Here is a 72,089-nt window from a genome sequence, read left to right on the forward strand (position 1 = left end):
GCTGGTGGCATTCTGTAATCTATGGACAATCAGAGTGTTGGTGAAACATAGAAATAGCATCGGGATTGAATGCAACAGTCACCATGCGCACTAACCTACATGGGAGTAATGTCTCAAACAGTTTACGCTTTGATCGTTCCCTGGAAGACCAGGAGTAGTTTCCGATGCACATCTGGTGGCATTCTGTAATCTGTGGACTATCAGAGTGTTGACGAAACACAGTAATTGCATCGGGATTGAATACAACAGTCACCATGCGCACTTTCCTCCATGGGAGTAATGTCTCAAACAGTCTACGCTTTGATCGTTCCCTGGAAGACCAGTAGTAGTTTCCGATGCCCATCTGGAGGCATTCTGTAATCTGTGGACCCTCAAAGTGTTGATGAAACACAGAAATTGCATCGAGTTTGAATACAACAGTCACCATCCGCACTTTCCTCCATGGCAGTAAGTCTCAAACAGTCTACGCTTTGATCGTTCCCAGGAAGACTAGTAGTAGTTTCCGATGCACATCTGGAGGCAATCTGTAATCTGTGGACTATCAGAGTGCCGATGAAACATAGTAATTGCATGGGATAGAATACAACATTCACCATCCGCACTTTTCTCCATGGCAGTAATATCTTAAACAGTCTACGCTTTGATCGTTCCATGGAATACGAGTAGAAGTTTCCGATGCACATCTGGAGGCATTCTGTAATCTGTGGACCTTCAAAGTGTTGATGAAACACAGAAATTGCATCGGGAGTGAATACAACAGTCACAATCCGCACTTTCCTCCATGGGTGTAATGTCTGATACAGTCTACGATTTGATCGTTTCCACGAAGACCAGTAGTAGTTTCCAATGCACATCTGGAGGCATTCTGAAATTTGTGGACTAACTGAGTGTTGATAAAACACAGATATTGCAATGGGATTGAATACAACAGTCACCATGCGCACTTTCCTCCATGGGAGTAATGTCTCAAACAGTCTACGCTTTGATCGTTCCCAGGAAGACCAGTAGTAGTTTCCGATGCACATCTGGTGGCATTCTGTAATCTGTGGACTATCAGAGTGTTGATGAAACACAGAAATTGCATCGGGATTGAATACAACAGTCACCATGCGCACTTTCCTCCATGGAAGTAATGTCTCAAAGAGTGTACGCTTTGATCGTTCCCTGGAAGAGCAGTAGTAATTTCCGATGCACATCTGGTGGCATTCTGTAATCTGTGGACTATCAGAGAGTTGGTGAAACACAGAAATAGCATCGGGATTGAATACAACATTCACCATCCGCACTTTCCTCCATGTTAGTAATGTCTGAAACAGTCTACGCTTTGATCGTTCCCAGGAAGACCATTACTAGTTTATGGTGCACATCTGGAAACATTCTGTAATCTGTGGATCAGCAGAGTGTTGATGAAACACAGAGAATGCATCGGGATTGAATACAACAGTCACCATGCGCACTTTCCTCCACGGGAGTGATATCTCAAACAGTCTACGCTTTGATCGTTCCCTGGAATACCAGTAGTAGTTTCCGATGCACATCTGGTGGCATTCTGTAATCTGTGGACTATCAGAGTGTTGATGAAACACAGAAATTGCATCGGGAGTGAATACAACAGTCACAATCCGCACTTTCCTCCATGGGTGTAATGTCTGATACAGTCTACGATTTGATCGTTTCCACGAAGACCAGTAGTAGTTTCCAATGCACATCTGGAGGCATTCTGAAATTTGTGGACTAACTGAGTGTTGATAAAACACAGATATTGCAATGGGATTGAATACAACAGTCACCATGCGCACTTTCCTCCATGGGAGTAATGTCTCAAACAGTCTACGCTTTGATCGTTCCCAGGAAGACCAGTAGTAGTTTCCGATGCACATCTGGTGGCATTCTGTAATCTGTGGACTATCAGAGTGTTGATGAAACACAGAAGTTGCATCGGGATTGAATACAACAGTCACCATGCGCACTTTCCTCCATGGAAGTAATGTCTGAAACAGTCTACGCTTTGATCGTTCCCAGGAAGACCATTACTAGTTTATGGTGCACATCTGGAAACATTCTGTAATCTGTGGACCTTCAAAATGTTGATGAAACGCAGAAATTGCATCGGGAGTGAATACAACACCATCCGCACTTTCCTCCATGGGAGTAACGTCTGAAACAGTCTACGCTTTGATCGTTCCCTGGAATACCAGTAGTAGTTTCCGATGCACATTTGGTTGCATTCTGTATTCTGTGGACCGTCAAAGTGTTGATGAAACACAGAAATTGCATCGGGATTGAATACAACAGTCACCATACGCACTTTCCTCCATGCGAGTAACGTCTGAAACAGTCTACGCTTTGATCGTTCCCTGGAAGACCAGTAGTAGTTTCTGATGCACATCTGGTGGCATACTGTAACCTGTGGACTGTCAGAGTGTTGATGAAACACAGAAATTGCATCGGGTTTGAATACAACAGTCACCATGCGCACTTACCTCCATGGGAGTAATGTCTCAAACAGTCTACGAGTTGATCGTTCCATGGAAGACCAGGAGTAGTTTCCGATGCACATCTGGTGGCATTTTGTAATCTGTGGACTATCAGAGTGTTGATGAAACACAGAAATTGCATCGGGATTGAATACAACAGTCACCATGCGCACTTTCCTCCATGGGAGTAATGTCTCAAACAGTCTACGCTTTGATCGTTCCCTGGAAGACCAGTAGTAGTTTCCGATGCCCATCTGGAGGCATTCTGTAATCTGTGGACCCTCAAAGTGTTGATGAAACACAGAAGTTGCATCGAGTTTCAATACAACAGTCACCATCCGCACTTTCCTCCATGGCAGTAAGTCTCAAACAGTCTACGCTTTGATCGTTCCCAGGAAGACTAGTAGTAGTTTCCGATCCACATCTGGAGGCATTCTGTAATCTGTGGACTATCAGAGTGTGGATGAAACATAGTAATTGCATGGGATGGAATGCAACAGTCACCATCCGCACTTTTCTCCATGGCAGTAATATCTTAAACAGTCTACGCTTTGATCGTTCCATGGAATACCAGTAGAAGTTTCCGATGCACATCTGGAGGCATTCTGTAATCTGTGGACCTTCAAAGTGTTGATAAAACACAGAAATTGCATCGGGAGTGAATACAACAGTCACAATCCGCACTTTCCTCCATGGGAGTAATGTCTGATACAGTCTACAGTAGTAGTTTCCAATGCACATCTGGAGGCATTCTGTAATCTGTGGAGCTTCAAAGTGTTGTTGAAACACAGAAATTGCATCGGGAGTGAATACAACAGACACAATACGCACTTTCCTCCATGGGAGTAATGTCTGATACAGTCTACGCTTTGATCGTTCCCATTAAGACCAGTAGTAGTTTCCGATGCACATCTGGAGGCATTCTGGAATCTGTGGACTAACTGAGTGTTGATAAAACACAGAAATTGCAATGGGATTGAATACAACAGTCACCATGCGCACTTTCCTCCATGGGAGTAATGTCTCAAACAGTCTACGCTTTGATCGATCCCTGGAAGACCAGTAGTAGTTTCCGATGCACATCTGGTGGCATTCTGTAATCTGTGGACTATCAGAGTGTTGATGAAACACAGAAATTGCATCGGGATTGAATACAACAGTCACCATGCGCACTTTCCTCCATGGGAGTAATGTCACAAAGAGTGTACGCTTTGATCGTTCCCTGGAAGACCAGTAGTAATTTCCGATGCACATCTGGAGGAATTCTGTAATCTGTGGACCCGCATAGTGTTGATGAAACACAGAAATTGCATCGAGTTTGAGTACAACAGTCACCATCCGCACTTTCCTCCATGGGAGTAATGTCTCAAACAGTCTACTCTTTGATCGTTCCCTGAAAGACCAGTAGTGGTTTCCGATGCACAACTGGTGTCATTCTGTAATCTGTGGATCAGCAGAGTGTTGATGAAACACAGAGAATGCATCGGGATTGAATACAACAGTCACCATGCGCACTTTCCTCCACGGGAGTGATATCTCAAACAGTCTACGCTTTGATCGTTCCCTGGAATACCAGTAGTAGTTTCCGATTCACATCTGGTGGCATTCTGTAATCAGTGGACTATCAGAGTGTTGATGAAACACTGAAACTGAATCGGGATTGAATACAACAGTCACCATCCGCACTTTCCTCCATGGGAGTAATGTCTGAAACAGTCTACGCTTTGATCGTTCCCTGGAAGACCATTAGTAGTTTCCGGTGCACATCTGGAAGCATTCTGTAATCTGTGGACCTTCAAAATGTTGATGAAACACAGAAATTGCATCGGGAGTGAATACAACAGTCACCATCCGCACTTTCCTCCATGGGAGTAACGTCTGAAACAGTCTACGCTTTGATCGTTCCCAGGAAGACCAGTAGTAGTTTCCGATGCACATCTGGAGGCAATCTGTAATCTGTGGACTATCAGAGTGTTGATGAAAATCAGAAATTGCATCGGGATTTAATACAACAGTCACCATGCGCTCTTTCCCCCATGGGAGTAATGTCTCAAACAGTATACTTTTTGATTGTTCCCTGGAAGACCAGTAGTAGTTTTCGATGCACATCTGGAGGCATTCTGTAATCAGTGGACTATCAGAGTGTTGACGAAACACTGAAACTGAATCAGGATTGAATACAACAGTCACCATGCGCACTTCCCTCCATGGGAGTTATGTCTCAAACAGTCTACGATTTGAACGTTCCCTGGAACACCAGTAGTAGTTTCCTTTGCATATATGGTGGCATTCTTTAATCTGTGGACTATCAGAGTGTTGATGAAACACTGAAACTGAATCGGGATTGAATACAACAGTCACCATCCGCACTTTCCTCCATGGGAGTAATGTCTGAAACAGTCTACGCTTTGATCGTTCCCTGGAAGACCAGTAGTAATTTCCGATGAACATCTGGAGGCATTCTGTAATCTGTGGACCTTCAAAGTTTTGATGAAACACAGAAATTGCATCGGGAGTGAATACAACAGTCAAAATCCGCACTTTCCTCCATGGGAGTAATGTCTGATACAGTCTACGTTTTGATCGTTTCCAGGAAGACCAGTAGTAGTTGGTAATGCACATCTGGTGGCATTCAGAAATTTGTGGACTAACTGAGTGTTGATAAAACACAGAAAATGCAATGGGATTGAATACAATAGTCACCATGCGCAATTTCCTCCATGGGAGTAATGTCTCAAACAGTCTACGCTTTGATCGTTCCCAGAAAGACCAGTAGTAGTTTCCGATGCACATGTGGAGGCATTCTGTAATCTGTGGACCATCAGAGTGTTGATAAAACATATAAATTCCATCGGGATGGAATACAACAATCACCATCCGCACTTTTCTCCATGGGAGTAATGTCTCAAACAGTCTACGCTTTGATCGTTCCCAGGAAGACCAGTAGTAGTTTCCGATGCACATCTGGAGGCATTCTTTAATCTGTGGACTAACTGAGTGTTGATCAAACACAGAAATTGCAATGGGATTGAATACAACAGTCACCATGCGCACTTTCCTCCATGGGAGTAATGTCTCAAACAGTCTACGCTTTGATCGTTCCCTGGAAGACCTGTAGTAGTTTCCGATGCACATTTGGTTTCATTCTGTAATCTGTGGACTATCATATTGTTGATGAAACACTGAAATTGATTCGGGATTGAATACAACAGTCACCATCCGCACTTTCCTCGATGGGAGTAATGTCTGAAACAGTCTACGCTTTGATCGTTCCCTGGAAGACCATTAGTAGTTTCCGGTGCACATCTGGAAGCATTCTGTAATCTGTGGACCTTCAAAATGTTGATGAAACACAGAAATTGCATCGGGAGTGAATACAACAGTCACCATCCGCACTTTCCTCCATGGGAGTAACGTCTGAAACAGTCTACGCTTTGATCGTTCCCAGGAAGACCAGTAGTAGTTTCCGATGCACATCTGGAGGCAATCTGTAATCTGTGGACTATCAGAGTGTTGATGAAACACTGAAATTGAAACGGGATTGAATACAACAGTCACCATGCGCACTTCCCTCCATGGGAGTAATGTCTGAAACAGTCTACGATTTGATCGTTCCCTGGAACACCAGTAGTAGTTTCCTTTGCGTATATGGTGGCATTCTTTAATCTGTGGACTATCAGAGTGTTGATGAAACACAGAAATTGCATCGGGATTGAATACAACAGTCAATATTCGCACTTTCCCCCATGGGAGTAATGTCTCAAACAGTCTACGCTTTGATCGTCCCCTGGGAGACCAGTAGTAATTTCCGACGCACACCTGGAGGCATTCTGTAATCTGTGGACTATCAGAGTGTTGATGAAACACAGAAATTGCATCGGGATTGAATACAACGGTCAATATTCGCACTTTCCTCCTTGGGAGTAATGTCTCAAACAGTCTACGGTTTGATCGTTCTCTGGAAGACCAGTAGTAATTTCCGATGCACATCTGGAGGTATTCTGTAATCTGTGGACCTTCAAAGTGTTGATGAAACACAGAAATTGCATCGGGAGTGAATACAACAGTCAAAATCCGCACTTTCCTCCATGGGAGTAATATCTGAAACAGTCTACGCTTTGATAGTTCCATGGAATACCAGTAGTAGTTTCCGATGCACATCTGGAGGCAATCTGTAATCTGTGGACTATCAGAGTATTGATGAAAATCAGAAATTTCATCGGGATTTAATACAACAGTCACCATGCGCACTTTCCTCCATGGGAGTAATGTCTCAAACAGTATACTTTTTGATTGTTCCCTGGATGACCAGTAGTAGTTTTCGATGCACATCTTTAGGCATTCTGTAATCTGTGGACTATCAGAGTGTTGATGAAACACTGAAATTGAATCGGGATTGAATACAACAGTCACCATGCGCACTTCCCTCCATGGGAGTAATGTCTGAAACAGTCTACGATTTGATCGTTCCCTGGAACACCAGTAGTAGTTTCCTTTGCGTATATGGTGGCATTCTTTAATCTGTGGACTATCAGAGTGTTGATGAAACGCAGAAATAGCATCGCGATTGAATACAACAGTTACCATGCGCACATTCCTCCATAGGAGTAATGTCTCAAACAGTCTACGCTTTGATCGTTCCCTGGAAGACCAGTAGAAGTTTCCGATGCACATCTGGTGACATTCTGTAATATATGGACTATCAGAGTGTTGATGAAACACAGAAATTGCATCGGGATTGAATACAACATTCACCATGCGCACTTTCCTCCATGGGAGTAATGTCTCAAACAGTCTACGTTTTGATCGTTCCCTGTAAGACCAGTAGTAGTTTCCGACGCACATCTTGTGGCATTCTGGAATCTGTGGACTAACTGAGTGTTGATAAAACACAGAAATTGCAATGGGATTGAATACAACAGTCACCATGCGCATTTTCCTCCATGGGAGAAACGTCTGAAACAGTCTACGCTTTGATAGTTCCATGGAATACCAGTAGTAGTTTCCGATGCACATCTGGAGGCATTCTATAATCTGTGGACCTTCAAAGTGTTGTTGAAACAAAGAAATTGCATCGGGAGTGAATACAACAGACACAATACGCACTTTCCTCCATGGGAGTAATGTCTGATACAGTCTACGCTTTGATCGTTCCCATTAAGACCAGTAGTGGTATCCGATGCACATCTGAAGGCATTCTGGAATCTTTGGACTAACTGAGTGTTGATAAAACACAGAAATTGCAATGGGATTGAATACAACAGTCACCATGCGCACTTTCCTCCATGGGAGTAATGTCTCAAACAGTCTACGCTTTGATCGTTCCCTGGAAGACCAGTAGTAGTTTCCGATGCACATCTGGAGGCATTCTGTAATCTGTGGACTATCAGAGTGTTGATGAAAATCAGAAATTGCATCGGGATTTAATACAACAGTCACCATGCGCTCCTTCCTCCATGGGAGTAATGTCTCAAACAGTATACTTTTTGATTGTTCCCTGGAAGACCAGTAGTAGTTTTTGATGCACATCTGGAGGCATTCTGTAATCTGTGGACTATCAGAGTGTTGATGAAACACAGAAATTGCATCGGGATTGAATACAACGGTCAATATTCGCACTTTCCTCCATGGGAGTAATGTCTCAAACAGTCTACGGTTTGATCGTTCCCTGGAAGACCAGTAGTAATTTCCGATGCACATTTGGAGGCATTCTGTAATCTGTGGACCTTCAAAGTGTTGATGAAACACAGAAATTGCATCGGGAGTGAATACAACAGTCAAAATCCGCACTTTCCTCCATGGGAGTTATGTCTGATACAGTCTACGTTTTGATCGTTTCCAGGAAGACCAGTAGTAGTTTGTAATTCACATCTGGTGGCATTCAGAAATTTGTGGACTAACTGAGTGTTGATAAAACACAGAAAATGCAATGGGATTGAATACAACAGTCACCATGCGCAATTTCCTCCATGGGAGTCATGTCTCAAATAGTCTACGCTTTGATCGTTCCCAGAAAGACCAGTAGTAGTTTCCGATGCACATGTGGAGGCAATCTGTAATCTGTGGACCATCATAGTGTTGATGAAACATATAAATTGCATCGGGATGGAATACAACAATCACCATCCGCACTTTTCTCCATGGGAGTAATATCTGAAACAGGCTACGCTTGGATAGTTCCATGGAATACCAGTAGTAGTTTCCGATGCAAATCTGGAGGCATTCTGTAATCTGTGGACCTTCAAAGTGATGTTGAAACACAGAAATTGCATCGGGAGTGAATACAACAGACACAATACGCACTTTCCTCCATGGGAGTAATGTCTGATACAGTCTACGCTTTGATCGTTCCCATTAAGACCAGTAGTAGTTTCCGATGCACATCTGGAGGCATTCTGGAATCTGTGGACTAACTGAGTGTTGATAAAACACAGAAATTGCAATGGGATTGAATACAACAGTCACCATGCGCACTTTCCTCCATGGGAGTAACGTCTGAAACAGTCTACGCTTTGATCGTTCCCAGGAAGACCAGTAGTAGTTTCCGATGCACATCTGGAGGCAATCTGTAATCTGTGGACTATCAGAGTATTGATGATAATCAGAAATTTCATCGGGATTTAATACAAGTCACCATGCGCACTTTCCTCCATGGGAGTAATGTCTGAAACAGTCTACGCTTTGATCGTTCCCTGGAAGACCATTAGTAGTTTCCGGTGCACATCTGGAAGCATTCTGTAATATGTGGACCTTCAAAATGTTGATGAAACACAGAAATTGCATCGGGAGTGAATACAACAGTCACCATCCGCACTTTCCTCCATGGGAGTAACGTCTGAAACAGTCTACGCTTTGATCGTTCCCAGGAAGACCAGTAGTAGTTTCCGATGCACATCTGGAGGCAATCTGTAATCTGTGGACTATCAGAGTATTGATGAAAATCAGAAATTTCATCGGGATTTAATACAACAGTCACCACGCGCACTTTCCTCCATGGGAGTAATGTCTCAAACAGTATACTTTTTGATTGTTCCCTGGAAGACCAGTAGTAGTTTTCGATGCACATCTGGAGGCATTCTGTAATCTGTGGACTATCAGAGTGTTGATGAAACACTGAAATTGAATCGGGATTGAATACAACAGTCACCATGCGCACTCTCCTCCATGGGAGTAATGTCTCAAACAGTATACGTTTTGATTGTTCCCTGGAAGACCAGTAGTAGTTTTCGATGCACATCTGGAGGCATTCTGTAATCTGTGGACTATCAGAGTGTTGATGAAACACTGAAATTGAATCGGGATTGAATACAACAGTCACCATGCGCACTTCCCTCCATGGGAGTAATGTCTCAAACAGTCTACGATTTGATAGTTCCCTGGAACACCAGTAGTAGTTTCCGATGCACATCTGGTGGCATTCTTTAATCTGTGGACTATCAGAGTGTTGATGAAACACAGAAATTGCATCGGGATTGAATTCAACAGTCACCATGCGCACATTCCTCCATGGGAGTAATGTCTCAAACAGTCTACGCTTTGATCGTTCCCTGAAAGACCAGTAGTGGTTTCCGATGCACAACTGGTGTCATTCTGTAATCTGTGGATCAGCAGAGTGTTGATGAAACACAGAGAATGCATCGGGATTGAATACAACAGTCACCGTGCGCACTTTCCTCCACGGGAGTGATATCTCAAACAGTCTACGCTTTGATCGTTCCCTGGAATACCAGTAGTAGTTTCCGATGCACATCTGGTGGCATTCTGTAATCAGTGGACTATCAGAGTGTTGATGAAACACTGAAACTGAATCGGGATTGAATACAACAGTCACCATCCGCACTTTCCTCCATGGGAGTAATGTCTGAAACAGTCTACGCTTTGATCGTTCCCTGGAAGACCATCAGTAGTTTCCGGTGCACATCTGGAAGCATTCTGTAATCTGTGGACCTTCAAAATGTTGATGAAACACAGAAATTGCATCGGGAGTGAATACAACAGTCACCATCCGCACTTTCCTCCATGGGAGTAACGTCTGAAACAGTCTACGCTTTGATCGTTCCCAGGAAGACCAGTAGTAGTTTCCGATGCACATCTGGAGGCAATCTGTAATCAGTGGACTATCAGAGTGTTGATGAAAATCAGAAATTGCATCGGGATTTAATACAACAGTCACCATGCGCTCTTTCCCCCATGGGAGTAATGTCTCAAACAGTATACTTTTTGATTGTTCCCTGGAAGACCAGTAGTAGTTTTCGATGCACATCTGGAGGCATTCTGTAATCAGTGGACTATCAGAGTGTTGATGAAACACTGAAACTGAATCAGGATTGAATACAACAGTCACCATGCGCACTTCCGTCCATGGGAGTTATGTCTCAAACAGTCTACGATTTGAACGTTCCCTGGAACACCAGTAGTAGTTTCCTTTGCATATATGGTGGCATTCTTTAATCTGTGGACTATCAGAGTGTTCATGAAACACAGTAATTGCATCGGGATTGAATACAACGGTCAATATTCGCACTTTCCTCCATGGGAGTAATGTCTCAAACAGTCTACGGTTTGATCGTTCCCTGGAAGACCAGTAGTAATTTCCGATGCACATCTGGAGGCATTCTGTAATCTGTGGACCTTCAAAGTTTTGATGAAACACAGAAATTGCATCGGGAGTGAATACAACAGTCAAAATCCGCACTTTCCTCCATGGGAGTAATGTCTGATACAGTCTACGTTTTGATCGTTTCCAGGAAGACCAGTAGTAGTTGGTAATGCACATCTGGTGGCATTCAGAATTTTGTGGACTAACTGAGTGTTGATAAAACACAGATATTGCAATGGGATTGAATACAACAGTCACCATGCGCACTTTCCTCCATGGGAGTAATGTCTCAAACAGTCTACGCTTTGATCGTTCCCTGGAAGACCAGTAGTAGTTTCCGATGCACATCTGGAGGCATTCTGTAATCTGTGGACTATCAGAGTGTTGATGAAAATCAGAATTTGCATCGGGATTTAATACAACAGTCACCATGCGCTCCTTCCTCCATGGGAGTAATGTCTCAAACAGTATACTTTTTGATTGTTCCCTGGAAGACCAGTAGTAGTTTTTGATGCACATCTGGAGGCATTCTGTAATCTGTGGACTATCAGAGTGTTGATGAAACACAGAAATTGCATCGGGATTGAATACAACGGTCAATATTCGCACTTTCCTCCATGGGAGTAATGTCTCAAACAGTCTACGGTTTGATCGTTCCCTGGAAGACCAGTAGTAATTTCCGATGCACATTTGGAGGCATTCTGTAATCTGTGGACCTTCAAAGTGTTGATGAAACACAGAAATTGCATCGGGAGTGAATACAACAGTCAAAATCCGCACTTTCCTCCATGGGAGTAATGTCTGATACAGTCTACGTTTTGATCGTTTCCAGGAAGACCAGTAGTAGTTTGTAATTCACATCTGGTGGCATTCAGAAATTTGTGGACTAACTGAGTGTTGATAAAACACAGAAAATGCAATGGGATTGAATACAACAGTCACCATGCGCAATTTCCTCCATGGGAGTCATGTCTCAAACAGTCTACGCTTTGATCGTTCCCAGAAAGACCAGTAGTAGTTTCCGATGCACATGTGGAGGCAATCTGTAATCTGTGGACCATCATAGTGTTGATGAAACATATAAATTGCATCGGGATGGAATACAACAATCACCATCCGCACTTTTCTCCATGGGAGTAATATCTGAAACAGGCTACGCTTGGATAGTTCCATGGAATACCAGTAGTAGTTTCCGATGCAAATCTGGAGGCATTCTGTAATCTGTGGACCTTCAAAGTGTTGTTGAAACACAGAAATTGCATCGGGAGTGAATACAACAGACACAATACGCACTTTCCTCCATGGGAGTAATGTCTGATACAGTCTACGCTTTGATCGTTCCCATTAAGACCAGTAGTAGTTTCCGATGCACATCTGGAGGCATTCTGGAATCTGTGGACTAACTGAGTGTTGATAAAACACAGAAATTGCAATGGGATTGAATACAACAGTCACCATGCTGACTTTCCTCCATGGGAGTAACGTCTGAAACAGTCTACGCTTTGATCGTTCCCAGGAAGACCAGTAGTAGTTTCCGATGCACATCTGGAGGCAATCTGTAATCTGTGGACTATCAGAGTATTGATGATAATCAGAAATTTCATCGGGATTTAATACAACAGTCACCATGCGCACTTTCCTCCATGGGAGTAATGTCTGAAACAGTCTACGCTTTGATCGTTCCCTGGAAGACCATTAGTAGTTTCCGGTGCACATCTGGAAGCATTCTGTAATCTGTGAACCTTCAAAATGTTGATGAAACACAGAAATTGCATCGGGAGTGAATACAACAGTCACCATCCGCACTTTCCTCCATGGGAGTAACGTCTGAAACAGTCTACGCTTTGATCGTTCCCAGGAAGACCAGTAGTAGTTTCCGATGCACATCTGGAGGCAATCTGTAATCTGTGGACTATCAGAGTATTGATGAAAATCAGAAATTTCATCGGGATTTAATACAACAGTCACCACGCGCACTTTCCTCCATGGGAGTAATGTCTCAAACAGTATACTTTTTGATTGTTCCCTGGAAGACCAGTAGTAGTTTTCGATGCACATCTGGAGGCATTCTGTAATCTGTGGACTATCAGAGTGTTGATGAAACACTGAAATTGAATCGGGATTGAATACAACAGTCACCATGCGCACTCTCCTCCATGGGAGTAATGTCTCAAACAGTATACGTTTTGATTGTTCCCTGGAAGACCAGTAGTAGTTTTCGATGAACATCTGGAGGCATTCTGTAATCTGTGGACTATCAGAGTGTTGATGAAACACTGAAATTGAATCGGGATTGAATACAACAGTCACCATGCGCACTTCCCTCCATGGGAGTAATGTCTCAAACAGTCTACGATTTGATAGTTCCCTGGAACACCAGTAGTAGTTTCCGATGCACATCTGGTGGCATTCTTTAATCTGTGGACTATCAGAGTGTTGATGAAACACAGAAATTGCATCGGGATTGAATTCAACAGTAACCATGCGCACATTCCTCCATGGGAGTAATGTCTCAAACAGTCTACGCTTTGATCGTTCCCTGAAAGACCAGTAGTGGTTTCCGATGCACAACTGGTGTCATTCTGTAATCTGTGGATCAGCAGAGTGTTGATGAAACACAGAGAATGCATCGGGATTGAATACAACAGTCACCATGCGCACTTTCCTCCACGGGAGTGATATCTCAAACAGTCTACGCTTTGATCGTTCCCTGGAATACCAGTAGTAGTTTCCGATGCACATCTGGTGGCATTCTGTAATCAGTGGACTATCAGAGTGTTGATGAAACACTGAAACTGAATCGGGATTGAATACAACAGTCACCATCCGCACTTTCCTCCATGGGAGTAATGTCTGAAACAGTCTACGCTTTGATCGTTCCCTGGAAGACCATTAGTAGTTTCCGGTGCACATCTGGAAGCATTCTGTAATCTGTGGACCTTCAAAATGTTGATGAAACACAGAAATTGCATCGGGAGTGAATACAACAGTCACCATCCGCACTTTCCTCCATGGGAGTAACGTCTGAAACAGTCTACGCTTTGATCGTTCCCAGGAAGACCAGTAGTAGTTTCCGATGCACATCTGGAGGCAATCTGCAATCAGTGGACTATCAGAGTGTTGATGAAAATCAGAAATTGCATCGGGATTTAATACAACAGTCACCATGCGCTCTTTCCCCCATGGGAGTAATGTCTCAAACAGTATACTTTTTGATTGTTCCCTGGAAGACCAGTAGTAGTTTTCGATGCACATCTGGAGGCATTCTGTAATCAGTGGACTATCAGAGTGTTGATGAAACACTGAAACTGAATCAGGATTGAATACAACAGTCACCATGCGCACTTCCCTCCATGGGAGTTATGTCTCAAACAGTCTACGATTTGAACGTTCCCTGGAACACCAGTAGTAGTTTCCTTTGCATATATGGTGGCATTCTTTAATCTGTGGACTATCAGAGTGTTCATGAAACACAGAAATTGCATCGGGATTGAATACAACGGTCAATATTCGCACTTTCCTCCATGGGAGTAATGTCTCAAACAGTCTACGGTTTGATCGTTCCCTGGAAGACCAGTAGTAATTTCCGATGCACATCTGGAGGCATTCTGTAATCTGTGGACCTTCAAAGTTTTGATGAAACACAGAAATTGCATCGGGAGTGAATACAACAGTCAAAATCCGCACTTTCCTCCATGGGAGTAATGTCTGATACAGTCTACGTTTTGATCGTTTCCAGGAAGACCAGTAGTAGTTGGTAATGCACATCTGGTGGCATTCAGAAATTTGTGGACTAACTGAGTGTTGATAAAACACAGAAAATGCAATGGGATTGAATACAATAGTCACCATGCGCAATTTCCTCCATGGGAGTAATGTCTCAAACAGTCTACGCTTTGATCGTTCCCAGAAAGACCAGTAGTAGTTTCCGATGCACATGTGGAGGCATTCTGTAATCTGTGGACCATCAGAGTGTTGATAAAACATATAAATTCCATCGGGATGGAATACAACAATCACCATCCGCACTTTTCTCCATGGGAGTAATGTCTCAAACAGTCTACGCTTTGATCGTTCCCAGGAATACCAGTAGTAGTTTCCGATGCACTTCTGGAGGCATTCTTTAATCTGTGGACTAACTGAGTGTTGATCAAACACAGAAATTGCAATGGGATTGAATTCAACAGTCACCATGCGCACTTTCCTTCATGGGAGTAATGTCTCAAACAGTCTACGCTTTGATCGTTCCCTGGAAGACCTGTAGTAGTTTCCGATGCACATTTGGTTTCATTCTGTAATCTGTGGACTATCATAGTGTTGATGAAACACTGAAATTGATTCGGGATTGAATACAACAGTCACCATCCGCACTTTCCTCGATGGGAGTAATGTCTGAAACAGTCTACGCTTTGATCGTTCCCTGGAAGACCATTAGTAGTTTCCGGTGCACATCTGGAAGCATTCTGTAATCTGTGGACCTTCAAAATGTTGATGAAACACAGAAATTGCATCGGGATTGAATACAACAGTCACCATGCGCACTTTCCTCCATGGGAGTAACGTCTGAAACAGTCTACGCTTTGATCGTTCACAGGAAGACCAGTAGTAGTTTCCGATGCACATCTGGAGGCAATCTGTAATCTGTGGACTATCAGAGTGTTGATGAAAATCAGAAATTGCATCGGGATTTAATACAACAGTCACCATGCGCTCTTTCCTCCATGGGAGTAATGTCTCAAACAGTATACATTTTGATTGTTCCCTGGAAGACCAGTAGTAGTTTTTGATGCACATCTGGAGGCATTCTGTAATCTGTGGACTATCAGAGTGTTGATGAAACACAGAAATTGCATCGGGATTGAATACAACGGTCAATATTCGCACTTTCCTCCATGGAAGTAATGTCTCAAACAGTCTACGGTTTGATCGTTCCCTGGAAGACCAGTAGTAATTTCCGATGCACATTTGGAGGCATTCTGTAATCTGTGGACTTTCAAAGTGTTGATGAAACACAGAAATTGCATCGGGAGTGAATACAACAGTCAAAATCCGCACTTTCCTCCATGGGAGTAATGTCTGATACAGTCTACGTTTTGATCGTTTCCAGGAAGACCAGTAGTAGTTTGTAATTCACATCTGGTGGCATTCAGAAATTTGTGGACTAACTGAGTGTTGATAAAACACAGAAAATGCAATGGGATTGAATACAACAGTCACCATGCGCAATTTCCTCCATGGGAGTCATGTCTCAAACAGTCTACGCTTTGATCGTTCCCAGAAAGACCAGTAGTAGTTTCCGATGCACATGTGGAGGCAATCTGTAATCTGTGGACCTTCATAGTGTTGATGAAACATATAAATTGCATCGGGATGGAATACAACAATCACCATCCGCACTTTTCTCCATGGGAGTAATATCTGAAACAGGCTACGCTTGGATAGTTCCATGGAATACCAGTAGTAGTTTCCGATGCACATCTGGAGGCATTCTGTAATCTGTGGACCTTCAAAGTGTTGTTGAAACACAGAAATTGCATCGGGAGTGAATACAACAGACGCAATACGCACTTTCCTCCATGGGAGTAATGTCTGATACAGTCTACGCTTTGATCGTTCCCATTAAGACCAGTAGTAGTTTCCGATGCACATCTGGAGGCATTCTGGAATCTGTGGACTAACTGAGTGTTGATAAAACACAGAAATTGCAATGGGATTGAATACAACAGTCACCATGCGCACTTTCCTCCATGGGAGTAACGTCTGAAACAGTCTACGCTTTGATCGTTCCCAGGAAGACCAGTAGTAGTTTCCGATGCACATCTGGAGGCAATCTGTAATCTGTGGACTATCAGAGTATTGATGATAATCAGAAATTTCATCGGGATTTAATACAACAGTCACCATGCGCACTTTCCTCCATGGGAGTAATGTCTGAAACAGTCTACGCTTTGATCGTTCCCTGGAAGACCATTAGTAGTTTCCGGTGCACATCTGGAAGCATTCTGTAATCTGTGGACCTTCAAAATGTTGATGAAACACAGAAATTGCATCGGGAGTGAATACAACAGTCACCATCCACACTTTCCTCCATGGGAGTAACGTCTGAAACAGTCTACGCTTTGATCGTTCCCAGGAAGACCAGTAGTAGTATCCGATGCACATCTGGAGGCAATCTGTAATCTGTGGACTATCAGAGTGTTGATGAAAATCAGAAATTGCATCGGGATTTAATACAACAGTCACCATGCGCTCTTTCCCCCATGGGAGTAATGTCTCAAACAGTATACTTTTTGATTGTTCCCTGGAAGACCAGTAGTAGTTTTCGATGCACATCTGGAGGCTTTCTGTAATCAGTGGACTATCAGAGTGTTGATGAAACACTGAAACTGAATCGGGATTGAATACAACAGTCACCATGCGCACTCTCCTCCATGGGAGTAATGTCTCAAACAGTATACGTTTTGATTGTTCCCTGGAAGACCAGTAGTAGTTTTCGATGCACATCTGGAGGCATTCTGTAATCTGTGGACTATCAGAGTGTTGATGAAACACTGAAATTGAATCGGGATTGAATACAACAGTCACCATGCGCACTTCCCTCCATGGGAGTAATGTCTCAAACAGTCTACGATTTGATAGTTCCCTGGAACACCAGTAGTAGTTTCCGATGCACATCTGGTGGCATTCTTTAATCTGTGGACTATCAGAGTGTTGATGAAACACAGAAATTGCATCGGGATTGAATTCAACAGTCACCATGCGCACATTCCTCCATGGGAGTAATGTCTCAAACAGTCTACGCTTTGATCGTTCCCTGAAAGACCAGTAGTGGTTTCCGATGCACAACTGGTGTCATTCTGTAATCTGTGGATCAGCAGAGTGTTGATGAAACACAGAGAATGCATCGGGATTGAATACAACAGTCACCATGCGCACTTTCCTCCACGGGAGTGATATCTCAAACAGTCTACGCTTTGATCGTTCCCTGGAATACCAGTAGTAGTTTCCGATGCACATCTGGTGGCATTCTGTAATCAGTGGACTATCAGAGTGTTGATGAAACACTGAAACTGAATCGGGATTGAATACAACAGTCACCATCCGCACTTTCCTCCATGGGAGTAATGTCTGAAACAGTCTACGCTTTGATCGTTCCCTGGAAGACCATTAGTAGTTTCCGGTGCACATCTGGAAGCATTCTGTAATCTGTGGACCTTCAAAATGTTGATGAAACACAGAAATTGCATCGGGAGTGAATACAACAGTCACCATCCGCACTTTCCTCCATGGGAGTAACGTCTGAAACAGTCTACGCTTTGATCGTTCCCAGGAAGACCAGTAGTAGTTTCCGATGCACATCTGGAGGCAATCTGTAATCTGTGGACTATCGGAGTGTTGATGAAAATCAGAAATTGCATCGGGATTTAATACAACAGTCACCATGCGCTCTTTCCCCCATGGGAGTAATGTCTCAAACAGTATACTTTTTGATTGTTCCCTGGAAGACCAGTAGTAGTTTTCGATGCACATCTGGAGGCATTCTGTAATCAGTGGACTATCAGAGTGTTGATGAAACACTGAAACTGAATCAGGATTGAATACAACAGTCACCAAGCGCACTTCCCTCCATGGGAGTTATGTCCCAAACAGTCTACGATTTGAACGTTCCCTGGAACACCAGTAGTAGTTTCCTTTGCATATATGGTGGCATTCTTTAATCTGTGGACTATCAGAGTGTTCATGAAACACAGAAATTGCATCGGGATTGAATACAACGGTCAATATTCGCACTTTCCTCCATGGGAGTAATGTCTCAAACAGTCTACGGTTTGATCGTTCCCTGGAAGACCAGTAGTAATTTTCGATGCACATCTGGAGGCATTCTGTAATCTGTGGACCTTCAAAGTTTTGATGAAACACAGAAATTGCATCGGGAGTGAATACAACAGTCAAAATCCGCACTTTCCTCCATGGGAGTAATGTCTGATACAGTCTACGTTTTGATCGTTTCCAGGAAGACCAGTAGTAGTTGGTAATGCACATCTGGTGGCATTCAGAAATTTTTGGACTAACTGAGTGTTGATAAAACACAGAAAATGCAATGGGATTGAATACAATAGTCACCATGCGCAATTTCCTCCATGGGAGTAATGTCTCAAACAGTCTACGCTTTGATCGTTCCCAGAAAGACCAGTAGTAGTTTCCGATGCACATGTGGAGGCATTCTGTAATCTGTGGACCATCAGAGTGTTGATAAAACATATAAATTCCATCGGGATGGAATACATCAATCACCATCCGCACTTTTCTCCATGGGAGTAATGTCTCAAACAGTCTACGCTTTGATCGTTCCCAGGAAGACCAGTAGTAGTTTCCGATGCACATCTGGAGGCATTCTTTAATCTGTGGACTATCAGAGTATTGATGATAATCAGAAATTTCATCGGGATTTAATACAACAGTCACAATGCGCACTTTCCTCCATGGGAGTAATGTCTGAAACAGTCTACGCTTTGATCGTTCCCTGGAAGACCATTAGTAGTTTCCGGTGCACATCTGGAAGCATTCTGTAATCTGTGGACCTTCAAAATGTTGATGAAACACAGAAATTGCATCGGGAGTGAATACAACAGTCACCATCCGCACTTTCCTCCATGGGAGTAACGTCTGAAACAGTCTACGCTTTGATCGTTCCCAGTAAGACCAGTAGTAGTTTCCGATGCACATCTGGAGGCAATCTGTAATCTGTGGACTATCAGAGTATTGATGAAAATCAGAAATTTCATCGGGATTTAATACAACAGTCACCACGCGCACTTTCCTCCATGGGAGTAATGTCTCAAACAGTATACTTTTTGATTCTTCCCTGGAAGACCAGTAGTAGTTTTCGATGCACATCTGGAGGCATTCTGTAATCTGTGGACTATCAGAGTGTTGATGAAACACTGAAATTGAATCGGGATTGAATACAACAGTCACCATGCGCACTCTCCTCCATGGGAGTAATGTCTCAAACAGTATACGTTTTGATTGTTCCCTGGAAGACCAGTAGTAGTGTTCGATGCACATCTGGAGGCATTCTGTAATCTGTGGACTATCAGAGTGTTGATGAAACACTGAAATTGAATCGGGATTGAATACAACAGTCACCATGCGCACTTCCCTCCATGGGAGTAATGTCTCAAACAGTCTACGATTTGTTAGTTCCCTGGAACACCAGTAGTAGTTTCCGATGCACATCTGGTGGCATTCTTTAATCTGTGGACTATCAGAGTGTTGATGAAACACAGAAATTGCATCGGGATTGAATTCAACAGTCACCATGCGGACATTCCTCCATGGGAGTAATGTCTCAAACAGTCTACGCTTTGATCGTTCCCTGAAAGACCAGTAGTGGTTTCCGATGCACAACTGGTGTCATTCTGTAATCTGTGGATCAGCAGAGTGTTGATGAAACACAGAGAATGCATCGGGATTGAATACAACAGTCACCATGCGCACTTTCCTCCACGGGAGTGATATCTCAAACAGTCTACGCTTTGATCGTTCCCTGGAATACCAGTAGTAGTTTCCGATGCACATCTGGTGGCATTCTGTAATCAGTGGACTATCAGAGTGTTGATGAAACACTGAAACTGAATCGGGATTGAATACAACAGTCACCATCCGCACTTTCCTCCATGGGAGTAATGTCTGAAACAGTCTACGCTTTGATCGTTCCCTGGAAGACCATTAGTAGTTTCCGGTGCACATCTGGAAGCATTCTGTAATCTGTGGACCTTCAAAATGTTGATGAAACACAGAAATTGCATCGGGAGTGAATACAACAGTCACCATCCGCACTTTCCTCCATGGGAGTAACGTCTGAAACAGTCTACGCTTTGATCGTTCCCAGGAAGACCAGTAGTAGTTTCCGATGCACATCTGGAGGCAATCTGTAATCTGTGGACTATCAGAGTGTTGATGTAAATCAGAAATTGCATCGGGATTTAGTACAACAGTCACCATGCGCTCTTTCCCCCATGGGAGTAATGTCTCAAACAGTATACTTTTTGATTGTTCCCTGGAAGACCAGTAGTAGTTTTCGATTCACATCTGGAGGCATTCTGTAATCAGTGGACTATCATAGTGTTGATGAAACACTGAAACTGAATCAGGATTGAATACAACAGTCACCATGCGCACTTCCCTCCATGGGAGTTATGTCTCAAACAGTCTACGATCTGAACGTTCCCTGGATCACCAGTAGTAGTTTCCTTTGCATATATGGTGGCATTCTTTAATCTGTGGACTATCAGAGTGTTCATGAAACACAGAAATTGCATCGGGATTGAATACAACGGTCAATATTCGCACTTTCCTCCATGGGAGTAATGTCTCAAACAGTCTACGGTTTGATCGTTCCCTGGAAGACCAGTAGTAATTTCCGATGCACATCTGGAGGCATTCTGTAATCTGTGGACCTTCAAAGTTTTGATGAAACACAGAAATTGCATCGGGAGTGAATACAACAGTCAAAATCCGCACTTTCCTCCATGGGAGTAATGTCTGATACAGTCTACGTTTTGATCGTTTCCAGGAAGACCAGTAGTAGTTGGTAATGCACATCTGGTGGCATTCAGAAATTTGTGGACTAACTGAGTGTTGATAAAACACAGAAAATGCAATGGGATTGAATACAATAGTCACCATGCGCAATTTCCTCCATGGGAGTAATGTCTCAAACAGTCTACGCTTTGATCGTTCCCAGAAAGACCAGTAGTAGTTTCCGATGCACATGTGGAGGCATTCTGTAATCTGTGGACCATCAGAGTGTTGATAAAACATATAAATTCCATCGGGATGGAATACAACAATCACCATCCGCACTTTTCTCCATGGGAGTAATGTCTCAGACAGTCTACGCTTTGATCGTTCCCAGGAAGACCAGTAGTAGTTTCCGATGCACATCTGGAGGCATTCTTTAATCTGTGGACTAACTGAGTGTTGATCAAACACAGAAATTGCAATGGGATTGAATACAACAGTCACCATGCGCACTTTCCTCCATGGGAGTAATGTCTCAAACAGTCTACGCTTTGATCGTTCCCTGGAAGACCTGTAGTAGTTTCCGATGCACAATTTGGTTTCATTCTGTAATCTGTGGACTATCATAGTGTTGATGAAACACTGAAATTGATTCGGGATTGAATACAACAGTCACCATCCGCACTTTCCTCGATGGGAGTAATGTCTGAAACAGCCTACGCTTTGATCGTTCCCTGGAAGACCATTAGTAGTTTCCGGTGCACATCTGGAAGCATTCTGTAATCTGTGGACCTTCAAAATGTTGATGAAACACAGAAATTGCATCGGGAGTGAATACAACAGTCACCATCCGCACTTTCCTCCATGGGAGTAACGTCTGAAACAGTCTACGCTTTGATCGTTCCCAGGAAGACCAGTAGTAGTTTCCGATGCACATCTGGAGGCAATCTGTAATCTGTGGACTATCAGAGTGTTGATGAAACACTGAAATTGAAACGGGATTGAATACAACAGTCACCATGCGCACTTCCCTCCATGGGAGTAATGTCTGAAACAGTCTACGATTTGATCGTTCCCTGGAACACCAGTAGTAGTTTCCTTTGCGTATATGGTGGCATTCTTTAATCTGTGGACTATCAGAGTGTTGATGAAACACAGAAATAGCATCGCGATTGAATACAACACTTACCATGCGCACATTCCTCCATAGGAGTAATGTCTCAAACAGTCTACGCTTTGATCGTTCCCTGGAAGACCAGTAGAAGTTTCCGATGCACATCTGGTGACATTCTGTAATATATGGACTATCAGATTGTTGATGAAACACAGAAATTGCATCGGGATTGAATACAACATTCACCATGCGCACTTTCCTCCATGGGAGTAATGTCTCAAACAGTCTACGCTTTGATCGTTCCCTGGAAGACCAGTAGTAGTTTCCGACGCACATCTTGTGGCATTCTGGAATCTGTGGACTAACTGAGTGTTGATAAAACACAGAAATTGCAATGGGATTGAATACAACAGTCACCATGCGCATTTTCCTCCATGGGAGTAACGTCTGAAACAGTCTACGCTTTGATAGTTCCATGGAATACCAGTAGCAGTTTCCGATGCACGTCTGGAGGCATTCTATAATCTGTGGACCTTCAAAGTGTTGTTGAAACAAAGTAATTGCATCGGGAGTGAATACAACAGACACAATACGCACTTTCCTCCATGGGAGTAATGTCTGATACAGTCTACGCTTTGATCGTTCCCATTAAGACCAGTAGTGGTTTCCGATGCACATCTGGAGGCATTCTGGAATCTTTGGACTAACTGAGTGTTGATAAAACACAGAAATTGCAATGGGATTGAATACAACAGTCATCATGCGCACTTTCCTCCATGGGAGTAATGTCTCAAACAGTCTACGCTTTGATCGTTCCCTGGAAGACCAGTAGTAGTTTCCGATGCACATCTGGAGGCATTCTGTAATCTGTGGACTAAGTGAGTGTTGATCAAACACAGAAATTGCAATGGGATTGAATACAACAGTCACCATGCGCACTTTCCTCCATGGGAGTAATGTCTCAAACAGTCTACGCTTTGATCGTTCCCTGGAAGACCTGTAGTAGTTTCCGATGCACATCTGGAAGCATTCTGTAATCTGTGGACCTTCAAAATGTTGATGAAACACAGAAATTGCATCGGGAGTGAATACAACAGTCATCATCCGCACTTTCCTCCATGGGAGTAACGTCTGAAACAGTCTACGCTTTGATCGTTCCCAGGAAGACCAGTAGTAGTTTCCGATGCACATCTGGAGGCAATCTGTAATCTGTGGACTATCAGAGTGTTGATGAAACACTGAAATTGAAACGGGATTGAATACAACAGTCACCATGCGCACTTCCCTCCATGGGAGTAATGTCTGAAACAGTCTACGATTTGATCGTTCCCTGGAACACCAGTAGTAGTTTCCTTTGCGTATATGGTGGCATTCTTTAATCTGTGGACTATCAGAGTGTTGATGAAACACAGAAATAGCATCGCGATTGAATACAACAGTTACCATGCGCACATTCCTCCATAGGAGTAATGTCTCAAACAGTCTACGCTTTGATCGTTCCCTGGAAGACCAGTAGAAGTTTCCGATGCACATCTGGTGACATTCTGTAATATATGGACTATCAGATTGTTGATGAAACACAGAAATTGCATCGGGATTGAATACAACATTCACCATGCGCACTTTCCTCCATGGGAGTAATGTCTCAAACAGTCTACGGTTTGATCGTTCCCTGGAAGACCAGTAGTAATTTCCGATGCACATCTGGAGGCATTCTGTAATCTGTGGACCTTCAAAGGTTTGATGAAACACAGAAATTGCATCGGGAGTGAATACAACAGTCAAAATCCGCACTTTCCTCCATGGGAGTAATGTCTGACACAGTCTACGTTTTGATCGTTTCCAGGAAGACCAGTAGTAGTTGGTAATGCACATCTGGTGGCATTCAGAAATTTGTGGACTAACTGAGTGTTGATAAAACACAGAAAATGCAATGGGATTGAATACAATAGTCACCATGCGCAATTTCCTCCATGGGAGTAATGTCTCAAACAGTCTACGCTTTGATCGTTCCCAGAAAGACCAGTAGTAGTTTCCGATGCACATGTGGAGGCATTCTGTAATCTGTGGACCATCAGAGTGTTGATAAAACATATTAATTCCATCGGGATGGAATACAACAATCACCATCCGCACTTTTCTCCATGGGAGTAATGTCTCAAACAGTCTACGCTTTGATCGTTCCCAGGAAGACCAGTAGTAGTTTCCGATGCACATCTGGAGGCATTCTTTAATCTGTGGACTAACTGAGTGTTGATCAAACACAGAAATTGCAATGGGATTGAATACAACAGTCACCATGCGCACTTTCCTCCATGGGAGTAATGTCTCAAACAGTCTACGCTTTGATCGTTCCCTGGAAGACCTGTAGTAGTTTCCGATGCACAATTTGGTTTCATTCTGTAATCTGTGGACTATCATAGTGTTGATGAAACACTGAAATTGATTCGGGATTGAATACAACAGTCACCATCCGCACTTTCCTCGATGGGAGTAATGTCTGAAACAGTCTACGCTTTGATCGTTCCCTGGAAGACCATTAGTAGTTTCCGGTGCACATCTGGAAGCATTCTGTAATCTGTGGACCTTCAAAATGTTGATGAAACACAGAAATTGCATCGGGAGTGAATACAACAGTCACCATCCGCACTTTCCTCCATGGGAGTAACGTCTGAAACAGTCTACGCTTTGATCGTTCCCAGGAAGACCAGTAGTAGTTTCCGATGCACATCTGGAGGCAATCTGTAATCTGTGGACTATCAGAGTGTTGATGAAACACTGAAATTGAAACGGGATTGAATACAACAGTCACCATGCGCACTTCCCTCCATGGGAGTAATGTCTGAAACAGTCTACGATTTGATCGTTCCCTGGAACACCAGTAGTAGTTTCCTTTGCGTATATGGTGGCATTCTTTAATCTGTGGACTATCAGAGTGTTGATGAAACACAGAAATAGCATCGTGATTGAATACAACACTTACCATGCGCACATTCCTCCATAGGAGTAATGTCTCAAACAGTCTACGCTTTGATCGTTCCCTGGAAGACCAGTAGAAGTTTCCGATGCACATCTGGTGACATTCTGTAATATATGGACTATCAGATTGTTGATGAAACACAGAAATTGCATCGGGATTGAATACAACATTCACCATGCGCACTTTCCTCCATGGGAGTAATGTCTCAAACAGTCTACGCTTTGATCGTTCCCTGGAAGACCAGTAGTAGTTTCCGACGCACATCTTGTGGCATTCTGGAATCTGTGGACTAACTGAGTGTTGATAAAACAAAGAAATTGCAATGGGATTGAATACAACAGTCACCATGCGCATTTTCCTCCATGGGAGTAACGTCTGAAACAGTCTACGCTTTGATAGTTCCATGGAATACCAGTAGTAGTTTCCGATGCACGTCTGGAGGCATTCTATAATCTGTGGACCTTCAAAGTGTTGTTGAAACAAAGAAATTGCATCGGGAGTGAATACAACAGACACAATACGCACTTTCCTCCATGGGAGTAATGTCTGATACAGTCTACGCTTTGATCGTTCCCATTAAGACCAGTAGTGGTTTCCGATGCACATCTGGAGGCATTCTGGAATCTTTGGACTAACTGAGTGTTGATAAAACACAGAAATTGCAATGGGATTGAATACAACAGTCATCATGCGCACTTTCCTCCATGGGAGTAATGTCTCAAACAGTCTACGCTTTGATCGTTCCCTGGAAGACCAGTAGTAGTTTCCGATGCACATCTGGAGGCATTCTGTAATCTGTGGACTAACTGAGTGTTGATCAAACACAGAAATTGCAATGGGATTGAATACAACAGTCACCATGCGCACTTTCCTCCATGGGAGTAATGTCTCAAACAGTCTACGCTTTTATCGTTCCCTGGAAGACCTGTAGTAGTTTCCGATGCACATCTGGAAGCATTCTGTAATCTGTGGACCTTCAAAATGTTGATGAAACACTGAAATTGATTCGGGATTGAATACAACAGTCACCATCCGCACTTTCCTCCATGGGAGTAACGTCTGAAACAGTCTACGCTTTGATCGTTCCCAGGAAGACCAGTAGTAGTTTCCGATGCACATCTGGAGGCAATCTGTAATCTGTGGACTATCAGAGTGTTGATGAAACACTGAAATTGAAACGGGATTGAATACAACAGTCACCATGCGCACTTCCCTCCATGGGAGTAATGTCTGAAACAGTCTACGATTTGATCGTTCCCTGGAACACCAGTAGTAGTTTCCTTTGCGTATATGGTGGCATTCTATAGTCTGTGGACTATCAGAGTGTTGATGAAACACAGAAATAGCATCGCGATTGAATACAACAGTTACCATGCGCACATTCCTCCATAGGAGTAATGTCTCAAACAGTCTACGCTTTGATCGTTAACTGGAAGACCAGTAGAAGTTTCCGATGCACATCTGGTGACATTCTGTAATATATGGACTATCAGATTGTTGATGAAACACAGAAATTGCATCGGGATTGAATACAACATTCACCATGCGCACTTTCCTCCATGGGAGTAATGTCTCAAACAGTCTACGCTTTGATCGTTCCCTGGAAGACCAGTAGTAGTTTCCGACGCACATCTTGTGGCATTCTGGAATCTGTGGACTAACTGAGTGTTGATAAAACACAGAAATTGCAATGGGATTGAATACAACAGTCACCATGCGCATTTTCCTCCATGGGAGTAACGTCTGAAACAGTCTACGCTTTGATAGTTCCATGGAATACCAGTAGTAGTTTCCGATGCACGTCTGGAGGCATTCTATAATCTGTGGACCTTCAAAGTGTTGTTGAAACAAAGAAATTGCATCGGTAGTGAATACAACAGACACAATACGCACTTTCCTCCATGGGAGTAATGTCTGATACAGTCTACGCTTTGATCGTTCCCATTAAGACCAGTAGTGGTTTCCGATGCACATCTGGAGGCATTCTGGAATCTTTGGACTAACTGAGTGTTGATAAAACACAGAAATTGCAATGGGATTGAATACAACAGTCATCATGCGCACTTTCCTCCATGGGAGTAATGTCTCAAACAGTCTACGGTTTGATCGTTCCCTGGAAGACCAGTAGTAATTTCCGATGCACATCTGGAGGCATTCTGTAATCTGTGGACCTTCAAAGTTTTGATGAAACACAGAAATTGCATCGGGAGTGAATACAACAGTCAAAATCCGCACTTTCCTCCATGGGAGTAATGTCTGATACAGTCTACGTTTTGATCGTTTCCAGGAAGACCAGTAGTAGTTGGTAATGCACATCTGGTGGCATTCAGAAATTTGTGGACTAACTGAGTGTTGATAAAACACAGAAAATGCAATGGGATTGAATACAATAGTCACCATGCGCCATTTCCTCCATGGGAGTAATGTCTCAAACAGTCTACGCTTTGATCGTTCCCAGAAAGACCAGTAGTAGTTTCCGATGCACATGTGGAGGCATTCTGTAATCTGTGGACCATCAGAGTGTTGATAAAACATATAAATTCCATCGGGATGGAATACAACAATCACCATCCGCACTTTTCTCCATGGGAGTAATGTCTCAAACAGTCTACGCTTTGATCGTTCCCAGGAAGACCAGTAGTAGTTTCCGATGCACATCTGGAGGCATTCTTTAATCTGTGGACTAACTGAGTGTTGATCAAACACAGAAATTGCAATGGGATTGAATACAACAGTCACCATGCGCACTTTCCTCCATGGGAGTAATGTCTCAAACAGTCTACGCTTTGATCGTTCCCTGGAAGACCTGTAGTAGTTTCCGATGCACATCTGGTGGCATTCTGTAATCTGTGGACTATCAGAGTGTTGATGAAACACTGAAATTGATTCGGGATTGAATACAACAGTCACCATCCGCACTTTCCTCGATAGGAGTAATGTCTGAAACAGTCTACGCTTTGATCGTTCCCTGGAAGACCATTAGTAGTTTCCGATGCACATCTGGAAGCATTCTGTAATCTGTGGACCTTCAAAATGTTGATGAAACACAGAAATTGCATCGGGAGTGAATACAACAGTCACAATCCGCACTTTCCTCCATGGGAGTAACGTCTGAAACAGTCTACGCTTTGATCGTTCCCAGGAAGACCAGTAGTAGTTTCCGATGCACATCTGGAGGCAATCTGTAATCTGTGGACTATCAGAGTGTTGATGAAACACTGAAATTCTAACGGGATTGAATACAACAGTCACCATGCGCACTTCCCTCCATGGGAGTAATGTCTGAAACAGTCTACGATTTGATCGTTCCCTGGAACACCAGTAGTAGTTTCCTTTGCGTATATGGTGGCATTCTTTAATCTGTGGACTATCAGAGTGTTGATGAAACACAGAAATAGCATCGCGATTGAATACAACAGTTACCATGCGCACATTCCTCCATAGGAGTAATGTCTCAAACAGTCTACGCTTTGATCGTTCCCTGGAAGACCAGTAGAAGTTTCCGATGCACATCTGGTGACATTCTGTAATATATGGACTATCAGATTGTTGATGAAACACAGAAATTGCATCGGGATTGAATACAACATTCACCATGCGCACTTTCCTCCATGGGAGTAATGTCTCAAACAGTCTACGCTTTGATCGTTCCCTGGAAGACCAGTAGTAGTTTCCGACGCACATCTTGTGGCATTCTGGAATCTGTGGACTAACTGAGTGTTGATAAAACACAGAAATTGCAATGGGATTGAATACAACAGTCACCATGCGCATTTTCCTCCATGGGAGTAACGTCTGAAACAGTCTACGCTTTGATAGTTCCATGGAATACCAGTAGTAGTTTCCGATGCACGTCTGGAGGCATTCTATAATCTGTGGACCTTCAAAGTGTTGTTGAAACAAAGAAATTGCATCGGGAGTGAATACAACAGACACAATACGCACTTTCCTCCATGGGAGTAATGTCTGATACAGTCTACGCTTTGATCGTTCCCATTAAGACCAGTAGTGGTTTCCGATGCACATCTGGAGGCATTCTGGAATCTTTGGACTAACTGAGTGTTGATAAAACACAGAAAATGCAATGGGATTGAATACAATAGTCACCATGCGCCATTTCCTCCATGGGAGTAATGTCTCAAACAGTCTACGCTTTGATCGTTCCCAGAAAGACCAGTAGTAGTTTCCGATGCACATGTGGAGGCATTCTGTAATCTGTGGACCATCAGAGTGTTGATAAAACATATAAATTCCATCAGGATGGAATACAACAATCACCATCCGCACTTTTCTCCATGTGAGTAATGTCTCAAACAGTCTACGCTTTGATCGTTCCCAGGAAGACCAGTAGTAGTTTCCGATGCACATCTGGAGGCATTCTTTAATCTGTGGACTAACTGAGTGTTGATCAAACACAGAAATTGCAATGGGATTGAATACAACAGTCACCATGCGCACTTTCCTCCATGGGAGTAATGTCTCAAACAGTCTACGCTTTGATCGTTCCCTGGAAGACCTGTAGTAGTTTCCGATGCACAATTTGGTTTCATTCTGTAATCTGTGGACTATCATAGTGTTGATGAAACACTGAAATTGATTCGGGATTGAATACAACAGTCACCATCCGCACTTTCCTCGATGGGAGTAATGTCTGAAACAGTCTACGCTTTGATCGTTCCCTGGAAGACCATTAGTAGTTTCCGATGCACATCTGGAAGCATTCTGTAATCTGTGGACCTTCAAAATGTTGATGAAACACAGAAATTGCATCGGGAGTGAATACAACAGTCACAATCCGCACTTTCCTCCATGGGAGTAACGTCTGAAACAGTCTACGCTTTGATCGTTCCCAGGAAGACCAGTAGTAGTTTCCGATGCACATCTGGAGGCAATCTGTAATCTGTGGACTATCAGAGTGTTGATGAAACACTGAAATTGAAACGGGATTGAATACAACAGTCACCATGCGCACTTCCCTCCATGGGAGTAATGTCTGAAACAGTCTACGATTTGATCGTTCCCTGGAACACCAGTAGTAGTTTCCTTTGCGTATATGGTGGCATTCTTTAATCTGTGGACTATCAGAGTGTTGATGAAACACAGAAATAGCATCGCGATTGAATACAACAGTTACCATGCGCACATTCCTCCATAGGAGTAATGTCTCAAACAGTCTACGCTTTGATCGTTCCCTGGAAGACCAGTAGAAGTTTCCGATGCACATCTGGTGACATTCTGTAATATATGGACTATCAGATTGTTGATGAAACACAGAAATTGCATCGGGATTGAATACAACATTCACCATGCGCACTTTCCTCCATGGGAGTAATGTCTCAAACAGTCTACGCTTTGATCGTTCCCTGGAAGACCAGTAGTAGTTTCCGACGCACATCTTGTGGCATTCTGGAATCTGTGGACTAACTGAGTGTTGATAAAACACAGAAATTGCAATGGGATTGAATACAACAGTCACCATGCGCATTTTCCTCCATGGGAGTAACGTCTGAAACAGACTACGCTTTGATAGTTCCATGGAATACCAGTAGTAGTTTCCGATGCACGTCTGGAGGCATTCTATAATCTGTGGACCTTCAAAGTGTTGTTGAAACAAAGAAATTGCATCGGGAGTGAATACAACAGACACAATACGCACTTTCCTCCATGGGAGTAATGTCTGATACAGTCTACGCTTTGATCGTTCCCATTAAGACCAGTAGTGGTTTCCGATGCACATCTGGAGGCATTCTGGAATCTTTGGACTAACTGAGTGTTGATAAAACACAGAAATTGCAATGGGATTGAATAAGACAGTCATCATGCCCACTTTCCTCCATGGGAGTAATGTCTCAAACAGTCTACGCTTTGATCGTTCCCTGGAAGACCAGTAGTAGTTTCCGATGCACATCTGGAGGCATTCTGTAATCTGTGGACTAACTGAGTGTTGATCAAACACAGAAATTGCAATGGGATTGAATACAACAGTCACCATGCGCACTTTCCTCCATGGGAGTAATGTCTCAAACAGTCTACGCTTTGATCGTTCCCTGGAAGACCTGTAGTAGTTTCCGATGCACATTTGGTTTCATTCTGTAATCTGTGGACTATCATAGTGTTGATGAAACACTGAAATTGATTCGGGATTGAATACAACAGTCACCATCCGCACTTTCCTCGATGGGAGTAATGTCTGAAACAGTCTACGCTTTGATCGTTCCCTGGAAGACCATTAGTAGTTTCCGGTGCACATCTGGAAGCACTCTGTAATCTGTGGACTAACTAAGTGTTGATGAAACACAGAAATTGCAAAGGGATTGAATACAACAGTCACCATGCGCACTTTCCTCCATGGGAGTAATGTCTCAAACAGTCTACGCTTTGATCTTTCCCTGGAAGACCAGTAGTAGTTTCCGATGCACATCTGGAGGCAATCTGTAATCTGTGGACTATCAGAGTATTGATGAAAATCAGAAATTTCATCGGGATTTAATACAACAGTCACCATGCGCACTTTCCTCCATGGGAGTAATGTCTCAAACAGTATACATTTTGATTGTTCCCTGGATGACCAGTAGTAGTTTTCGATGCACATCTGGAGGCATTCTGTAATCTGTGGACTATCAGAGTGTTGATGAAACACTGAAATTGAATCGGGATTGACTACAACAGTCACCATGCGCACTTCCCTCCATGGGAGTAATGTCTGAAACAGTCTACGATTTGATCGTTCCCTGGAACACCAGTAGTAGTTTCCTTTGCGTATATGGTGGCATTCTTTAATCTGTGGACTATCAGAGTGTTGATGAAACACAGAAATAGCATCGCGATTGAATACAACAGTTACCATGCGCACATTCCTCCATAGGAGTAATGTCTCAAACAGTCTACGCTTTGATCGTTCCCTGGAAGACCAGTAGAAGTTTCCGATGCACATCTGGTGACATTCTGTAATATATGGACTATCAGATTGTTGATGAAACACAGAAATTGCATCGGGATTGAATACAACATTCACCATGCGCACTTTCCTCCATGGGAGTAACGTCTGAAACAGTCTACGCTTTGATAGTTCCATGGAATACCAGTAGTAGTTTCCGATGCACGTCTGGAGGCATTCTATAATCTGTGGACCTTCAAAGTGTTGTTGAAACAAAGAAATTGCATCGGTAGTGAATACAACAGACACAATACGCACTTTCCTCCATGGGAGTAATGTCTGATACAGTCTACGCTTTGATCGTTCCCATTAAGACCAGTAGTGGTTTCCGATGCACATCTGGAGGCATTCTGGAATCTTTGGACTAACTGAGTGTTGATAAAACACAGAAATTGCAATGGGATTGAATACAACAGTCATCATGCGCACTTTCCTCCATGGGAGTAATGTCTCAAACAGTCTACGGTTTGATCGTTCCCTGGAAGACCAGTAGTAATTTCCGATGCACATCTGGAGGCATTCTGTAATCTGTGGACCTTCAAAGTTTTGATGAAACACAGAAATTGCATCGGGAGTGAATACAACAGTCAAAATCCGCACTTTCCTCCATGGGAGTAATGTCTGATACAGTCTACGTTTTGATCGTTTCCAGGAAGACCAGTAGTAGTTGGTAATGCACATCTGGTGGCATTCAGAAATTTGTGGACTAACTGAGTGTTGATAAAACACAGAAAATGCAATGGGATTGAATACAATAGTCACCATGCGCCATTTCCTCCATGGGAGTAATGTCTCAAACAGTCTACGCTTTGATCGTTCCCAGAAAGACCAGTAGTAGTTTCCGATGCACATGTGGAGGCATTCTGTAATCTGTGGACCATCAGAGTGTTGATAAAACATATAAATTCCATCGGGATGGAATACAACAATCACCATCCGCACTTTTCTCCATGGGAGTAATGTCTCAAACACACTACGCTTTGATCGTTCCCAGGAAGACCAGTAGTAGTTTCCGATGCACATCTGGAGGCATTCTTTAATCTGTGGACTAACTGAGTGTTGATCAAACACAGAAATTGCAATGGGATTGAATACAACAGTCACCATGCGCACTTTCCTCCATGGGAGTAATGTCTCAAACAGTCTACGCTTTGATCGTTCCCTGGAAGACCTGTAGTAGTTTCCGATGCACAATTTGGTTTCATTCTGTAATCTGTGGACTATCATAGTGTTGATGAAACACTGAAATTGATTCGGGATTGAATACAACAGTCACCATCCGCACTTTCCTCGATGGGAGTAATGTCTGAAACAGTCTACGCTTTGATCGTTCCCTGGAAGACCATTAGTAGTTTCCGATGCACATCTGGAAGCATTCTGTAATCTGTGGACCTTCAAAATGTTGATGAAACACAGAAATTGCATCGGGAGTGAATACAACAGTCACAATCCGCACTTTCCTCCATGGGAGTAACGTCTGAAACAGTCTACGCTTTGATCGTTCCCAGGAAGACCAGTAGTAGTTTCCGATGCACATCTGGAGGCAATCTGTAATCTGTGGACTATCAGAGTGTTGATGAAACACTGAAATTCTAACGGGATTGAATACAACAGTCACCATGCGCACTTCCCTCCATGGGAGTAATGTCTGAAACAGTCTACGATTTGATCGTTCCCTGGAACACCAGTAGTAGTTTCCTTTGCGTATATGGTGGCATTCTTTAATCTGTGGACTATCAGAGTGTTGATGAAACACAGAAATAGCATCGCGATTGAATACAACAGTTACCATGCGCACATTCCTCCATAGGAGTAATGTCTCAAACAGTCTACGCTTTGATCGTTCCCTGGAAGACCAGTAGAAGTTTCCGATGCACATCTGGTGACATTCTGTAATATATGGACTATCAGATTGTTGATGAAACACAGAAATTGCATCGGGATTGAATACAACATTCACCATGCGCACTTTCCTCCATGGGAGTAATGTCTCAAACAGTCTACGCTTTGATCGTTCCCTGGAAGACCAGTAGTAGTTTCCGACGCACATCTTGTGGCATTCTGGAATCTGTGGACTAACTGAGTGTTGATAAAACACAGAAATTGCAATGGGATTGAATACAACAGTCACCATGCGCATTTTCCTCCATGGGAGTAACGTCTGAAACAGTCTACGCTTTGATAGTTCCATGGAATACCAGTAGTAGTTTCCGATGCACGTCTGGAGGCATTCTATAATCTGTGGACCTTCAAAGTGTTGTTGAAACAAAGAAATTGCATCGGGAGTGAATACAACAGACACAATACGCACTTTCCTCCATGGGAGTAATGTCTGATACAGTCTACGCTTTGATCGTTCCCATTAAGACCAGTAGTGGTTTCCGATGCACATCTGGAGGCATTCTGGAATCTTTGGACTAACTGAGTGTTGATAAAACACAGAAAATGCAATGGGATTGAATACAATAGTCACCATGCGCCATTTCCTCCATGGGAGTAATGTCTCAAACAGTCTACGCTTTGATCGTTCCCAGAAAGACCAGTAGTAGTTTCCGATGCACATGTGGAGGCATTCTGTAATCTGTGGACCATCAGAGTGTTGATAAAACATATAAATTCCATCGGGATGGAATACAACAATCACCATCCGCACTTTTCTCCATGGGAGTAATGTCTCAAACAGTCTACGCTTTGATCGTTCCCAGGAAGACCAGTAGTAGTTTCCGATGCACATCTGGAGGCATTCTTTAATCTGTGGACTAACTGAGTGTTGATCAAACACAGAAATTGCAATGGGATTGAATACAACAGTCACCATGCGCACTTTCCTCCATGGGAGTGATATCTCAAACAGTCTACGCTTTGATCGTTCCCTGGAAGACCTGTAGTAGTTTCCGATGCACAATTTGGTTTCATTCTGTAATCTGTGGACTATCATAGTGTTGATGAAACACTGAAATTGATTCGGGATTGAATACAACAGTCACCATCCGCACTTTCCTCGATGGGAGTAATGTCTGAAACAGTCTACGCTTTGATCGTTCCCTGGAAGACCATTAGTAGTTTCCGATGCACATCTGGAAGCATTCTGTAATCTGTGGACCTTCAAAATGTTGATGAAACACAGAAATTGCATCGGGAGTGAATACAACAGTCACAATCCGCACTTTCCTCCATGGGAGTAACGTCTGAAACAGTCTACGCTTTGATCGTTCCCAGGAAGACCAGTAGTAGTTTCCGATGCACATCTGGAGGCAATCTGTAATCTGTGGACTATCAGAGTGTTGATGAAACACTGAAATTCTAACGGGATTGAATACAACAGTCACCATGCGCACTTCCCTCCATGGGAGTAATGTCTGAAACAGTCTACGATTTGATCGTTCCCTGGAACACCAGTAGTAGTTTCCTTTGCGTATATGGTGGCATTCTTTAATCTGTGGACTATCAGAGTGTTGATGAAACACAGAAATAGCATCGCGATTGAATACAACAGTTACCATGCGCACATTCCTCCATAGGAGTAATGTCTCAAACAGTCTACGCTTTGATCGTTCCCTGGAAGACCAGTAGAAGTTTCCGATGCACATCTGGTGACATTCTGTAATATATGGACTATCAGATTGTTGATGAAACACAGAAATTGCATCGGGATTGAATACAACATTCACCATGCGCACTTTCCTCCATGGGAGTAATGTCTCAAACAGTCTACGCTTTGATCGTTCCCTGGAAGACCAGTAGTAGTTTCCGACGCACATCTTGTGGCATTCTGGAATCTGTGGACTAACTGAGTGTTGATAAAACACAGAAATTGCAATGGGATTGAATACAACAGTCACCATGCGCATTTTCCTCCATGGGAGTAACGTCTGAAACAGTCTACTCTTTGATAGTTCCATGGAATACCAGTAGTAGTTTCCGATGCACGTCTGGAGGCATTCTATAATCTGTGGACCTTCAAAGTGTTGTTGAAACAAAGAAATTGCATCGGGAGTGAATACAACAGACACAATACGCACTTTCCTCCATGGGAGTAATGTCTGATACAGTCTACGCTTTGATCGTTCCCATTAAGACCAGTAGTGGTTTCCGATGCACATCTGGAGGCATTCTGGAATCTTTGGACTAACTGAGTGTTGATAAAACACAGAAAATGCAATGGGATTGAATACAATAGTCACCATGCGCCATTTCCTCCATGGGAGTAATGTCTCAAACAGTCTACGCTTTGATCGTTCCCAGAAAGACCAGTAGTAGTTTCCGATGCACATGTGGAGGCATTCTGTAATCTGTGGACCATCAGAGTGTTGATAAAACATATAAATTCCATCGGGATGGAATACAACAATCACCATCCGCACTTTTCTCCATGGGAGTAATGTCTCAAACAGTCTACGCTTTGATCGTTCCCAGGAAGACCAGTAGTAGTTTCCGATGCACATCTGGAGGCATTCTTTAATCTGTGGACTAACTGAGTGTTGATCAAACACAGAAATTGCAATGGGATTGAATACAACAGTCACCATGCGCACTTTCCTCCATGGGAGTAATGTCTCAAACAGTCTACGCTTTGATCGTTCCCTGGAAGACCTGTAGTAGTTTCCGATGCACAATTTGGTTTCATTCTGTAATCTGTGGACTATCATAGTGTTGATGAAACACTGAAATTGATTCGGGATTGAATACAACAGTCACCATCCGCACTTTCCTCGATGGGAGTAATGTCTGAAACAGTCTACGCTTTGATCGTTCCCTGGAAGACCATTAGTAGTTTCCGATGCACATCTGGAAGCATTCTGTAATCTGTGGACCTTCAAAATGTTGATGAAACACAGAAATTGCATCGGGAGTGAATACAACAGTCACAATCCGCACTTTCCTCCATGGGAGTAACGTCTGAAACAGTCTACGCTTTGATCGTTCCCAGGAAGACCAGTAGTAGTTTCCGATGCACATCTGGAGGCAATCTGTAATCTGTGGACTATCAGAGTGTTGATGAAACACTGAAATTGAAACGGGATTGAATACAACAGTCACCATGCGCACTTCCCTCCATGGGAGTAATGTCTGAAACAGTCTACGATTTGATCGTTCCCTGGAACACCAGTAGTAGTTTCCTTTGCGTATATGGTGGCATTCTTTAATCTGTGGACTATCAGAGTGTTGATGAAACACAGAAATAGCATCGCGATTGAATACAACACTTACCATGCGCACATTCCTCCATAGGAGTAATGTCTCAAACAGTCTACGCTTTGATCGTTCCCTGGAAGACCAGTAGAAGTTTCCGATGCACATCTGGTGACATTCTGTAATATATGGACTATCAGATTGTTGATGAAACACAGAAATTGCATCGGGATTGAATACAACATTCACCATGCGCACTTTCCTCCATGGGAGTAATGTCTCAAACAGTCTACGCTTTGATCGTTCCCTGGAAGACCAGTAGTAGTTTCCGACGCACATCTTGTGGCATTCTGGAATCTGTGGACTAACTGAGTGTTGATAAAACACAGAAATTGCAATGGGATTGAATACAACAGTCACCATGCGCATTTTCCTCCATGGGAGTAACGTCTGAAACCGTCTACGCTTTGATAGTTCCATGGAATACCAGTAGTAGTTTCCGATGCACGTCTGGAGGCATTCTATAATCTGTGGACCTTCAAAGTGTTGTTGAAACAAAGAAATTGCATCGGGAGTGAATACAACAGACACAATACGCACTTTCCTCCATGGGAGTAATGTCTGATACAGTCTACGCTTTGATCGTTCCCATTAAGACCAGTAGTGGTTTCCGATGCACATCTGGAGGCATTCTGGAATCTTTGGACTAACTGAGTGTTGATAAAACACAGAAATTGCAATGGGATTGAATAAGACAGTCATCATGCGCACTTTCCTCCATGGGAGTAATGTCTCAAACAGTCTACGCTTTGATCGTTCCCTGGAAGACCAGTAGTAGTTTCCGATGCACATCTGGAGGCATTCTGTAATCTGTGGACTAACTGAGTGTTGATCAAACACAGAAATTGCAATGGGATTGAATACAACAGTCACCATGCGCACTTTCCTCCATGGGAGTAATGTCTCAAACAGTCTACGCTTTGATCGTTCCCTGGAAGACCTGTAGTAGTTTCCGATGCACATTTGGTTTCATTCTGTAATCTGTGGACTATCATAGTGTTGATGAAACACTGAAATTGATTCGGGATTGAATACAACAGTCACCATCCGCACTTTCCTCGATGGGAGTAATGTCTGAAACAGTCTACGCTTTGATCGTTCCCTGGAAGACCATTAGTAGTTTCCGGTGCACATCTGGAAGCACTCTGTAATCTGTGGACTAACTAAGTGTTGATGAAACACAGAAATTGCAAAGGGATTGAATACAACAGTCACCATGCGCACTTTCCTCCATGGGAGTAATGTCTCAAACAGTCTACGCTTTGATCTTTCCCTGGAAGACCAGTAGTAGTTTCCGATGCACATCTGGAGGCAATCTGTAATCTGTGGACTATCAGAGTATTGATGAAAATCAGAAATTTCATCGGGATTTAATACAACAGTCACCATGCGCACTTTCCTCCATGGGAGTAATGTCTCAAACAGTATACATTTTGATTGTTCCCTGGATGACCAGTAGTAGTTTTCGATGCACATCTGGAGGCATTCTGTAATCTGTGGACTATCAGAGTGTTGATGAAACACTGAAAATGAATCGGGATTGACTACAACAGTCACCATGCGCACTTCCCTCCATGGGAGTAATGTCTGAAACAGTCTACGCTTTGATCGTTCCCTGGAAGACCAGTAGAAGTTTCCGATGCACATCTGGTGACATTCTGTAATATATGGACTATCAGATTGTTGATGAAACACAGAAATTGCATCGGGATTGAATACAACATTCACCATGCGCACTTTCCTCCATGGGAGTAATGTCTCAAACAGTCTACGCTTTGATCGTTCCCTGGAAGACCAGTAGTAGTTTCCGACGCACATCTTGTGGCATTCTGGAATCTGTGGACTAACTGAGTGTTGATAAAACACAGAAATTGCAATGGGATTGAATACAACAGTCACCATGCGCATTTTCCTCCATGGGAGTAACGTCTGAAACAGTCTACGCTTTGATAGTTCCATGGAATACCAGTAGTAGTTTCCGATGCACGTCTGGAGGCATTCTATAATCTGTGGATCTTCAAAGTGTTGTTGAAACAAAGAAATTGCATCGGGAGTGAATACAACAGACACAATACGCACTTTCCTCCATGGGAGTAATGTCTGATACAGTCTACGCTTTGATCGTTCCCATTAAGACCAGTAGTGGTTTCCGATGCACATCTGGAGGCATTCTGGAATCTTTGGACTAACTGAGTGTTGATAAAACACAGAAAATGCAATGGGATTGAATACAATAGTCACCATGCGCCATTTCCTCCATGGGAGTAATGTCTCAAACAGTCTACGCTTTGATCGTTCCCAGAAAGACCAGTAGTAGTTTCCGATGCACATGTGGAGGCATTCTGTAATCTGTGGACCATCAGAGTGTTGATAAAACATATAAATTCCATCGGGATGGAATACAACAATCACCATCCGCACTTTTCTCCATGGGAGTAATGTCTCAAACAGTCTACGCTTTGATCGTTCCCAGGAAGACCAGTAGTAGTTTCCGATGCACATCTGGAGGCATTCTTTAATCTGTGGACTAACTGAGTGTTGATCAAACACAGAAATTGCAATGGGATTGAATACAACAGTCACCATGCGCACTTTCCTCCATGGGAGTAATGTCTCAAACAGTCTACGCTTTGATCGTTCCCTGGAAGACCTGTAGTAGTTTCCGATGCACAATTTGGTTTCATTCTGTAATCTGTGGACTATCATAGTGTTGATGAAACACTGAAATTGATTCGGGATTGAATACAACAGTCACCATCCGCACTTTCCTCGATGGGAGTAATGTCTGAAACAGTCTACGCTTTGATCGTTCCCTGGAAGACCATTAGTAGTTTCCGATGCACATCTGGAAGCATTCTGTAATCTGTGGACCTTCAAAATGTTGATGAAACACAGAAATTGCATCGGGAGTGAATACAACAGTCACAATCCGCACTTTCCTCCATGGGAGTAACGTCTGAAACAGTCTACGCTTTGATCGTTCCCAGGAAGACCAGTAGTAGTTTCCGATGCACATCTGGAGGCAATCTGTAATCTGTGGACTATCAGAGTGTTGATGAAACACTGAAATTCTAACGGGATTGAATACAACAGTCACCATGCGCACTTCCCTCCATGGGAGTAATGTCTGAAACAGTCTACGATTTGATCGTTCCCTGGAACACCAGTAGTAGTTTCCTTTGCGTATATGGTGGCATTCTTTAATCTGTGGACTATCAGAGTGTTGATGAAACACAGAAATAGCATCGCGATTGAATACAACAGTTACCATGCGCACATTCCTCCATAGGAGTAATGTCTCAAACAGTCTACGCTTTGATCGTTCCCTGGAAGACCAGTAGAAGTTTCCGATGCACATCTGGTGACATTCTGTAATATATGGACTATCAGATTGTTGATGAAACACAGAAATTGCATCGGGATTGAATACAACATTCACCATGCGCACTTTCCTCCATGGGAGTAATGTCTCAAACAGTCTACGCTTTGATCGTTCCCTGGAAGACCAGTAGTAGTTTCCGACGCACATCTTGTGGCATTCTGGAATCTGTGGACTAACTGAGTGTTGATAAAACACAGAAATTGCAATGGGATTGAATACAACAGTCACCATGCGCATTTTCCTCCATGGGAGTAACGTCTGAAACAGTCTACTCTTTGATAGTTCCATGGAATACCAGTAGTAGTTTCCGATGCACGTCTGGAGGCATTCTATAATCTGTGGACCTTCAAAGTGTTGTTGAAACAAAGAAATTGCATCGGGAGTGAATACAACAGACACAATACGCACTTTCCTCCATGGGAGTAATGTCTGATACAGTCTACGCTTTGATCGTTCCCATTAAGACCAGTAGTGGTTTCCGATGCACATCTGGAGGCATTCTGGAATCTTTGGACTAACTGAGTGTTGATAAAACACAGAAAATGCAATGGGATTGAATACAATAGTCACCATGCGCCATTTCCTCCATGGGAGTAATGTCTCAAACAGTCTACGCTTTGATCGTTCCCAGAAAGACCAGTAGTAGTTTCCGATGCACATGTGGAGGCATTCTGTAATCTGTGGACCATCAGAGTGTTGATAAAACATATAAATTCCATCGGGATGGAATACAACAATCACCATCCGCACTTTTCTCCATGGGAGTAATGTCTCAAACAGTCTACGCTTTGATCGTTCCCAGGAAGACCAGTAGTAGTTTCCGATGCACATCTGGAGGCATTCTTTAATCTGTGGACTAACTGAGTGTTGATCAAACACAGAAATTGCAATGGGATTGAATACAACAGTCACCATGCGCACTTTCCTCCATGGGAGTAATGTCTCAAACAGTCTACGCTTTGATCGTTCCCTGGAAGACCTGTAGTAGTTTCCGATGCACAATTTGGTTTCATTCTGTAATCTGTGGACTATCATAGTGTTGATGAAACACTGAAATTGATTCGGGATTGAATACAACAGTCACCATCCGCACTTTCCTCGATGGGAGTAATGTCTGAAACAGTCTACGCTTTGATCGTTCCCTGGAAGACCATTAGTAGTTTCCGATGCACATCTGGAAGCATTCTGTAATCTGTGGACCTTCAAAATGTTGATGAAACACAGAAATTGCATCGGGAGTGAATACAACAGTCACAATCCGCACTTTCCTCCATGGGAGTAACGTCTGAAACAGTCTACGCTTTGATCGTTCCCAGGAAGACCAGTAGTAGTTTCCGATGCACATCTGGAGGCAATCTGTAATCTGTGGACTATCAGAGTGTTGATGAAACACTGAAATTGAAACGGGATTGAATACAACAGTCACCATGCGCACTTCCCTCCATGGGAGTAATGTCTGAAACAGTCTACGATTTGATCGTTCCCTGGAACACCAGTAGTAGTTTCCTTTGCGTATATGGTGGCATTCTTTAATCTGTGGACTATCAGAGTGTTGATGAAACACAGAAATAGCATCGCGATTGAATACAACACTTACCATGCGCACATTCCTCCATAGGAGTAATGTCTCAAACAGTCTACGCTTTGATCGTTCCCTGGAAGACCAGTAGAAGTTTCCGATGCACATCTGGTGACATTCTGTAATATATGGACTATCAGATTGTTGATGAAACACAGAAATTGCATCGGGATTGAATACAACATTCACCATGCGCACTTTCCTCCATGGGAGTAATGTCTCAAACAGTCTACGCTTTGATCGTTCCCTGGAAGACCAGTAGTAGTTTCCGACGCACATCTTGTGGCATTCTGGAATCTGTGGACTAACTGAGTGTTGATAAAACACAGAAATTGCAATGGGATTGAATACAACAGTCACCATGCGCATTTTCCTCCATGGGAGTAACGTCTGAAACCGTCTACGCTTTGATAGTTCCATGGAATACCAGTAGTAGTTTCCGATGCACGTCTGGAGGCATTCTATAATCTGTGGACCTTCAAAGTGTTGTTGAAACAAAGAAATTGCATCGGGAGTGAATACAACAGACACAATACGCACTTTCCTCCATGGGAGTAATGTCTGATACAGTCTACGCTTTGATCGTTCCCATTAAGACCAGTAGTGGTTTCCGATGCACATCTGGAGGCATTCTGGAATCTTTGGACTAACTGAGTGTTGATAAAACACAGAAATTGCAATGGGATTGAATAAGACAGTCATCATGCGCACTTTCCTCCATGGGAGTAATGTCTCAAACAGTCTACGCTTTGATCGTTCCCTGGAAGACCAGTAGTAGTTTCCGATGCACATCTGGAGGCATTCTGTAATCTGTGGACTAACTGAGTGTTGATCAAACACAGAAATTGCAATGGGATTGAATACAACAGTCACCATGCGCACTTTCCTCCATGGGAGTAATGTCTCAAACAGTCTACGCTTTGATCGTTCCCTGGAAGACCTGTAGTAGTTTCCGATGCACATTTGGTTTCATTCTGTAATCTGTGGACTATCATAGTGTTGATGAAACACTGAAATTGATTCGGGATTGAATACAACAGTCACCATCCGCACTTTCCTCGATGGGAGTAATGTCTGAAACAGTCTACGCTTTGATCGTTCCCTGGAAGACCATTAGTAGTTTCCGGTGCACATCTGGAAGCACTCTGTAATCTGTGGACTAACTAAGTGTTGATGAAACACAGAAATTGCAAAGGGATTGAATACAACAGTCACCATGCGCACTTTCCTCCATGGGAGTAATGTCTCAAACAGTCTACGCTTTGATCTTTCCCTGGAAGACCAGTAGTAGTTTCCGATGCACATCTGGAGGCAATCTGTAATCTGTGGACTATCAGAGTATTGATGAAAATCAGAAATTTCATCGGGATTTAATACAACAGTCACCATGCGCACTTTCCTCCATGGGAGTAATGTCTCAAACAGTATACATTTTGATTGTTCCCTGGATGACCAGTAGTAGTTTTCGATGCACATCTGGAGGCATTCTGTAATCTGTGGACTATCAGAGTGTTGATGAAACACTGAAAATGAATCGGGATTGACTACAACAGTCACCATGCGCACTTCCCTCCATGGGAGTAATGTCTGAAACAGTCTACGATTTGATCGTTCCCTGGAACACCAGTAGTAGTTTCCTTTGCGTATATGGTGGCATTCTTTAATCTGTGGACTATCAGAGTGTTGATGAAACACAGAAATAGCATCGCGATTGAATACAACAGTTACCATGCGCACATTCCTCCATAGGAGTAATGTCTCAAACAGTCTACGCTTTGATCGTTCCCTGGAAGACCAGTAGAAGTTTCCGATGCACATCTGGTGACATTCTGTAATATATGGACTATCAGAGTGTTGATGAAACACAGAAATTGCATCGGGATTGAATACAACATTCACCATGCGCACTTTCCTCCATGGGAGTAATGTCTCAAACAGTGTACGCTTTGATCGTTCCCTGGGAGACCAGTAGTAGTTTCCGACGCACATCTTGTGGCATTCTGGAATCTGTGGACTAACTGAGTGTTGATAAAACACAGAAATTGCAATGGGATTGAATACAACAGTCACCATGCGCATTTTCCTCCATGGGAGTAACGTCTGAAACAGTCTACGCTTTGATCGTTCAAAGGAAGACCAGTAGTAGTTTCCGATGCACATCTGGAGGCAATCTGTAATCTATGGACGATCAGAGTGTTGATGACAATCAGAAATTGCATCGGGATTGAATACAACAGTCACCATGCGCACTCTCCTCCATGGGAGTAATGTCTCAAACAGTATACGTTTTGATTGTTCCCTGGAAGACCAGTAGTAGTTTTCGATGCACATCTGGTGGCATTCTGTAATCTGTGGACTATCAGAGTGTTGATGAAACACTGAAATTGAATCGGAATTGAATACAACAGTCACCATGCGCACATTCCTCCATGGGAGTAATGTCTCAAACAGTCTACGCTTTGATCGTTCCCTGAAAGAATAGTAGTGGTTTCCGATGTACAACTGGTGGCATTCTGTAACCTGTGGATCATCAGAGTGTTGATGAAACACAGAGAATGCATCGGGATTGAATACAACAGTCACCATGCGCACTTCCCTCCACGGGAGTGATATCTCAAACAGTCTACGCTTTGATCGTTCCCTGGAATACCAGTAGTAGTTTCCGATGCACATCTGGTGGCATTCTGTAATCAGTGGACTATCAGAGTGATGATGAAACACAGAAATAGCGTCGGGTTTGAATACAACAAACACCATGCGTACTTTCTTCCATGGGAGTAATTTCTCAAACAGTCTACGCTTTGATCGTGACCTGGAAGGGCAGTAGTAGTTTCCGATGCACATCTGGTGGCATTCTGTAATCTGTGGACTAACAGTGTGTTGATGAAAGACAGAAATTACATCGGGATTGAATACAACGGTCAATAATCGCACTTTCCTCCATGGGAGTAATGTCTCAAACAGTCTACGCTTTGATCGTTCCCTGGAAGACCAGTAGTAATTTCCGATGCACATCTGGAGGCATTCTGTAATCTGTGGACTATCAGAGTGTTGATGAAACACAGTAATTGCATCGGATTGAATACAACAGTCACCATGCGCACTTTCCTCCATGGCAGTAATTCTCAAACATTCTACGCTTTGATCGTTCCCTGGAAGACCAGTAGTAGTTTCCGATTCACATCTGGTGGCATTCAGTAATCTGTGGACTATCAGAGTGTAGGTGAAACACAGAAATAGCATCGGGATTGAATACAACAGTCACCATGCGCACATTCCTACATGGGAGTAATGTCTCAAAGAGTCTACGCTTTGCTCTTTCCCTGGAAGACCAGTAGAAGTTTCCGATGCACATCTTGTGGCATTCTGTAATCTATGGACTATCAGAGTGTTGATGAAACACAGAAATTTAATCGGGATTTAATACAACAGTCACCATGCGCACTTTCCTCCATGGGAGTAATGTCTCAAACAGTCTACGTTTTGATTGTTGCCTGGAATGCCAGTAGTAGTTTTCGATGCACAAATGGAGACATTCTGTAATCTGTGGACTATCAGAGTGTTGATGAAACACAGAAATTCCATCGGGATTGAATACAACAGTCACCATGCGCACTTTCCTCCATGGGAGTAATTCTCAAACAGTCTACGCTTTGATCGTTCCCTGGAAGCCCAGTAGTAGTTTCCGATGCACATCTGGTGGCATTCTGTAATCTGTGGACTATCAGAGTGTTGATGAAACACAGAAGTAGCATCTGGATTGAATACAACAGTCATCATGAGCACTTTCCTCCTTGGGAGTAATGTCTCAAACAGTCTACGCTTTGATCGTTCACTGGAAGACCAGTAGTAGTTTTCGATGCACATCTGGTGGCATTCTGTAATCTGTGGACTCTCAGAGTGTTGATGAAACACAGAAATTGCATAGGGATTGAATACAACAGTCACCATGCGCACTTCTCTAAAAGGGAGTAATGTCTCAAACAGTCTACGATTTGATCGTTCCCTGGAAGACCAGTAGTAGTTTCCGATTCACATCTTGTGGCATTCAGTAATCTGTGGACTATCAGAGTGTAGGTGAAACACAGAAATAGCATCAGGACTGAATACAACAGTTACCATGCGCACATTCCTACATGGGAGTAATGTCTCAAGCAGTCTACGCTTTGCTCGTTCCCTGGAAGACCAGTAGAAGTTTCCGATGCACATCTGGTGGCATTCTGTAATCTATGGACTATCAGAGTGTTGATGAAACACAGAAATTTAATCGGGATTTAATACAACAGTCACCATGCGCACTTTCCTCCATGGGAGTAATGTCTCAAACAGTCTACGTTCTGATTGTTGCCTGGAATGCCAGTAGTAGTTTTCGATGCACAAATGGAGACATTCTGTAATCTGTGGACTATCAGAGTGTTGATGAAACACAGAAATTCCATCGGGATTGAATACAACAGTCATCATGAGCACTTTCCTCCTTGGGAGTAATGTCTCAAACAGTCTACGCTTTGATCGTTCCCTGGAAGACCAGTAGTAGTTTCCGATGCACATCTGGTGGCATTCTGTAATCTGTGGACTATCAGAGTGTTGATGAAACACAGAAGTAGCATCGGGATTGAATACAACAGTCATCATGAGCACTTTCATCCTTGGGATTAATGTCTCAAACAGTCTACGCTTTGATCGTTCCCTGAAAGACCAGTAGTGGTTTCCGATGCACAACTGGTGGCATTCTGTAATCTGTGGACTATCAGAGTGTTGATGAAACACAGAGAATGCATCGGGATTGAATACAACAGTCACCATGCGCACTTTCCTCCACGGGAGTGATATCTCAAACAGTCTACGCTTTGATCGTTCCCTGGAATACCAGTAGTAGTTTCCGATGCACATCTGGTGGCATTCTGTAATCTTTGGACTATCAGAGTGTTGATGAAACACAGAAATAGCATCGGGATTGTATACAACAGTCACCATGCGCACTTTCCTCCATGGGAGTAATGTCTCAAACAGTCTACGCTTTGATCGTTCCCTGAAAGACCAGTAGTGGTTTCCGATGCACAACTGGTGGCATTCTGTAATCCGTAGATCATCAGAGTGTTGATGAAACACAGAGAATGCATCGGGATTGAATACAACAGTCACCATGCGCACTTTCCTCCACGGGAGTGATATCTCAAACAGTCTACGTTTTGATCGTTTCCAGGAAGACCAGTAGTAGTTGGTAATGCACATCTGGTGGCATTCAGAAATTTGTGGACTAACTGAGTGTTGATAAAACACAGAAAATGCAATGGGATTGAATACAATAGTCACCATGCGCCATTTCCTCCATGGGAGTAATGTCTCAAACAGTCTACGCTTTGATCGTTCCCAGAAAGACCAGTAGTAGTTTCCGATGCACATGTGGAGGCATTCTGTAATCTGTGGACCATCAGAGTGTTGATAAAACATATAAATTCCATCGGGATGGAATACAACAATCACCATCCGCACTTTTCTCCATGGGAGTAATGTCTCAAACAGTCTACGCTTTGATCGTTCCCAGGAAGACCAGTAGTAGTTTCCGATGCACATCTGGAGGCATTCTTTAATCTGTGGACTAACTGAGTGTTGATCAAACACAGAAATTGCAATGGGATTGAATACAACAGTCACCATGCGCACTTTCCTCCATGGGAGTAATGTCTCAAACAGTCTACGCTTTGATCGTTCCCTGGAAGACCTGTAGTAGTTTCCGATGCACAATTTGGTTTCATTCTGTAATCTGTGGACTATCATAGTGTTGATGAAACACTGAAATTGATTCGGGATTGAATACAACAGTCACCATCCGCACTTTCCTCGATGGGAGTAATGTCTGAAACAGTCTACGCTTTGATCGTTCCCTGGAAGACCATTAGTAGTTTCCGATGCACATCTGGAAGCATTCTGTAATCTGTGGACCTTCAAAATGTTGATGAAACACAGAAATTGCATCGGGAGTGAATACAACAGTCACAATCCGCACTTTCCTCCATGGGAGTAACGTCTGAAACAGTCTACGCTTTGATCGTTCCCAGGAAGACCAGTAGTAGTTTCCGATGCACATCTGGAGGCAATCTGTAATCTGTGGACTATCAGAGTGTTGATGAAACACTGAAATTGAAACGGGATTGAATACAACAGTCACCATGCGCACTTCCCTCCATGGGAGTAATGTCTGAAACAGTCTACGATTTGATCGTTCCCTGGAACACCAGTAGTAGTTTCCTTTGCGTATATGGTGGCATTCTTTAATCTGTGGACTATCAGAGTGTTGATGAAACACAGAAATAGCATCGCGATTGAATACAACAGTTACCATGCGCACATTCCTCCATAGGAGTAATGTCTCAAACAGTCTACGCTTTGATCGTTCCCTGGAAGACCAGTAGAAGTTTCCGATGCACATCTGGTGACATTCTGTAATATATGGACTATCAGATTGTTGATGAAACACAGAAATTGCATCGGGATTGAATACAACATTCACCATGCGCACTTTCCTCCATGGGAGTAATGTCTCAAACAGTCTACGCTTTGATCGTTCCCTGGAAGACCAGTAGTAGTTTCCGACGCACATCTTGTGGCATTCTGGAATCTGTGGACTAACTGAGTGTTGATAAAACACAGAAATTGCAATGGGATTGAATACAACAGTCACCATGCGCATTTTCCTCCATGGGAGTAACGTCTGAAACAGTCTACGCTTTGATAGTTCCATGGAATACCAGTAGTAGTTTCCGATGCACGTCTGGAGGCATTCTATAATCTGTGGACCTTCAAAGTGTTGTTGAAACAAAGAAATTGCATCGGGAGTGAATACAACAGACACAATACGCACTTTCCTCCATGGGAGTAATGTCTGATACAGTCTACGCTTTGATCGTTCCCATTAAGACCAGTAGTGGTTTCCGATGCACATCTGGAGGCATTCTGGAATCTTTGGACTAACTGAGTGTTGATAAAACACAGAAATTGCAATGGGATTGAATAAGACAGTCATCATGCGCACTTTCCTCCATGGGAGTAATGTCTCAAACAGTCTACGCTTTGATCGTTCCCTGGAAGACCAGTAGTAGTTTCCGATGCACATCTGGAGGCATTCTGTAATCTGTGGACTAACTGAGTGTTGATCAAACACAGAAATTGCAATGGGATTGAATACAACAGTCACCATGCGCACTTTCCTCCATGGGACTAATGTCTCATACAGTCTACGCTTTGATCGTTCCCTGGAAGACCTGTAGTAGTTTCCGATGCACATTTGGTTTCATTCTGTAATCTGTGGACTATCATAGTGTTGATGAAACACTGAAATTGATTCGGGATTGAATACAACAGTCACCATCCGCACTTTCCTCGATGGGAGTAATGTCTGAAACAGTCTACGCTTTGATCGTTCCCTGGAAGACCATTAGTAGTTTCCGGTGCACATCTGGAAGCACTCTGTAATCTGTGGACTAACTAAGTGTTGATGAAACACAGAAATTGCAAAGGGATTGAATACAACAGTCACCATGCGCACTTTCCTCCATGGGAGTAATGTCTCAAACAGTCTACGCTTTGATCTTTCCCTGGAAGACCAGTAGTAGTTTCCGATGCACATCTGGAGGCAATCTGTAATCTGTGGACTATCAGAGTATTGATGAAAATCAGAAATTTCATCGGGATTTAATACAACAGTCACCATGCGCACTTTCCTCCATGGGAGTAATGTCTCAAACAGTATACATTTTGATTGTTCCCTGGATGACCAGTAGTAGTTTTCGATGCACATCTGGAGGCATTCTGTAATCTGTGGACTATCAGAGTGTTGATGAAACACTGAAATTGAATCGGGATTGACTACAACAGTCACCATGCGCACTTCCCTCCATGGGAGTAATGTCTGAAACAGTCTACGATTTGATCGTTCCCTGGAACACCAGTAGTAGTTTCCTTTGCGTATATGGTGGCATTCTTTAATCTGTGGACTATCAGAGTGTTGATGAAACACAGAAATAGCATCGCGATTGAATACAACAGTTACCATGCGCACATTCCTCCATAGGAGTAATGTCTCAAACAGTCTACGCTTTGATCGTTCCCTGGAAGACCAGTAGAAGTTTCCGATGCACATCTGGTGACATTCTGTAATATATGGACTATCAGAGTGTTGATGAAACACAGAAATTGCATCGGGATTGAATACAACATTCACCATGCGCACTTTCCTCCATGGGAGTAATGTCTCAAACAGTGTACGCTTTGATCGTTCCCTGGGAGACCAGTAGTAGTTTCCGACGCACATCTTGTGGCATTCTGGAATCTGTGGACTAACTGAGTGTTGATAAAACACAGAAATTGCAATGGGATTGAATACAACAGTCACCATGCGCATTTTCCTCCATGGGAGTAACGTCTGAAACAGTCTACGCTTTGATCGTTCAAAGGAAGACCAGTAGTAGTTTCCGATGCACATCTGGAGGCAATCTGTAATCTATGGACTATCAGAGTGTTGATGACAATCAGAAATTGCATCGGGATTGAATACAACAGTCACCATGCGCACTCTCCTCCATGGGAGTAATGTCTCAAACAGTATACGTTTTGATTGTTCCCTGGAAGACCAGTAGTAGTTTTCGATGCACATCTGGTGGCATTCTGTAATCTGTGGACTATCAGAGTGTTGATGAAACACTGAAATTGAATCGGAATTGAATACAACAGTCACCATGCGCACATTCCTCCATGGGAGTAATGTCTCAAACAGTCTACGCTTTGATCGTTCCCTGAAAGAATAGTAGTGGTTTCCGATGTACAACTGGTGGCATTCTGTAACCTGTGGATCATCAGAGTGTTGATGAAACACAGAGAATGCATCGGGATTGAATACAACAGTCACCATGCGCACTTCCCTCCACGGGAGTGATATCTCAAACAGTCTACGCTTTGATCGTTCCCTGGAATACCAGTAGTAGTTTCCGATGCACATCTGGTGGCATTCTGTAATCAGTGGACTATCAGAGTGTTGATGAAACACAGAAATAGCGTCGGGTTTGAATACAACAAACACCATGCGTACTTTCCTCCATGGGAGTAATTTCTCAAACAGTCTACGCTTTGATCGTGACCTGGAAGGGCAGTAGTAGTTTCCGATGCACATCTGGTGGCATTCTGTAATCTGTGGACTAACAGTGTGTTGATGAAAGACAGAAATTACATCGGGATTGAATACAACGGTCAATAATCGCACTTTCCTCCATGGGAGTAATGTCTCAAACAGTCTACGCTTTGATCGTTCCCTGGAAGACCAGTAGTAATTTCCGATGCACATCTGGAGGCATTCTGTAATCTGTGGACTATCAGAGTGTTGATGAAACACAGTAATTGCATCGGATTGAATACAACAGTCACCATGCGCACTTTCCTCCATGGCAGTAATTCTCAAACATTCTACGCTTTGATCGTTCCCTGGAAGACCAGTAGTAGTTTCCGATTCACATCTGGTGGCATTCAGTAATCTGTGGACTATCAGAGTGTAGGTGAAACACAGAAATAGCATCGGGATTGAATACAACAGTCACCATGCGCACATTCCTACATGGGAGTAATGTCTCAAAGAGTCTACGCTTTGCTCTTTCCCTGGAAGACCAGTAGAAGTTTCCGATGCACATCTTGTGGCATTCTGTAATCTATGGACTATCAGAGTGTTGATGAAACACAGAAACTTAATCGGGATTTAATACAACAGTCACCATGCGCACTTTCCTCCATGGGAGTAATGTCTCAAACAGTCTACGTTTTGATTGTTGCCTGGAATGCCAGTAGTAGTTTTCGATGCACAAATGGAGACATTCTGTAATCTGTGGACTATCAGAGTGTTGATGAAACACAGAAATTCCATCGGGATTGAATACAACAGTCACCATGCGCACTTTCCTCCATGGGAGTAATTCTCAAACAGTCTACGCTTTGATCGTTCCCTGGAAGCCCAGTAGTAGTTTCCGATGCACATCTGGTGGCATTCTGTAATCTGTGGACTATCAGAGTGTTGATGAAACACAGAAGTAGCATCGGGATTGAATACAACAGTCATCATGAGCACTTTCCTCCTTGGGAGTAATGTCTCAAACAGTCTACGCTTTGATCGTTCACTGGAAGACCAGTAGTAGTTTTCGATGCACATCTGGTGGCATTCTGTTATCTGTGGACTCTCAGAGTGTTGATGAAACACAGAAATTGCATAGGGATTGAATACAACAGTCACCATGCGCACTTCTCTAAAAGGGAGTAATGTCTCAAACAGTCTACGATTTGATCGTTCCCTGGAAGACCAGTAGTAGTTTCCGATTCACATCTTGTGGCATTCAGTAATCTGTGGACTATCAGAGTGTAGGTGAAACACAGAAATAGCATCAGGACTGAATACAACAGTTACCATGCGCACATTCCTACATGGGAGTAATGTCTCAAGCAGTCTACGCTTTGCTCGTTCCCTGGAAGACCAGTAGAAGTTTCCGATGCACATCTGGTGGCATTCTGTAATCTATGGACTATCAGAGTGTTGATGAAACACAGAAATTTAATCGGGATTTAATACAACAGTCACCATGCGCACTTTCCTCCATGGGAGTAATGTCTCAAACAGTCTACGTTTTGATTGTTGCCTGGAATGCCAGTAGTAGTTTTCGATGCACAAATGGAGACATTCTGTAATCTGTGGACTATCAGAGTGTTGATGAAACACAGAAATTCCATCGGGATTGAATACAACAGTCATCATGAGCACTTTCCTCCTTGGGAGTAATGTCTCAAACAGTCTACGCTTTGATCGTTCCCTGGAAGACCAGTAGTAGTTTCCGATGCACATCTGGTGGCATTCTGTAATCTGTGGACTATCAGAGTGTTGATGAAACACAGAAGTAGCATCGGGATTGAATACAACAGTCATCATGAGCACTTTCATCCTTGGGATTAATGTCTCAAACAGTCTACGCTTTGATCGTTCCCTGAAAGACCAGTAGTGGTTTCCGATGCACAACTGGTGGCATTCTGTAATCTGTGGACTATCAGAGTGTTGATGAAACACAGAGAATGCATCGGGATTGAATACAACAGTCACCATGCGCACTTTCCTCCACGGGAGTGATATCTCAAACAGTCTACGCTTTGATCGTTCCCTGGAATACCAGTAGTAGTTTCCGATGCACATCTGGTGGCATTCTGTAATCTTTGGACTATCAGAGTGTTGATGAAACACAGAAATAGCATCGGGATTGTATACAACAGTCACCATGCGCACTTTCCTCCATGGGAGTAATGTCTCAAACAGTCTACGCTTTGATCGTTCCCTGAAAGACCAGTAGTGGTTTCCGATGCACAACTGGTGGCATTCTGTAATCCGTAGATCATCAGAGTGTTGACGAAACACAGAGAATGCATCGGGATTGAATACAACAATCACCATGCGCACTTTCCTCCACGGGAGTGATATCTCAAACAGTCTACGCTTTGATCCTTCCCTGGAATACCACCAGTGGTTTCCGATGCACATCTGGTGGCATTCTGTAATCAGTGGACTATCAGAGTGTTGATGAAACACAGAAATAGCATCGGGATTGAATACAACAAACGCCATGCGTACTTTACTCCATGGGAGTAATGTCTCAAACAGTCTACGCTTTGGTCGTTCCCTGGAAGAGCAGTAGTAGTTTCCGATGCACATCTGGTGGCATTCTGTAATCTGTGGACTAACAGAGTGTTGATGAAAGACAGAAATTGCATCGGGATTGAATACAACGGTCAATATTCGCACTTTCCTCCATGGGAGTAATGTCTCAAACAGTCTACCCTTTGATCGTTCACTGGAAGACTAGTAGTAATTTCCTATGCACATCTGGAGGCATTTTGTAATCTGTGGACTATCAGAGTGTTGATGAAACACAGGAATTGCATCGGGATTGAATACAACAGTCACCATGCGCACTTTCCTCCATGGGAGTAATTCTCAAACATTCTACGCTTTGATCGTTCCCTGGAAGACCAGTAGTAGTTTCCGATTCACATCTGGTGGCATTCAGTAATCTGTGGACTATCAGAGTGTAGGTGAAACACAGAAATAGCATCGGGATTGAATACAACAGTCACCATGCGCACATTCCTCCATGGGAGTAATGTCTCAAACAGTCTACGCTTTGATTGTTCCCTGGAAGACCAGTAGAAGTTTCCGATGCACATCTGGTGGCATTCTGTAAACTATGGACTATCAGAGTGTTGATGAAACACAGAGAATGCATCGGGATTGAATACAACAGTCACCATGCGCACTTTCCTCCACGGGAGTGATATCTCAAACAGTCTACGCTTTGATCGTTCCCTGGAATACCAGTAGTAGTTTCCGGTGCACATCTGGAAGCATTCTGTAATCTGTGGACCTTCAAAATGTTGATGAAACACAGAAATTGCATCGGGAGTGAATACAACAGTCACCATCCGCACTTTCCTCCATGGGATTAACGTCTGAAACAGTCTACGCTTTGATCGTTCCCTGGAAGACCAGCAGAAGTATCCGATGCACATCTGGTGGCATTCTGTAATCTATGGACTATCAGAGTGTTGATGAAACACAGAAATAGCATCGCGATTGTATACAACAGTCACCATGCGCACTTTCCTCCATAGGAGGAATGTCTCAAACAGTCTACGCTTTGATCGTTCCCTGGAAGACCAGTAGTAGTCTCCGATGCACTACTGGTGGCATTCTGTAATCTGTGGAATAACAGAGTGTTGATGAAACACAGAAATTGCATCGGGATTGAATACAACAGTCAATATTCGCACTTTCCTCCATGGGAGTAATGTCTCAAACAGTCTACGCTATGATCGTTCCCTGGAAGACCAGTAGTAATTTTCGATGCTCATCTGGAGGCATTCTGTCATCTGTGGACTATCAGAGTGTTGATGAAACACAGAAATTGCATCGGGATTGAATACAACAGTCACCATGCGCACTTTCCTCCATGGGAGTAATGTCACAAGAAGTCTACGTTTTGATCGTTCCCTGGAAGACCATTAGTAGTATCCGGTGCACATCTGGAGGCATTCTGTAATCTGTAAACTATCAGAGTGTTGTTGAAACACAGAGATTGCATCGGGATTGAATACAACAGTCACCATGCGCATTTTCCTCCATGGGAGTAACGTCAGAAACAGTCTACGCTTTGATCGTTCAAAGGAAGACCAGTAGTAGTTTCCGATGCACATGTGGTGGCATTCTGTAATCTGTGGACTATCAGAGAGTTGATGAAACACAGAAATACCATCGGGATTGAATACAACAGTCACCATGCGCACATTCCTCCATGGGAGTAATGTCTCAAACAGTCTACGGTTTGATCGTTCCCTGGAAGACCAGTAGAAGTTTCCGATGCACATCTGGTGGCATTCTGTAATCTATGGACTATCAGAGTGTTGATGAAACACAGAAATTTAATCGGGATTTAATACAACAGTCACCATGCGCACTTTCCTCCATGGGAGTAAAGTCTCAAACAGTCTACGTTTTCATTGTTCTCTGGAATGGCAGTAGTAGTTTTCGATGCACAAATGGAGGCATTCTGTAATCTGTGGACTATCAGAGTGTTGATGAAACACAGAAATTGCATCGGGATTGAATACAACAGTCACCATGCGCACTTTCCTCTATGGGAGTAATGTCTCAAACAGTCTACGCTTTGATCGTTCCCAGGAAGACCAGTAGTAGTTTCCGATGCACATCTGGAGGCATTCTGTAATCTGTGGACTAACTAAGTGTTGATGAAACACAGAAATTGCAAAGGGATTGAATACAACAGTCACCATGCGCACTTTCCTCCATGGGAGTAATGTCTCAAACAGTCTACGCTTTGATCTTTCCCTGGAAGACCAGTAGTAGTTTCCGATGCACATCTGGTGGCATTCTGTAATCTGTGGACTATCATAGTGTTGATGAAACCCTGAAATTGAATCGGGATTGAATACAACAGTCACCATCCGCACTTTCCTCCATGGGAGTAATGTCTGAAACAGTCTACGATTTGATCGTACCCTGGAAGACCAGTAGAAGTATCCGATGCACATCTGGTGGCATTCTGTAATCTATGGACTATCAGAGTGTTGATGAAACACAGAAATAGCATCGGGATTGTATACAACGGTCACCATGCGCACTTTCCTCCATGGGAGGAATGTCTCAAACAGTCTACGCTTTGATCGTTCCCTGGAAGACCAGTAGTAGTCTCCGATGCACATCTGGTGGCATTCTGTAATCTGTGGAATAACAGAGTGTTGATGAAACACAGAAATTGCATCGGGATTGAATACAACAGTCACCATGCGCACTTTCCTCCATGGGAGTAATGTCTCAAACAGTCTACGTTTTTATTGTTCTCTGGAATGGCAGTAGTAGTTTTCGATGCACAAATGGAGGCATTCTGTAATCTGTGGACTATCAGAGTGTTGATGAAACACAGAAATTGCATCGGGATTGAATACAACAGTCACCATGCGCACTTTCCTCCATGGGAGTAATTCTCAAACAGTCTACGCTTTGATCGTTCCCTGGAAGACCAGTAGTAGTTTCCGATGCACATCTGGTGGCATTCTGTAATCTGTGAACTATCAGAGTGTTGATGAAACACAGAAGTAGAATCGGGATTGAATACAACAGTCATCATGAGCACTTTCCTCCTTGGGAGTAATGTCTCAAACAGTCTACGCTTTGATCGTGCACTGGAAGACCAGTAGTAGTTTTCGATGCACATCTGGTGGCATTGTGTAATCTGTGGACTATCAGAGTGTTGAAGAAACACAGAAATTGCATAGGGATTGAATACAACAGTCACCATGCGCACTTCTCTCCATGGGAGTAATGTCTCAAACAGTCTACGATTTGATCGTTCCCTGGAACACCAGTAGTAGTTTCCGATGCACATGTGGTGGCATTCTGTAATCTGTGGACTATCAGAGAGTTGATGAAACACAGAAATAGCATCGGGATTGAATACAACAGTCACAATTCTCACATTCCTCCATGTGAGTAATGTCTCAAACAGTCTACGCTCTGATCGCTCCCTGAAAGACCAGTAGTGGTTTCCGATGCACAACTGGTGGCATTCTGTAATCTGTGGACTTTCAGAGTGTTGATGAAACACAGAGAATGCATCGGGATTGAATACAACAGTCACCATGCGCACTTTCCTCCACGGGAGTGATATCTCAATCCGTCTATGCTTTGATCGTTCCCTGGAATACCAGTATTAGTTTCCGATGCACATCTGGTGGCATTCTGTAATCTGTGGACTATCAGAGTGTTGATGAAACATAGAAATAGCATCGGGATGAATACAACAGACACCATGCGCACTTTCATGCATGGGAGTAATGTCTGAAACAGTCTACGCTTTGATCGTTCCCAGGAAGACCAGTAGTAGTTTCCGATGCACATCTGGAGGCAATCTGTAATCTGTGGACTATCAGAGTGTTGATGAAAATCACAAATTGCATCGGGATTGAATACAACAGTCACCATGCGCACTTTCCTCCATGGGAGTGATGTCTCAAACAGTATACGTTTTGATTGTTCCCTGGAAGACCAGTAGTAGTTTTCGATGCACTTCTGGAGGCATTTTGTAATCTGTGGACTATCAGAGTGATGTTGAAACACTGAAATTGAATCGGGATTGAATACAACAGTCACCATGCGCACTTCCCTCCATGGGAGTAATGTCTCAAACAGTCTACGCTTTGAACGTTCCCTGGAAGACCAGTAGTAGTTTCCGATGCACATCTGGTGGCATTCTGTGATATGTGGACTAACAGAGTGTTGATGAAACAGAGATTGCATCAGGATTTAATACAACAGTCAATATTCGCACTTTCCTCCATGGGAGTATTGTCTCAAACAGTCTACGCTTTGATCGTTCCCTGGAAGACCAGTAGTAATTTCCGATGCACATCTGGAGGCATTCTGTAATCTGTGGACTATCAGAGTGTTGATGAAACACAGAAATTGCATCGGGATTGGATACAACAGTCACCATGCGCACTTTCCTCCATGGGAGTAATTCTCAAACAGTCTACGCTTTGATCGTTCCCTGGAAGACAAGTAGTAGTTTCCGATGCACATCTGCTGGCATTCTGTAATCTGTGGACTATCAGAAAGTTGATGAAACACAGAAATTGCATCGGGATTGAATACAACAGTCACCATGCGCACATTCCTCCATGGGAGTAATGTCTCCAACAGTCTACGCTTTGATCGTTCCCTGGGAGACCAGTAGAAGTTTCCGATGCACATCTGGTAGCATTCTGTAAACTATGGACTATCAGAGTGTTGATGAAACACAGAGATTGCATCGGGATTGAATACAACAGTCACCATGCGCACTTTCCTCCATGGGAGTATTGTCTCAAACAGTCTACGATTTGATTGTTCCCTGGAAGACCAGTAGTAGTTTTCGATGCACAAATGGAGGCATTCTGTAATTTGTGGACTATCAGAGTGTTGATGAAACACAGAAATTCCATCGGGATTGAGTACAACAGTCACCATGCGCACTTTCCTCCATGGCAGTAATTCTCAAACAGTCTACGCTTTGATCGTTCCCTGGAAGACCAATAGTAGTTTCCGATGCACATCTGGTGGCATTCTGTAATCTGTGGACTATCAGAGTGTTGATGAAACATAGAAGTAGCATCGGTATTGAATACAACAGTCATCATGAGCATTTTCCTCTTTGGGAGTAATGTCTCTAACAGTCTACGTTTTGATCGTTCTCTGGAAGACCAGTAGTACTTTTGGATGCACATCTGGAGGCATTCTGTAATCTGTGGACCACCAGAGTGTTGATGAAACAGAGAAATTGCATCGTGATTGAATACAACAGTCACCATGCGCACTTCCTTCCATGGGAGTAATGTCGCAAACAGTCTACGATTTGATCGTTCCCTGGAACACCAGTAGTAGTTTCCGATGCACATCTGGTGGCATTTTGTAATCTGTGGACTATCAGAGTGTTGATGAAACACATGGAATGCATCGGGATTGATTACAACAGTCACCATGCGCAATTTCCTCCACGGGAGTAATATCTCAAACAGTCTACGACTTGATCGTTCCCTGGAATGCCAGTAGTAGTTTCAGATGCACATCTGGTGGCATTCTGTAATCTGTGGACTATCAGAGTGTTGATGAAACACAGAAATAGCATCGGGATTGAACACAACAGTCACCATGCGCACTTTCTTCCATGGAAGTAATGTCTCAAAGTCTACGCTTTGATCGTTCCCTGGAAGACCAGTAGTAATCTCCGAGGCACATCTGGTGGCATTCTGTAATCTGTGGACTAACAGAGTGTTGATGAAACACAGAAATTGCATCGGGATTGAATACAACAGTCACCATGCGCACTTTCCTCCATGGGAGTAATGTCTGAAACAATCTACGCTTTGATCGTTCCCTGGAAGACCATTAGTAGCTTCCGGTGCACATCTGGAAGCATTCTGTAATCTGTGGACCTTCAAAATGTTGATAAAACACAGAAATTGCATCGGGAGTGAATACAACAGTCACCATCCGCACTTTCCTCCATGGGAGTAACGTCTGAAACAAACTACGCTTTGATCGTTCCCAGGAAGACCAGTAGTAGTTTCCGATGCACATCTGGAGGCAATCTGTAATCTGTGGACTATCAGAGTGTTGATGAAACACAGAAATTGCATCAACAGTCACCATGCGCACATTCCTCCATGGGAGTAATGTCTCAAACACTCTACGCTTTGATCGTTCCCTGAAAGACCAGTAGTGGTTTCCGATGCACAACTGGTGGCATTCTGTAATCTGTGGACCATCAGAGTGTTGATGAAACACAGAGAATGCATCGGGATTGAATACAACAGTCACAATGCGCACTTTCCCCCACGGGAGTGATATCACAAACAGTCTACGCTTTGATCGTTCCCTGGAATGCAGTAGTAGTTTCCAATGCACATCTAGTGGCATTCTGTAATCAGTGGACTATCAGAGTGTTGATGAAACACAGAAATAGCATCGGGATTGATTACAACAGACACCATGCGCACTTTTCTCCATGGGAGTAATGTCTCAAACAGTCTACGCTTTGATCTTTCCCTGGAAGACCAGTAGTAGTTTCCGATGCACATCTGGTGGCATTCTGTAATCTGTGGACTAACAGAGTGTTGATGAAACAGAGAAATTGCATCGGGATTGAATACAACAGTCAATATTCGCACTTTCCTACATGGGAGTAATGTCTCAAACAGTCTACGCTTTGATCGTTCCCTGGAAGACCAGTAGTAATTTTCGATGCACATCTGGAGGCATTCAGTAAACTGTGGACTATAAGAGTGTTGGTGAAACACAGAAATAGCATCGGGATTGAATACAACTGTCACCATGCGCACTTTCCTCCATGGGAGTAATTCTCAAACTTTCTACGCTTTGATCGTTCCCTGGATGACCAGTAGTAGTTTCCGATGCACATCTGGTGGCATTCAGTAATCTGTGGACTATCAGAGTGTTGGTGAAACACAGAAATAGCATCGGGATTGAATACAACTGTCACCATGCGCACTTTCCTCCATGGGAGTAATGTTTTAAACAGTCTACGATTTGATCGTTCCCTGGAAGACAATTAGTAGTTCCCGATGCACATCTGGTGGCATTTTGTAATCTGTGGACTATCAGAGTGTTGATGAAACACAGAAATTGCATCGGGATTGAATAGAACAGTCACCATGCGCACATTCCTCCATGGGAGTAATGTCTGAAACAGTCTACGCTTTGATCGTTCCCTGGAAGACAAGTAGAAGTTTCCGATGCACATCTGGTAGCATTCTGTAATCTATGGACTATCAGAGTGTTGATGAAACACAGAAATTGCATCGGGATTGAATACAACAGTCACCATGCGCACTTTTCTCCATGGGAATATTGTCTCAAACAGTCTACGTTTTGATTGTTCCCTGGAAGACCAGTAGTAGTTTCCGATGCTCATCTGGTAGCATTCTTTAATCTGTGGACTATCAGAGTGTTGATGAAACACAGAAATTCCATCGGGATTGAATACAATAGTCACTATGCGCACTTTCCTCCATGGGAGTAATTCTCAAACAGTCTACGCTTTGATCGTTCCCTGGAGGACCAGTAGTAGTTTCCGATGCACATCTGGAGGCATTCTGTAATCTGTGGACTATCAGAGTGTTGATGAAACACAGAAGTAGCATCGGGATTGAATACAACAGTCATCATGAACACTTTCCTCCTTGGGAGTAATGTCTCAAACAGTCTACGCTTTGATCGTTCTCTGGAAAGCCAGTAGTAGTTTTGGATGCACATCTGGTGGCATTCTGTAATCTGTGTACTATCAGAGAGTTGATGAAACACAGAAATCGCATCGGGATTGAATACAACAGTCACAATGCGCACATTCCTCCATGTTAGTAATGTCTCAAATAGTCTACGCTTTGATCGTTCCCTGAAAGACCAGTAGTGGTTTCCGATGCACAACTGGTGGCATTCTGTAATCTGTGGACTATCAGAGTGTTGATGAAACATAGAGAATGCATTGGGATTGAATACAACAGCCACCATGAGCACTTTCCTCCACGGGAGTAATATCTCAAACAGTCTACGACTTGATCGTTCCCTGGAATACCAGTAGTAGTTTCCGATGCACTTCTGGTGGCATTCTGCAATCTGTGGACTATCAGAGTGTTGATGAAACACAGAAATAGCATCGGGATTGAATACAACAGTCACCATGCGCACTTTCCTCCATGGAAGTAATGTCTCAAAGTCTACGCTTTGATCGTTCCCTGGAAGACCAGTAGTAGTCTCCGATGCACATCTGGTGGCATTCTGTAATCTGTGGACTAAGAGAGTGTTGATGAAACACAGAAATTGCATCGGGATTGAATACAACAGTCAATATTCGCACTTTCCTCCATGGGAGTAATGTCTCAAACAGTCTACGCTATGATCGTTCCCTGGAAGACCAGTAGTAATTTTCGATGCTCATCTGGAGGCATTCTGTCATCTGTGGACTATCAGAGTGTTGATGAAACACAGAAATTGCATCGGGATTGAATACAACAGTCACCATGCGCACTTTCCTCCATGGGAGTAATGTCTCAAGAAGTCTACGTTTTGATCGTTCCCTGGAAGACCATTAGTAGTTTCCGGTGCACATCTGGAGGCATTCTGTAATCTGTGGACTAACAGAGTGTTGTTGAAACACAGATATTGCATCGGGATTGAATACAACAGTCACCATGCGCACTTTCCTCCATGGGAGTAATTCTCAAACATTCTACGCTTTGATCGTTCCCTGTAAGACCAGTAGTAGTTTCCGATGCACATCTGGTGGCATTCAGTAATCTGTGGACTATCAGAGTGTAGGTGAAACACAGAAATAGCATCGGGATTGAATACAACAGTCACCATGCGCACATTCCTCCACGAGAGTAATGTCTCAAACAGTCTACGCTTTGATCGTTTCCTGGAAGACCAGTAGAAGTTTCCGATGCACATCTGGTGGCATTCTGTAATCTATGGAGTATCAGAGTGTTGATGAAACACAGAAATTTAATCGGGATTTAATACAACAGTCACCATGCGCACTTTCCTCCATGGGAGTAATGTCTCAAACAGTCTACGTTTTTATTGTTCTCTGGAATGGCAGTAGTAGTTTTCGATGCACAAATGGAGGCATTCTGTAATCTGTGGACTATCAGAGTGTTGATGAAACACAGAAATAGCATCGGGATTGAATACAACAGTCACGATTCTCACATTCCTCCATGTGAGTAATGTCTCAAACATTCTACGCTCTGATCGCTCCCTGAAAGACCAGTAGTGGTTTCCGATGCACAACTGGTGGCATTCTGTAATCTGTGGACCATCAGAGTGTTGATGAAACACAGAGAATGCATCGGGATTGAATACAACAGTCACCATGCGCACTTTCCCCCACGGGAGTGATATCACAAACAGTCTACGCTTTGATCGTTCCCTGGAATGCAGTAGTAGTTTCCAATGCACATCTGGTGGCATTCTGTAATCAGTGGACTATCAGAGTGTTGATGAAACAGAGAAATTGCATCGGGATTGAATACAACAGTCAATATTCGCACTTTCCTCCATGGGAGTAATGTCTCAAACAGTCTACGCTATGATCGTTCCCTGGAAGACCAGTAGTAATTTTCGATGCTCATCTGGAGGCATTCTGTCATCTGTGGACTATCAGAGTGTTGATGAAACACAGAAATTGCATCGGGATTGAATACAACAGTCACCATGCGCACTTTCCTCCATGGGAGTAATGTCTCAAACAGTCTACGTTTTGATCGTTCGCTGGAAGACCAGTAGTAGTTTCGGAAGCACATCTGGTGGCATTTTGTAATCTGTGGACTATCAGAGTGTTGATGAAACACATGGAATGCATCGGGATTGAATACAACAGTCTCCATGCGCAATTTCCTCCACGGGAGTAATATCTCAAACAGTCTACGACTTGATCGTTCCCTGGAATACCAGTAGTAGTTTCCGATGCACTTCTGGTGGCATTCTGTAATCTGTGGACTATCAGAGTGTTGATGAAACACAGAAATAACATCGGGATTGAATACAACAGTCACCATGCGCACTTTCCTCCATGGAAGTAATGTCTCAAAGTCTACGCTTTGATCGTTCCCTGGAAGACCAGTAGTAGTCTCCGATGCACATCTGGTGGCATTCTGTAATCTGTGGACTAAGAGAGTGTTGATGAAACACAGAAATTGCATCGGGATTGAATACAACAGTCAATATTCGCACTTTCCTCCATGGGAGTAATGTCTCAAACAGTCTACGCTATGATCGTTCCCTGGAAGACCAGTAGTAATTTTCGATGCTCATCTGGAGGCATTCTGTCATCTGTGGACTATCAGAGTGTTGATGAAACACAGAAATTGCATCGGGATTGAATACAACAGTCACCATGCGCACTTTCCTCCATGGGAGTAATGTCTCAAGAAGTCTACGCTTTGATCGTTTCCTGGAAGACCAGTAGAAGTTTCCGATGCACATCTGGTGGCATTCTGTAATCTATGGAGTATCAGAGTGTTGATGAAACACAGAAATTTAATCGGGATTTAATACAACAGTCACCATGCGCATTTTCCTCCATGGGAGTAATGTCTCAAACAGTCTACGTTTTTATTGTTCTCTGGAATGGCAGTAGTAGTTTTCGATGCACAAATGGAGGCATTCTGTAATCTGTGGACTATCAGAGTGTTGATGAAACACAGAAATTGCATCGGGATTGAATACAACAGTCACCATGCGCACTTTCCTCCATGGGAGTAATTCTCAAACAGTCTACGCTTTGATCGTTCCCTGGAAGACCAGTAGTAGTTTCCGATGCACATCTGGTGGCATTCTGTAATCTGTGGACTATCAGAGTGTTGATGAAACACAGAAGTAGCATCGGGATTGAATACAACAGTCATCATGAGCACTTTCCTCCTTGGGAGTAATGTCTCAAACAGTCTACGCTTTGATCGTGCACTGGAAGACCAGTAGTAATTTTCGATGCACATCTGGAGGCATTCAGTAATCTGTGGACTATAAGAGTGTTGGTGAAACACAGAAATAGCATCGGGATTGAATACAACTGTCACCATGCGCACTTTCTTCCATGGGAGTAATTCTCAAAGTTTCTACGCTTTGATCGTCCCCTGGATGACCAGTAGTAGTTTCCGATGCACATCTGGTGGCATTCAGTAATCTGTGGACTATAAGAGTGTTGGTGAAACACAGAAATAGCATCGGGATTGAATACAACTGTCACCATGCGCACTTTCCTCCAGGGGGGTAATGTTTTAAACAGTCTACGATTTGATCGTTCCCTGGAAGACAATTAGTAGTTCCCGATGCACATCTGGTGGCATTTTGTAATCTGTGGACTATCAGAGTGTTGATGAAACACAGAAATTGCATCGGGATTGAATAGAACAGTCACCATGCGCACATTCCTCCATGGGAGTAATGTCTGAAACAGTCTACGCTTTGATCGTTCCCTGGAAGACAAGTAGAAGTTTCCGATGCACATCTGGTAGCATTCTGTAATCTATGGACTATCAGAGTGATGATGAAACACAGAAATTGCATCGGGATTGAATACAACAGTCACCATGCGCACTTTTCTCCATGGGAATATTGTCTCAAACAGTCTACGTTTTGATTGTTCCCTGGAAGAGCAGTAGTAGTTTCCGATGCTCATCTCGTAGCATTCTTTAATCTGTGGACTATCAGAGTGTTGATGAAACACAGAAATTCCATCGGGATTGAATACAATAGTCACTATGCGCACTTTCCTCCATGGGAGTAATTCTCAAACAGTCTACGCTTTGATCGTTCCCTGGAGGACCAGTAGTAGTTTCCGATGCACATCTGGAGGCATTCTGTAATCTGTGGACTATCAGAGTGTTGATGAAACACAGAAGTAGCATCGGGATTGAATACAACAGTCATCATGAACACTTTCCTCCTTGGGAGTAATGTCTCAAACAGTCTACGCTTTGATCGTTCTCTGGAAGACGAGTAGTAGTTTTGGATGCACATCTGGTGGCATTCTGTAATCTGTGTACTATCAGAGAGTTGATGAAACACAGAAATTGCATCGGGATTGAATACAACAGTCACAATGCGCACATTCCTCCATGTTTGTAATGTCTCAAATAGTCTACGCTTTGATCGTTCCCTGAAAGACCAGTAGTGGTTTCCGATGCACAACTGGTGGCATTCTGTAATCTGTGGACTATCAGAGTGTTGATGAAACACAGAGAATGCATTGGGATTGAATACAACAGTCACCATGAGCACTTTCCTCCACGGGAGTGATATCTCAAACAGTCTACGCTTTGATCTTTCCCAGGAATACCAGTAGTAGTTTCCGATGCACATCTGGTGGCATTCTGTATTCTGTGGACTATCAGAGTGTTGATGAAACACAGAAATAGCATCGGGATTGAATACAACAGTCACCATGCGCACTTTCCTCCATGGGAGTAATGTCTCGAAGTCTACGCTTTGATCGTTCCCTGGAAGACCAGTAGTAGTCTCCGATGCACATCTGGTGGCATACTGTAATCTGTGGACTAACAGAGTGTTGATGAAACACAGAAATTGCATCGGGATTGAATACAACAGTCAATTTTCTCACTTTCCTCCATGGGAGTAATGTCTCAAACAGTCTACGCTTTGATAGTTCCCTGGAAGAGCAGTAGTAATTTCCGATGCACATCTGGAGGCATTCTGTAATCTGTGGACTATCAGAGTGTTGATGAAACACAGAAATTGCATCGGGATTGAATACAACAGTCACCATGCGCACTTTCCTCCATGGGAGTAATGTCTCAAACAGTCTACGTTTTGATCGTTCGCTGGAAGACCAGTAGTAGTTTCCGAAGCACATCTGGTGGCATTTTGTAATCTGTGGACTATCAGAGTGTTGATGAAACACATGGAATGCATCGGGATTGAATACAACAGTCTCCATGCGCAATTTCCTCCACGGGAGTAATATCTCAAACAGTCTACGACTTGATCGTTCCCTGGAATACCAGTAGTAGTTTCTGATGCACTTCTGGTGGCATTCTGTAATCTGTGGACTATCAGAGTGTTGATGAAACACAGAAATAGCATCGGGATTGAATACAACAGTCACCATGCGCACTTTCCTCCATGGAAGTAATGTCTCAAAGTCTACGCTTTGATCGTTCCCTGGAAGACCAGTAGTAGTCTCCGATGCACATCTGGTGGCATTCTGTAATCTGTGGACTAAGAGAGTGTTGATGAAACACAGAAATTGCATCGGGATTGAATACAACAGTCAATATTCGCACTTTCCTCCATGGGAGTAATGTCTCAAACAGTCTACGCTATGATCGTTCCCTGGAGGACCAGTAGTAATTTTCGATGCTCATCTGGAGGCATTCTGTCATCTGTGGACTATCAGAGTGTTGATGAAACACAGAAATTGCATCGGGATTGAATACAACAGTCACCATGCGCACTTTCCTCCATGGGAGTAATGTCTCAAGAAGTCTACGTTTTGATCGTTCCCTGGAAGACCATTAGTAGTTTCCGGTGCACATCTGGAGGCATTCTGCAATCTGTGGACTATCTGAGTGTTGTTGAAAAACAGATATTGCATCGGGATTGAATACAACAGTCACCATGCGCACTTTCCTCCATGGGAGTAATTCTCAAACATTCTACGCTTTGATCGTTCCCTGTAAGACCAGTAGTAGTTTCCGATGCATATCTGGTGGCATTCAGTAATCTGTGGACTATCAGAGTGTAGGTGAAACACAGAAATAGCATCGGGATTGAATACAACAATCACCATGCGCACATTCCTCCACGAGAGTAATGTCTCAAACAGTCTACGCTTTGATCGTTTCCTGGAAGACCAGTAGAAGTTTCCGATGCACATCTGGTGGCATTCTGTAATCTATGGAGTATCAGAGTGTTGATGAAACACAGAAATTTAATCGGGATTTAATACAACAGTCACCATGCGCACTTTCCTCCATGGGAGTAATGTCTCAAACAGTCTACGTTTTTATTGTTCTCTGGAATGGCAGTAGTAGTTTTCGATGCACAAATGGAGGCATTCTGTAATATGTGGACTATCAGAGTGTTGATGAAACACAGAAATTGCATCGGGATTGAATACAACAGTCACCATGCGCACTTTCCTCCATGGGAGTAATTCTCAAACAGTCTACGCTTTGATCGTTCCCTGGAAGACCAGTAGTAGTTTCCGATGCACATCTGGTGGCATTCTGTAATCTGTGGACTATCAGAGTGTTGATGAAACACCGAAGTAGCATCGGGATTGAATACAACAGTCATCATGAGCACTTTCCTCCTTGGGAGTAATGTCTCAAACAGTCTACGCTTTGATCGTGCACTGGAAGACCAGTAGTAGTTTTCGATGCACATCTGGTGGCATTGTGTAATCTGTGGACTATCAGAGTGTTGAAGAAACACAGAAATTGCATAGGGATTGAATACAACAGTCACCATGCGCACTTCTCTCAATGGGAGTAATGTCTCAAACAGTCTACGATTTGATCGTTCCCTGGAACACCAGTAGTAGTTTCCGATGCACATGTGGTGGCATTCTGTGATCTGTGGACTATCAGAGAGTTGATGAAACACAGAAATAGCATCGGGATTGAATACAACAGTCACAATTCTCACATTCCTCCATGTGAGTAATGTCTCAAACAGTCTACGCTCTGATCGCTCCCAGAAAGACCAGTAGTGGTTTCCGATGCACAACTGGTGGCATTCTGTAATCTGTGGACTATCAGAGTGTTGATGAAACACAGAGAATGCATCGGGATTGAATACAACAGTCACCATGCGCACTTTCCTCCACGGGAGTGATATCTCAAACCGTCTACGCTTTGATCGTTCCCTGGAATACCAGTATTAGTTTCCGATGCACATCTGGTGGCATTCTGTAATCTGTGGACTATCAGAGTGTTGATGAAACACAGAAATAGCATCGGGATTGTATACAACAGACACCATGCGCACTTTCTTCCATGGGAGTAATGTCTCAAACAGTCTACGCTTTGATCTTTCCCTGGAAGACCAGTAGTAGTCTCCGATGCACATCTGGTGGCATTCTGTAATCTGTGGACTAACTGAGTGTTGATGAAACACAGAAATTGCATCGGGATTGAATACAACAGTCACCATGCGCACTTTCCTCCATGGGAGTATTGTCTCAAACAGTCTACGCTTTGATCGTTCCCTGGAAGACCAGTAGTAGTCTCCGATGCACATCTGGTGGCATTCTGTAATCTGTGGGCTAACAGAGTGTTGATGGAACACAGAAATTGCATCGGGATTGAATACAACAGTCAATATTCGCACTTTCCTCCATGGGATTAATGTCTCAAACAGTCTACGCTATGATCGTTCCCTGGAAGACCAGTAGTAATTTTCGATTCACTTCTGGAGGCATTCTGTCATCTGTGGACTATCAGAGTTTTGATGAAACACAGAAATTGCATCGGGATTGAATACAACAGTCACCATGCGCACTTCCCTCCATGGGAGTAATGTCTCAAAGAATCTACGTTTTGATCGTTCCCTGGAAGACCATTAGTAGTCTCCGGTGCACATCTGGAGGCATTCTGTAATCTGTGGACTATCAGAGTGTTGATGAAACACAGAAGTAGCATCGGGATTGAATACAACAGTCACCAAACGCTCTTTCCTACATGGGAGTAATGCTCAAACATTCTACGCTTTGATCGTTCCCTGGAAGACCAGTAGTAGTTTCCGATGCACATCTGGTGGCATTCAGTAAACTGTGGAATATCAGAGTGTTGGTAAAAGACAGAAATAGCATCGGGATGAATACAACAGACACCATGCGCACTTTCATGCATGGGAGTAATGTCTGAAACAGTCTACGCTTTGATCGTTCCCAGGAAGACCAGTAGTAGTTTCCGATGCACATCTGGAGGCAATCTGTAATCTGTGGACTATCAGAGTGTTGATGAAAATCACAAATTGCATCGGGATTGAATACAACAGTCACCATGCGCACTTTCCTCCATGGGAGTAATGTCTCAAACAGTATACGTTTTGATTGTTCCCTGGAAGACCAGTACTAGTTTTCGATGCACTTCTGGAGGCATTTTGTAATCTGTGGACTATCAGAGTGTTGTTGAAACACTGAAATTGAATCGGGATTGAATACAACAGTCACCATGCGCACTTCCCTCCATGGGAGTAATGTCTCAAACAGTCTACGCTTTGATCGTTCCCTGGAATGCAGTAGTAGTTTCCAATGCACATCTGGTGGCATTCTGTAATCAGTGGACAATCAGAGTGTTGATGAAACAAAGAAATTGCATCGGGATTGAATACAACAGTCACCATGCGCACATTCCTCCATGGGAGTACTGTCTCAAACAGTCTACGCTTTGATCGTTCCCTGGAAGACCAGTAGAAGTTTCCGATGCACATCTGGTAGCATTCTGTAAACTATGGACTATCAGAGTGTTGATGAAACACAGAGATTGCATCGGGATTGAATACAACAGTCACCATGCGCACTTTCCTCCATGGGAGTATTGTCTCAAACAGTCTACGTTTTGATTGTTCCCTGGAAGACCAGTAGTAGTTTTCGATGCACAAATGGAGGCATTCTGTAATTTGTGGACTATCAGAGTGTTGATGAAACACAGAAATTCCATCGGGATTGAATACAACAGTCACCATGCGCACTTTCCTCCATGGCTGTAATTCTCAAACAGTCTACGCTTTGATCGTTCCCTGGAAGACCAGTAGTAGTTTCCGATGCACATCTGGTGGCATTCTGTAATCTGTGGACTATCAGAGTGTTGATGAAACATAGAAGTAGCATCGGTATTGAATACAACAGTCATCATGAGCATTTTCCTCTTTGGGAGTAATGTCTCTAAGAGTCTACGCTTTGAACGTTCTCTGGAAGACCAGTAGTACTTTTGGATGCACATCTGGAGGCATTCTGTAATCTGTGGACCACCAGAGTGTTGATGAAACAGAGAAATTGCATCGTGATTGAATACAACAGTCACCATGCGCACTTCCTTCCATGGGAGTAATGTCGCAAACAGTCTACGATTTGATCGTTCCCTGGAACACCAGTAGTAGTTTCCGATGCACATCTGGTGGCATTTTGTAATCTGTGGACTATTAGAGTGTTGATGAAACACATGGAATGCATCGGGATTGATTACAACAGTCACCATGCGCAATTTCCTCCACGGGAGTAATATCTCAAACAGTCTACGACTTGATCGTTCCCTGGAATGCCAGTAATAGTTTCCGATGCACATCTGGTGGCATTCTTTAATCTGTGGACTATCAGAGTGTTGATGAAACACAGAAATAGCATCGGGATTGAACACAACAGTCACCATGCGCACTTTCTTCCATGGAAGTAATGTCTCAAAGTCTACGCTTTGATCGTTCCCTGGAAGACCAGTAGTAGTCTCCGAGGCACATTTGGTGGCATTCTGTAATCTGTGGACTAACAGAGTGTTGATGAAACACAGAAATTGCATCGGGATTGAATACAACAGTCACCATGCGCACTTTCCTCCATGCGAGTAATGTCTGAAACAATCTACGCTTTGATCGTTCCCTGGAAGACCATTAGTAGCTTCCGGTGCACATCT

The sequence above is a fragment of the Schistocerca gregaria genome, unplaced genomic scaffold (assembly GCF_023897955.1).
Source record: "Schistocerca gregaria isolate iqSchGreg1 unplaced genomic scaffold, iqSchGreg1.2 ptg000169l, whole genome shotgun sequence".
Classification (NCBI taxonomy): domain Eukaryota; kingdom Metazoa; phylum Arthropoda; class Insecta; order Orthoptera; family Acrididae; genus Schistocerca; species Schistocerca gregaria.